Raw genomic sequence first — 72,089 nt, 5'->3', positions numbered from 1 at the left:
TCCTTCACTCTATGATTAAAATCTTTAATTTATTTAAATTTTTATTTCAGGCTTGCAAGTTGTGACGGTGGAATTCTCAAATGTGTAATTTCACAATTTTTGTCGAAAATTCACTTCTCAAGTAAGCAATGACTTGCCATAACTTGTTATTTGAAGAGATTGGAAATGTTTGAAGCATTGTCGGCTTATATAATTGCGACGGACTGATTTATCAAAGCTTGACTGGTTCTTTATATCCAAATAATATGAAGTAACGAAGTGGATTCTTATTTGTCCAAATGGTACTTCGAACTAAAAACCTAAATATAAATCTAAATTAACAACTAAATAAAATATATACCGGGATGTCTCAGAAAAATTCCCAGTTCTCCTTTTGGTGCTTCAACTCTTACATAAAGTTCTTGTTTGGACAATAAGGCATAATATTGAGAATGCTCATTGAATGAGAAATTCAATAAGAGAGCTCATTGGTTATTGAAAAATGAAAAATTGCACAGGCGTATGTAGTAAATATATTGAAAACTGTAATTGTGAGATAATTGAGATATTTTGTAATCATTTTTAGGTTAATCATTGGACATTAGATATGGACTCATACACGATACCTCCTAAATATGAGTCTGATGCTTAAAAGAGAAAAAAAGAAATAAAATGAAATTCCATTAATTCAAAGTCAAGTAGGGGATATTGACAAGTACTTCAAAAGCAACAATGTAAATGCGTTGAATGAGGATGAAGTAGAGATTCAACATGCTCGTTTTTAATGAAGTAGATGATAATGATGAAGAAGTGAGTCAACCTGCCTATGTTTAAGTAGATGATAAAGAAGAAGAGGTGATGAAACCTACTTGTAACAAAGAAGTTGATGAAAAGGAAAAAGAGTGTTGTTTTTTCTCTAAATTTGGATGATCCGGGAAATTAGAAAATCATAGATCAGAGAACAAGGGATTGCTTAGTTTAAAGGGGGTCCAAGAAGAGTTGATGACATCTCGTTTTTGAAAGATTGTACAAATAGATATTTTGATCCTTTACAATATAAGCAATTGCTACCAAATGGACAAATAATTGATAGAAGATGGCTACTATAATCAATCTATATGGATAGGATCTTCTGCTTTTGTTGGAAGTTGTTTAAAACACCAAAAAATGTTACCAAAGTTGGCCAACTAGGTAATGATGGATTCAAAAGATTGGTATAATTTACATCGGTCTATTAAAAGTTATTAAGGAAATACGGAGCATTTATGTTGCATGACTAGTTAGATTAAATTGGAAAATAGGCTTCGAACAAAAACTACAATTTATAAAAATGTTGAATTGTTGATCGATGCAGAAAGAGAACATTGGATGCATGTATTAACAAGGATAATTGCTATTGTAGAAAGACTCGTGAAAAACACATTGTCATTTCGAGGAGATGATGAGAGGCTACATGTTGAGAACAATGACATGTTTTTGCAAATGGTAGAAATAGTTAGTGAGTTTTGATCTATTAATACAAGAGCACCTTCGTTGGGCTAAAGCAAGAGAGATTCAATAAATATATCTTGGCAAAAAGAAATCTAAAATGAGTTGATACAGTTGTTGGCTAATAAGATGAGAAGTGCAATTGTTAAGAAAGTTAAACATGCAAAATATTTAGGAGTTATACTTGATTGTACTCCAGATGCAAGTCACGAAGAGAAAATGTATTTAATAGTACGATTTGTATATGATTCGGCAAACTTACCTACAGTTGAAGAACAATGGCTTGAATTTTTTAAGGTAGATGACACAATAGAACTTGAACTTGCAACTGAGCTTTAAAAGATTTTGATTAAACTCGATCTGGCTATTGATGACATTAGAGGGCAAGGGTATGACAATGGATTTAATATGAATGGGAAGCACAAAGGTGTGCAAAGAAGAGTCCATGAAAATGAATCCCCGAGCTTTCTATTCTCCATGTGGTGCTCATAGTCTGAATATAGCATTATGTGATATGGTGAATTGTTGTTCCAAAGCTATATCCTTTTTCGGAGTGATACAACGCATCTACACATCGTTTTCCTCTGCTACCAAGTGATGAAATTTTTTCAAAGATAATGTAAAAGGTTTGACAGTGAAGCCATTGTCACAAACACGTTGAGAAAGTCATGTTGAGAGTGTGAAGCCTATAATGGAGAAAATTGCACAAATAAGAGATGCTTTACTTAATTTAGCAGAAAGTAACGAAGATCCTAAAATATATGTATTTGATAGGTATACTAGATTCTAACAATTAACCATATGTATTTGAGCAAAGGTTGTTGCATTGCTTGTAAAATCATACTTCTTGTCATTGCTTTTAGGCTTAGTATTGGAATTAAAGAAATTTTACTTTCTACCTACCATTACCGAAACATTAAATAAATTTCATGTTTACAAATGAACTATTTTAATGTTAAGAACATTTATTGTTCCCTTTTACCTTGATAAGATCTTAATGGTTGTGGTACATATATATTACAAAATAACATTTATATTCTAAATATTCAGAATTCTATAATGAGAATAGAGATTGAGAGGCATAAATGTATTATCTAAATAACACCTAAATCTAGCATTGCAGACTTGGTCACATTAAATGATAATGCAATTTCAAAAATTACATAGAGATGTATATATAGAGTCAATTGATTTTGAATCATTTCACAAGTATGAATCATGCCTGTTAGGCACAATGACCAAATCTCATTTTACTTGAAAATAAGAAAGGTTTGCACAATTACTAGCTCAATACATAGTGATGTATATGGACCCACGTCAATTAATACTAGATGAGGTTTCTCTTCGTTCCTCACATTTTTTACTACTATTTCAGAAATGGTCATGTATACAGATGCGAACCAGCGTAGCAACGAACACTACGGGACCCACAACTAGATTAACACCTATCCCAAGAACACCAAAGACACCAAGGTTTCGGATTAAACCTATAAACAATAAATTAAGCAACCGAAGGTATATTAAACCAACGACCTCTCAATTATATGGTGTACGAATCTCAGCCGGAATTGTGAACGTCACAAGAATTACTTTTTGATAAGTTCGATAATTTTGTTCAATCCAGAGCAAAAGATTTGTTTGAAGCAAAAGCTTAATGTCAAAAGTCTTGGTTTACAATGTGGATTAATATCCATATTTATAGAAAAACCTAGAAAACCTAGTTGAAACAGAAATAAGTTCCTAAAAATACAAAAGTTACCAAAAAATAAGAATTCTAGTCAAAATAAAAGATATTGTGAAAATTGGAAACTTTGTCCCGGAATTATACTATGTGGTCACACAGTTATATCGGATGCAATCACATAGTTCATTCTTCAGGCTTCAATTTTGTCTCGGTATAAGGATATGCGGTCACATGGCTTTTAAGATATGTGGTCCCATAGCTTAAATATCAACACCAACTTTTTCATGTGCAGAATTTCATGATGATCACGGCTTTTAAGATATGTGGTCCCATAGCTTAAATATCAACACCAACTTTTTCATGTGCAGAATTTCATGATGATTCTGGATTATACTCATGGGCGAAAATCCGACATCCGAGCTTAAAGTTATGCCCATTTTTAATCCACGTTGCTCGTTTTTTCCTATATCGTCCAAAACTTTGAATCCAACACACCAAATATGATTTCGCCTTCTTGACCAATATATAGGTTGTTATTTCTCTTGTTAACTTCAACATTTTGGACTCCATAGCTTGAACAAATAATTTGCATGGCTATTTAGCTCGAATTAAGCTTGAATCTTGGTTTTGTAAGCCCCAATTAAGCCCAAACCCTATTCTTAGCCTCTCGCCTACTTGCGTCATATAATGCAAGAATCATATATACACTATTGGATATAGTGCGATTAATAACAAACTATGCAAACCTCCTAAAATCATTTTAGGGTCATATACTGAGTGTACGCTAAATTGTGTCCCATCTAAGTTGGTTGACAAAACTCCATAGGAGTTATAGAAAGGTAGAATGCCCAACTTGTCTCATATTGAAATTTGAGACTGTGTTATGTGATGCATACTGAATTAGATAAGATTAAGTCTAAATACAGTAAAAACATATTTGTGGAGATATTTGGATATCAATTCTATAATCTTGCTGAGAAGAAAGAGTTCATCTCAAAACATGTCATATTCCTAGAAAAAAGAGTTTATTTTAGGAGAGAATAGTATGAGCAGAATAGAACTTGAAGGAGTTCAAGAATCTACATATATAGCTGACCAAGTAGATAAACGCGAGTCTAATCCCATAATCGTTGAGGGACATATTTTTTATCAGGAAGTGGAAACTCCTAAGGACACGTCAAATTCGTGTAAATCTTGTAGGATTATTCGACCTCCTAGAATGTACGAATCTATGATTACTTATCAAACATTACTAATCGAATATGAAGAACCTACTATTTACGCAGAAATAAAGTAAAGTGTTGACTCAAAAAGATGGCAAGAGGCCATGGAATCCGAGATGAACTCGATGTATGTGAACAAAGTTTAAACTTTGATCAACCAACTTGATGGGATAGGACTCATAGTTTATAAATAGATTTACACGAAAATGTTGATATAGATGGAAACATCTATACATACAAAGCGAGGCTAATATCAAAAATTTATAAATAAAGACAATTAGTTGACTTTGATGAAACTCTCTAGCATATAGCCATGCTAAAGTTATGGCAAACGGATGTCAAAAGTGCTTTCCTTATGGGAACTTGCAAGAGGAAGTGTACATGACACAATTCGAAGGTTTTGAATCCCAAGAAGTCAACAAGGTATGCAGGCTTGATCGATCCATTTGTAGATTAAAGCAAGTCTCTTGGATTTGAAATCTTCAATTTGATGAAAAAGTTAGAGGATTTGATTTTATCAAAAATAAAGAAGAACTGTGTGTTTATAAGAAGATAGTGAGAGCGTAGTCTTATTCCTAATATTATATGTAGATAACATATTAATAGGAAACAATGTTTCTAAATTTTAATCGTTGAAATTATGGTTGTCAAATAATATCTCCTTAAAAAATATAGAAGAAATAACTTGAACCATAGAGATAGATATAAAAGATTGCTTAACTCATCTAAACTATATAGATAATAGAATCAATAAAAGATATGAGAGAACCAATTTGATTTAGAAGATTGCTTAACTCATTCAACTAAATTAAATAATAGAATCCGTAGATTCAAATCCTAATAATTTGTGAATCATAAAGAGTTGTGATTGTAATATACAAATTACCTATGGCTGAATCTTGAATCATCCATGGTTGTAAGTAATAGCGAGATACGAGTATCATTTTTATGGATAAACCATTACATGTGGCATTTCTTTTTTGTGAGATAACTTGTGAAATAAGTAGCTAATTTCACAAGCTAAAGCATGGTGACACTTAAATAAACACTTTGATGTTTTGTTATAGAACAAAACATTAGGACTCACTAGAGAGATTTCACATGGATAACTATTTGAACGTCAGTAGTTAATCTCTAACGTTCGATAGTGGAATTGGTCCTTTGATTTGAAGTCATTGGTAATGTTTGATGTTGCTCCGCCAAGGGCAATTAATACAACATTTTTTGGGTATGTCAAGAATCATATGAAAGTTATGAATCATGAATAGAGGATTCGTCATTCTTAAATAGTAAGAGAATATGATCTACATTTCATCCAATTAAGTTGATAACGAAATTCTTGACCAATATGGTCTCATAATGAAAAAGGATATTTCAACTTACATTGACTTAATAATGGGATAAAAGATATGATCAATAATTGAGATCGACACATATCCATATTTCGTAATTGATCGGATCATATTGACGAAAGGATTATAGTTTTACGGTAAATAAACAACTTTGGTTTTGTCATACTGCTTGACAATTTCCATCACATGTATTCCCTGATACATTGTTACATGTCAATTTGGGACGATAGATGTAAATTAGTGATAAATTAAAGAGGATTTTAATTTATCGATTTTGATTATATTACAATAATAATTCACGTCGATAGGCATCGTGATTGGGTACCTAATATTTTACACACAAAATGAGAATTAGAAGAATGAGATTTATCAATTAATTAATAGACAAATGTTGGACAATTAATTAATTGGATTAATTAAATATTGGATCGAATTAAGTCAAGAGACGGGCCAACTCCACTAGGACTTATATTAATAGGTTGCCAGGGTTTGAAAAATTTGAAGAGAACATAATTATTCTCGCTTGCACAAGAAAAGAAAACCCCAACTCCCTCAATCTTGATCCTTGTGTGAATTTTAATTGTAGGCTTGACAATTGGACAACTATAAATTGCAAATCATGATTGTTCATATTCAAGACAAGCAAAGGATTTTGTAAAATTCACGAAAGGTACAATCTTCTATCATGATTTCTATCTAAAGCATATCCGTGGTAGGAATTGAAAATTATCTTTATTTTCCACTATGCAAAATTAAGTAAATTTTCAACATTGTAGAATCATCTGAAACTATTTTCTATGAGAACCTATAGCATCTCAATTCAAAACGATGGTACAAAAAAATGCTTTAGGACATTCTAAACGATTCAAGCCACTTTTCTTGTCATCTTCTTGTTTCGTTTCTCGTTGCAAATGTGTTTTTCTTCAATTTGTATTTGATGTTTCCATCTCCAACTCTCTTGCGAAGTTTTTCCAACAATCTAAAAGCATTATTTGTTATGAAGACCATACTATATCAAAACTGAAGTGGTGATACAAATGCATCGGAATAAGACAGAAGAATGGCAAGGACTTCGAATTTTGGAAGGGACAATTTTTCGACGATAAGATCAAGGACAAGAGTCCTACATTGATCTTTTATGCAAAGTTGGTCCTACAGCGAGACATATGAGGCCTCTGCCTTAGGCCCAAAATAGCAGGGGCCTAATTTTTGGCTCCCTTTTTTAAATATTAGATGAATTGAAAGGGAAAAGGAAATCTTATCTTCCACGGTTCCACTCCTTTTTTCCCTCATTCACCGGCGATTGCTCTGCTCCCATTCGTCCCCTCAAACTCGCATTAGATAGCGACCATTGGCAGGCGAGGCGATGGCCTCATTTGAAGTTCATCTCCTGCTTAGGCCGTGCTTCAACTAGATTCCATCACACTTGAGGTTCAAATTCTAATCTCCCTAGAAATTCTTCTTTTGAATGGATTTTCTTGTATATTTCTTCGCGATTAGAGGAAGCATTAGCCTTTTACTTAATTGTTTTTTTTTTTTTTTACTGTTTTTCGTGTTTCTGGTTGATTGCACCAATATTCCATGTTAAAGGTCATAGAAATTTACTTATGGGAAATGTAACATTCAATTACATGATCAGGTTGGTGGATTTCATAATTAATTTGATGAACTCTTGGATTTTCCCGTAACTATGTTTAGATTTTTCAAATTATAAAACAAAATGAGGGAGTTGCTTTAAAACTGTTCTGTGATTGAGCTAAGAAATTTTGATGAAAATGGAAGGAATCTTTTGCCAAAAATTAGTCCCTACAAATTCATGAAACTTTTTCTTAGATTTTAAACATAATTACGGATTATAAAAATCTTAAAAGTAGAAAATTTGATCCTAATTTTAACCAGCATTATATCCAACACAGATTTTGAGCAACTTGGCTTCCTAAGTCATTATCTTACTGTTGTTCTTTGTGAGTAGTTATGATTTATTGATGGGCAAGTTTCAACAAGAAGTGATTTATAGGCCATCCCTGTCTGAATTTTCGTTGTTTGCAACTTTAACCTCCATTTTACTCAAGCATTTTCAGGCAAAACAACTAGAATCATAAAACAAGATAAAATCAAAATGTCTCAATGCAGTTTTGGTAACTCGAGGACAAAAAATGGTTTCTGTTTCTTAGCTTAAATATTCAAATCTGAAATGAGTACACTGATAGATTAGCATAAGGTCAATTGATTTTTTTATTTTTTATTTTTTTTTCGTGTTTCTGGTTAATTGCACCAATATTATACGCTAAAGCTAATAGAAATTTACTTATGGGAAATGAAACATTCAATTACATATATTTCTTAGCAAGAAATCATAATGTTAATGTTTAATTAAATTATATCCGCATGATTTCATATTCAAATCAGTATAACCATCCTATTCTAGAGTATTTTTTATTAAATATAACATTTCCCGAAGATATTCATGTAATTGAGACTGACCCTTCTTTTAGGCAGCTTCTTCTCCACTCTCTTCCACAAATTCAGTGATATTATTATTTATTTCTTTCGTGTTTTCTTCAATTAGTCATGAATTCGAACTTGTTCTCAGATATGGAGACCCAACAAGTCAAAGTTGACACTCGGCATGATCTTGTACTGGGCAGCCAGTAAGATGTGCGAGGGAAATATCACACTGGTGTTTGGGGGCAATGAACCTGGCTTTAATGCAATAGAATTATATATTTGTATAGGTGTTTAATCTTAAATTTTTATTTCAGGTTTGTGAGTTGTGACACCGGAATTCTCAAGGGTGTGATTCCATATTTTTTTTGTCAAAATTATACTTATCAGGTAAGCAATGGCTTGCCCTAACTGTTATTGAATATATTGGAAATGTTTGAACCTTATCGGCTTATATAATTGCGGCTAGGTCGACTTATATGATTGGTTATTATATGATCAATTGCACGGGTGCCCGTAGTAACTATATTGATAACTTTAATTGTGAAATGAATGAAATATTTTGTAATTATCTTTTAGGTTAATCATTGGGCATTAGATATAGAATCTTGAGTATGGTGCTCAAAAGAGAAAAAGGAAAATAAAATAAAATAAAACTGTATTAATTTGAAGTCAAGTTAGGGGATATTGACAAGTACTTAAAAGCAACAATGTGAATGCATTGAATGAGGACGAAGCAAAGATTCATTTAGCCCGTGTTAATAAAGTAGACGATAAGAATCAAGAAGTGAGTCAACCTGCCTATGTTAATGAAGTAGATGGTATTAACTAGAAACACGAAAAATAGCTAGGCGAATGGTATTTAACTAATTGTTTGAAATATTGTTGGTTCTGTTATGTTATAGTATAAATATTTTATATAATATATTTGTTTATTGTTTTAATGTTAAATTTTAAGTTAGCAATGGATTGCATAATTCAGCGTTGATTTTGCATTTACGTTAATTTGCAGGGAAAGCCTAATTTATGAACTTCGCTTCGGGTTTCGACAATCAGAGGATCGGCCTGCTTCTACGTCCAAGTTGAAGAAAAGAAAAAGGCGAGGGGAAGTAAATAGACATCAACATTGTGAACTTAAATGAACTTTGTTTCAGATAAGTTTCTTTCCTTTTTATTTTAATTTCTGTTACTGAAAAATGCATGTTTCATTGGAAGATTATCTTTCTAGTGTTGAATATGTGGTCCAGTTGTGGGAAAGAATATGGTTGAGCCCAAATGTAAGAAGTGAATTAGGTACTCTATATCTAAATTAAATTCTCAGTTTATTTCAAGTGGGCTGAAATATTTTATTCTTAATTGAGTGAAAGAATGAAAATTTTAAAATCAAATAATCTTTTACTATTCCAAAACATGGGTAGCATTGACAAATCAAAGAGAAATTATTGTACTCAATTGAGGAGACAATAAAAACTAAGTTTAGTGAAAATTTAAAATAAACGCAAATATACTCCAAATGAGGGGGTAGCATTAAAATGTAAAAATTATACTCAAAGATATGGGATAATAACAGGTTAAATGAAAATATCCTCATAGAAACTTTAACAAGTTTGAGGTTATTAAAGCCCCCATTTGATTTTCATTCTTTGACCACAAAAATGAAAAATATGATCGTTATCCATCACATCAAGCCACTATATTTGACTTTCTATCTTTTATGTTGGTTCCGTAACAGCTATATTTTTCATTCTCATTTAAAAAAAAAAAAAATGGGAATCAAAAGAGTGAATAAGAGATTGATTGTGTTGAATCACTTAACAAAAAATAAGTCTAAACAAATACGTGAAAAGTCGAATCAAAGAATGAATTCATTTCTACGACTAGTGTGACGTCAAGTTAAATCTTGGCCAAAATTCTTATGAAATGTTTGATAAGATCAACCTCGAATAGGATGGTATTGAAATTCTTTAATTAAAAATCAACTAATGACAGAAACCATACATATCATTATGAAATTAATAATTCATAAGCTCAAAGGGTAATAAAGCATTCGATAAGTGGATAGTTTGCAGCACTTTACTTAAATAAAGATAAGATATATCCTTATGATGTAAGTGCTTCTTGTCATCATTGGATAGATGAGTTTTATAAACTCTAAATGAAGTCTAGTACTAAGTACAAGTGTCTTAAAATGTAAAATTATATTGTCTGATCTTTATCTATATGAACTTCGAGGTACTCACTTTAAAAGAAAGTTAGAGTTTCTTTGTAAAAAGTTCATGAAGAAGATAAGCACATAGCCATAATGTGCTAAGCAAAATTTGTATGAAACAAATGGAACTAGAGTAATCATGTGTGTATTGTTGCCGATATTGTCAAAAGGAATAACGGGTACAAAGCTTAAGAGGCCACATGGGGTTTCAATAATACTTTGCGATGTTTACATTAAGGTACAGTTCAAATCGAAATATGCGTAATTGTAAACACCTTTTCTAATCTGAATTTTATTAGAGAACATTAGAGCAAGTTGGGATTGTTAGATGTTGTTCAATGTTGGAGGATCAATGGACGATCGAATGAAGGCATAGACGAATGGAGGATAAGACGAACTGTACCATGAGAGAAGGTTGGCGGATGGCTGCCTAGGCAGCACAGCTGCAACGCAGGTGTCCTTTGGCACCGTCTTTGAGTTTTTTGAATTCAAAAAGTGCATTTTCGTCCAAGAATCATGTCCTTCGTGTTTTGGTTATTACTCATTTTATATATTGGTTGAAATAAAAAAAAAAAAAAAAAAAAAAAAAAAAAAAAAACATTACAAACATTCCCAAATTCGTGTTTCAAGAACATTAATTTCCAAAAGCATCAAAATTCTGATTTCTTAATAAGTTCTAATTATTTCCTTCTTTGCAGATTTTATTTGTGCTTTTGCAATCCGGTTGAAAGCTGAAGAATCAGCTAAAGCTATTTTCTTGAATTCGCTAAAGAATCCCAAATCAAGGAGAGAATGCAAGTCACGCTATTAGGATAGCATTCTACGTGATTGAGGCGATTTTACTGTCTTCTTCTTCTTTCTTTTCCTGTTGCTGCAGTGTTTTTCTTAAATTTATGTTTGGTGTTCCCATCTTGGAAAGTTTTTCCAACAATTAGTTCTTTAATTTTCTTTTAATAAACAAGAGTTGCCTTATTGTTCCTAGAAATCCAACTTAAACAGTCCCTTCTAATTTTGGACAATCGCTGAGTCCAACTTGTTTTATGAGCAGAAGATGAAGATAAAGTCAGGCTTGCATAAATTATCTTATGATCGTATCTGAAGCTGATTTCTTACAACTTTTCATTTTGTTTCATCATTTTCTTGCTTTTTATCCAAAACCAGACCCTTGACCATTTTGAGCTCTTAGGTTATTCTTCTCCACCAGCACACGGAGGCGTAGACCATGGTAGTGCCAGGCTTTGCACCGCTGGTGGAGGACTTGGGGGTGGATGAACTCATTTCCGGTGGGTTTCTCGGCATCCCTGGTTTCATTTCCCATTTGAAGAGGTTCCCTGATGAAGTAATTTTAAGTACTTTGTAAAGGACCAGATCGTTCTACAGAGTAACCACCGTAAAATCTATCTCAACATCTCAAGCGATAACACAAACCATCTCAACCAATTTAAAAACCACAATATCAAACAACACAAATAATCCTATCCAGTTTGAAAATCATAATCTCAAATCATATCTGGCATCAAGTAATAAGATCACTGGGCATGGATATAAGGGCTGAAGCGATGGAGGAATATTTGAAGAAGTTGGACAGAGAAGTGGAAGGATTGGGTGAGGCGTTTAAAATATTGGACAATGCAACATTAACAAACCCATCTACAAAATGTTTGACAAACTCGTCCAATAGAGGGCCACCACTTGTCGAGTTTGTCAAACATTTTATAGATGAGTTTGTTAATGTAGCATTGTCCTTAAAATATTAGACAAAGAAGAGAATAAAAAGAGAAGGAGATATTTGGATCCCAACCAAAATTAGTCCAGTAGTGGGCTAATCCCTCAAAAGAGTAGAATACAAATTGGGAACAACTTTAATAAGGGTGAATTGGGGATGGGAAATAAACTAGACAAATTTATTTTCCTATTTTAATGGGGAACGGTAGGGAGAATGGCTGAGGAAAATTGTCAATCTTTTTCAGCGTCGTGTGGGTGGGACGGCAATGGCCAGTGGGTTTTGTGGTTTTGATTTGGTTTGGAAAGAAAATTTGGAGTTTTTAGTGAAAAGCAAGCATAGAATTTCTTTCTGAAATTCACGTGAATTTGCAAAGAAACTTTTGGGACATTTTGTTGTAGCATTGAGCTACTTGACTGGTGGCGGTTGAGGTGGTGGATTTGGTTGGGGTGGTGAGGAGGGGTTTGGGAAGAAGATGAATAATTTTTTTTATTTTTTATTAATTATTTCATGTAGAAAATATAAAGCTAGTATTTTTCCAGCATTAAATCATTAAAATGTGGTCAAATTTAATTTTCTTGCTCAGCTAAAAGAATATGGATGGAAATAATCCATATTGTCCTTGTGATGCAACTATTTTAAAAGTTTGGGACGGTGAATGATACAAATGAAGGATTTGGATTAAATCTACAAAACTGTAAAGGTTTGAGACTGTGATTGCAATTATCCCTATAGGAAAATAGGTTTTGAAGAACTAAAAGATAAAGCAATCTCTCTTCAATTTACAAATGGGTCAATCTAGTAACCTTTAGGTGTGGTTCAGGACATGTTCATTAATTGGGCAAGTTCATATTTTTCGACAGACTTTGTTGTCTTTGACATGGAAGAGTACCGAAATATACCATTAACTTTGTGATGATCATCCCTATAAATGAGCCAAGCTTTAATGACATTTTGAGGCGAGTGAGACATTTTGAGGATGGAAGATGAGAAAGAAAAATTACATGTTATGCCATGATCGAGAAACCATATCCTATTGAGGAAGGCCGAAAAGTTGAAAAGGAAGACTTGAATGATCGCAAATATTGCCCATAAAAAGAGAGGAATAGTTACAATTATGGGAAAACTCATGGATAAAAAATGTGGCTTACAAGTTTGGAAAATTGAGAACGAATTTGGCAATGTCAAACTTTATGTTCTATGCTAGCTCGATGAAGTCTGGTTTGAACCATCATGAGTCATCACTTTACAAAGTCGAGCTAAAGACTACAAACAAAACGCTTATTGAAGGGCAACCCAAGTTTTTACCATTTTATTTATTGTACTTTAGGTATTTACATTGCATGTAGTTTATAGATTCGCATTTAGATATTAGACAAGTTGGGTTAAAAATTTATCATAAAAGAGTCGTCATATGTAGATTAGGCCAAAAACATTCATTATCCATTTGGTGTTAGTTGTGCTTCACGGTATGAATTCAACTTATATCTTTTGTGTACCTCTAATATTCATGATTTTAGTCCTAAATTGAGGGTACAAGAACATTCACATGGCAAGTAAGAATTGGAATGGGATGATTTAAAAAAAATCTTGCATTCGCCATCCGAAGCACCTCCTGACAAGTCTTTACGTCACTCTTGTTATTTTAATTGGCTTGTGCTTTATAATTGTACACAATGAGGGTAATGTATAATTTAAGTTCGAGGTTGTGATTATATATAAATGATCAATATTATATGATTATTTGTGTGTTTGCATGTTACCGCTATACACACACACACACACCAAAAATACAGAAATTGATAATTTTAAAAAATTTCAAAAAATATTTTATTGCTTTATGTGCTTAAACGAATTGGATAGCCTTGTCGATTAATGATGATATAATTGAAATTATTTATTTTTCATCAATTTCGAATAGATTAACATGGATTTTTTTGAAACTTTTCTTGTTAGAATTGATATACTTTGAGCATGATAGTTATATTAATAATCACCGTACATCTTTGCACTACAACAAAAGTAGGTTTTTGCAGCATGAATTTATGGCGTGCATTTTTGCACGTTGTCAAATGTGAATATTTACAGCATTCTTTTAGGGCATCCATGTTTGTTAAAAAAAGTGAACTTATGCACACCATAAATACATTGACTTATTATGGCGTGTATATACACGCCGTAAATGCCCTTTTTTCCCGCTTTTCTTACCTTATTTCGTTTCGTCCCAATTGTTTTCCGTCTTTTATGAAACAGGGCCAGCGTCTTCGTTCTTGTCTTGCTATGTTCGTGCCGTTCTTTCCCAAATTGCCACCTTCAATTGGCCATCAATCGTTCAATCAGCCACCAGCCGCGAGCCCCCAATACTTGCTTAAATGTTGCCCTAATTGAATTCCAAAATCATGTGCTCTACCTCCCTTTTATCTCGCTTTTTTTTCCCGAATCCCGTTCGGCTTTCTCACCTCCAGTCGTTGCTATCTATTTGTTCGGGTCTCTACCACCGTGTGTCCACCTGAGTGCCACTAGAGCATGTGACTTGTGAGCCCTCTCTATTTTTTTTTCTTCTGAGCTTTTAGGTCATTTATGGATTGATTGGTGATTCACAGATTAACAAGTTGTTTATTTGTGATTTATTGTGAATTTGTATATGTGTACTATAGTACTAGGAGGGAAAAGGTGAAAAATGTGTAAAATTCATGTATTCGTATACTCCTTTATCTCTTAAATTTAGGGATTTTTTATAACCAGCCTAAGATGAAGATGTTGCTATGCTCAAATTGCATTCCGTCTCTCCCCCTTTCAGCATCAAGCCCTAGATTTAGGGCTTCGAAATTCATCCCTATGTTGATTTTCCCTCTCACTCAGGTCCCGGAATCTCATCGCAGTTTCTCAACTACAAAGAAGAGGAAAATCTTGTGCTTTAGGCATGAAGAATTTTCATCAGGCACCCCAAATCCCAAGTCTACTGGGAAGGTTCTTCATGAGGAGTTGGAGAAGGTGGATGTTGATAAACCAAATCTTAACAAAAGAAATTGGGTTTCAACTCTTGGTGAGATTGTAGGTGAAATGTTTAGAGTGATTGGGAAACCTTGGACTGTGCAATGAACTGCAGAGACCATTCTACAGGTCACACTTCTTTGGACCATATCATTCTGGTTTGTAGGTTCTTGGTGTTGGGAATCTACTTAACATGCGCAGTTAAAATTAAAATAATTTTCGATTTTCACCAGGATTCATCTTTGGGTTTAGTGTTATATATTTATGGTATAAATATAAAATGTGAAAAAAAATAATCAAATTAGATAAAGAGCCAAAGTGGTGGAAAATGTGGCATCTGTATGAGACGTCAAGGGTTCGAGTTACTACTCAGCAAATATTAAAATGTCTTGATTAGGGCCTTGAGCTTCCTTGACTAAAATAATTTTTTATTATTATTCAATAGGTAAAACTAGCCAGTATTTTCTAACTGTTTATTTTTGTATCAACCCATTCGCAGGCATTAAAATACCCACTACTAAGTCATTAAAATTCTGCATTACTCTCTGGTCATGGTGGAGACTGTTACTTCCATCTTGTCTATATAAACCTATATCTCGTCTTGGGAAAAATACACATAAAAACATCTTGCATCAATCCTCCTTTTAATATTTTGAATACTTGGGTTTTTACATATATTCTGGAGTACAATTGAGAGTTCTAGAAAAAACTATTCGTGATTACTGCACAAGTGATTTACGATCGTTATATCCTGGGAGTGATTGTCCACAGAGGTTGCAGCAATTATCGACGGGCAATTTCACTTTAGGACATCGTGCTATCACGAGACTCGATCGGACGATAAGTTTTATATTTCTGTATTATATTGTTCTGAACACTACTGCAACTAATTATTTTTCCAACAATCTAAAGTGAAATTATCTTTATAATTAGTTGCCATGTTTGCATTAGATATATCTGTTCCTAAGTATTCTAAAAAGCCTGAGTTGTTTGATCGAAAGAATTTTAAGATATGGCAAATGAAACTGCGATTTTATTTGACAACACTTAAAGTCGTTGATGCTATTGAATCAGATAAACCCATTTTTGTAATTGTTGATAATCGTACTGATAAGGAAATAGAGGATTTAGCTAATTGGGAACATAAGGATTATATGTGCAGGAATTATATTCTGAATTGTTTGACGTTAAATTTATATGATGTTTACTACTCATGTAAATTTGCAAAAGAGTTATGGAATTCATTACAAAAGAAATATGCTACAGAAGATGCTGGAACTAAGAAATTTGTTGTGGGAAAGTTTTGAGATTTTAAAATGAATGATGTTAGAACTGTGGTCAGTCAAGTTAAATAATTGCAGATTATAATTCACTAAATTATTGCTAAAGGATATAAAGTCTATGAGGGCTTTCAAGTGTAAGCTATAATTGAAAATTTGCCACCCTCTAGGAAAGAGTATAAAAATAGTTTAAAGCATAAGAGAAAAGAAATATCCTTAGAGAATCTGATTATCAGGATTAGAATTGAAGAGGACAATAGAATGGTAGAACGTAAAGAAAGGCCAGATTTTGATGCCAAGGCCAACCTTATTGACGGAAGTTCTAGCAGTAAGAAACCAATTGAAAATTTTACAAGGGGTCAGAATTTTAAAGGCAGAAACAAGGGAAAACAATTTGTAGGAAAGAACAATCGGTCTAAACCCCAGTTTAAGAATAAAATTGTTGGTGACTATTTTATTTGTGATAAACCAGGTCACCTTGCAAATGATTGTAGAAATAGGAAAGGAAAAGCTGTGAAGCATCAGGCACATGTGGTAGAGGATGGGAATTTCTCTGCTACGGTGACAGAAGTGAATCTAGTAAGCAACATGACAGACTGATGGGTAGATTCTGGAGCCACCAAGCATATTTGCTGCACGAGAGGTGCATTTTCTTCATTCACTCCTGCTAGTGATGGAGAATGTCTGTTCATGTGGAATGCTTCCTCCTCCAAAATCGAGGGAAAAAGAACTGTGACGCTTAGATTTACTTCTGGAAATATCCTTAATTTGAAGGATGTCCTTTATGTACCTGATATTAGGAAAAATCTAGTGTCTGGATCAATCTTAGTCAAAAAGGGTTTTAAGATTGTATTTGGAAGTGGTTAAGTTGTACTGTCTAAGGGTGGTTCCTTTGTTGGAAAACGGTATGCAGATGAGAGTCTGTTTAAACTCAATGTCTCTGTGATTAACAATAAAGCATCTAGTTCTTTCGTTTACTTGTTGGATTCTTATGATTTGTGACATGCTAGACTTGGACACGTTAATGAAATTTCCATTAAAAAATTAATGACTTTGGGAAACATTCCCAAAATCGATAATTGTCCAAGTTCAAAATGTGAAACGTGTGTTGAATCTAAATATGCTCGAAAACCATTTCCTCGTGTTGATAGGACTTCGGTTTTAAGTTTGATACATTCTGATTTATGTGACTTAAAAGGATATGTTACTCGTGGTGGAAATAAATATTTCTTAAGTTTCATTGATGGTTATTCTCGATATTGTTATATTTATTTACTTAAGAGCAAGGATGAAAGCTATTCAAAATTTATTTCCTATAAAACTGAAGTAGAAAATCAGCTAGACAAAACTATTAAAGTTTTAAGATCTGAGAGGGAAGGAGAATATATTGGAGGTTTTGATAAATTTTGTGTTGAGAATGGCATTATTCATGAGACTACTCCACCTTATTCTCCCCAATCTAATGTTGTAGCTGAAAGGAAAAATCGGACCCTTAAGGATATGGTCATATCAATGCTAAGCTCTTCTGGATTACCTTTTAACGTGTGGGGGGAAGCACTTCTTACTGCATGTTATATTCTTAACAGAATTCCGAGTAAGAAAAATAATAAGTCTCCTTATGAAATGTGGAAGGGCAGAACACCTTCATATAAATATCTTAAAGTGTGGGGGTGTTTAGCTAAAGCTTCTATTCCAGCACCTAAGAGAACTAAACTTGGTCCGAAAACTGTTAATGCCTACAGATTTTTAGTCATTGACTCTAAAAATAATTTGATCGAAAAGAACACAATATTTGAAACTAGAGATGTTGAATTTTTTGAAAATAGATTTCTGTTTAAAGAAAAGTCTGAAGGACCAAGCATTTCTTTTAGTATTCCTCCTAGTGTTAGAAAGGAGCCATCTGAATTAGAAGAAGCTGAAATTAGGAGAAGCAAAAGACCTAGGACCACTACTTCTTTCGGTCCTGATTTTATAACCTACTTAGTAGAGGATGATCCTAGTACTTTTGGTGAAGCTATGTTTTCACCAGATTCTATATTTTGGAAGGAAGCTGTAAATAGTGAATATGATTCAATTATGTCTAATAATACTTGGGAGTTAGTTGACTTACCTCAAGGATGTAAGACAATTGGGTATAGATGGTTGTTTAAGAAAAAACTTAAACCTGATGGTTCAATTGATAAGTATAAAGCAAGACTTGTAGCTAAAGGCTATAGACAAAAAGAAGGAGTTGACTTTTTTGATACTTATTCACCCGTTACTAGGATTACCTCTATCAGGATGTTAATTGCAATTGCTTCACTGTATGATCTTATTATGCATCAAATGGATGTCAAGACTGCATTTTTAAATGGAGACTTAGAAGAGGAGATTTATATGGATCAGCTTGAAGGATTTGTTGTAGAAGGCCTTGAGGATAAAGTATGTAGACTTAAAAAATCCCTTTATGGCCTTAAACAAGCTCCTAAGCAATGGCACGAAAAATCTGATATAGTTTTGACATCAAGTGGTTATGTGATAAATGAACCAGATAAATGCATATATGGCAAATTTGAAAATAATTGTGGTGTGATAATTTACTTATATGTTGATGATATGCTGATTATGGGAACTAGTTTAGAAGTGTTTAATAAAACTAAACAGTTTCTGAACAAGCACTTTGAAATGAAAGATTTGGGTATTGCTGATGTTATTCTAGGAATCAAAATAGTAAAACATTCTGAAAGAATTATATTGACCCAATCACATTATGTAGAGAAGGTGCTTAGGAAGTTTAATCAATACAACTGTATTCCTGCTAAAACACCTTATGATGCAAGTCGTCATTTGAGAAAACATTCAGGTCCTAGTGTTTTTGCTTTAGAGTATGCTAAAGTAATCGACAGTCTCATGTATCTCATGAACTGTACAAGACCTGATATAGTATATGCTGTCGGTAGACTTAGCAGATATACTAGTAATCCTAACGGTGAACATTAGGATGCTCTCATTCGAGTCTTGAGGTATTTGAGATACACTCTAGACTGGGGAGTACATTATACCAAATTCCCTGCTATACTTGAGGCATATTGTGATGCTAATTGGATTTTCGATACCAATGAAAGTAAATCTACAAGTGGATATGTGTTTACATTAGCAGGCGGTGCTATCTCCTGGAAATCCACTAAGCAAACCTGCATTGTTAGATCTACTATGGAATCTGAGTTCATGGCTTTAAATAAGGCAGATGAGGAGGCTGAATGGTTAAGGAATTTTCTTATGGATGTTCCTTTGTGGTCTAAACCATTTCCAACTATTTCAATACATTGTGACAGTCAAGCAGCTATTTCAAGAGCTCAAAATTCATCCTACAATGGAAAGTCTAGACATATTCGTAGGAGGCACAATACTGTGCGTCAGCTGCTTAAGGATGGGATTATAGCTATTGACTAAGTAAAGTCAAGTGATAACATTGCTGACCCATTAACCAAAGGATTGGCTAGAGAGCTAATTCAACAAACATCGAGGAGGATGGGGCTAAAGCCTATTATTTATTAGATCACCTATAATGGAAACCCAACTTTACAATTGGAGATCCCATGGTCAAGGTTCAATGGGACAACAAAGTTATTGGAGTGGTCTGTGAGGGTACTACATTGGATTTATTCAAAACCCCTCCTTATGATACGTAGTACCAACTGTATTGATTAGAGGATGAGCTAATGCTCTTAATGCTTACTATAGCTTATATTTAGTGGGGGTGTTTAGATACAGTGCACTCTTGATAGTAGCACCTATTTGAGCGTGGAAGTGGGGCCACTTCCTATGAGAATTGAGGCGAATTCTCTAGAGCACTCAAAGAAACTGGGAAAGTTCACGGCCGAAATGAACACAACCGCGAGAACTCAATGACTGTTCTAGAAATCATGTGTGTGTTCTATTGTCTCAGTTTGCAACTATAATTGTAGAGTTCAAGACATAGTTCTCGATAGAATATACAAAGCCAAGGTTCAAATCGATAAACACCTAAGCCTGCATGTTTTCTACTGACTCTAGAGTAATATTTTCATTTATCTTATTTCTTTCATGTGGGGGATTGTTATATATTTATGGTATAAATATAAAATGTGAAAGAAATAATCAAATTAGATAAAGTGCCAAAGTGGTGGGAAATGTGGCATCTGTGTGGGACGTCAGGGGTTCGAGTCACTTTTCACGCAAATATTAAAATGTCTTGATTGGGGCCTTGGGCTCTTGGGCTTCCTTGACTAAAATAATTTTTTTTATTATTTAATGGGTAAAACTAGCCAGTATTTTCTGACTGTTTGTTTTTGTAACAACTCATTAACAGGCATTAAAATATCCACTACTCAGTCATTAAAATTCTACATTACTCTTTGGTCATGGTGGAGACTGTTACTTCCATCTTGCCTATATTAGCCCATATCTCGTCTTGGGAAAAATACACATAAAAACATCTTGCATCAATCCTCTTTTTAATATTCTGAATACTTGGGTTTTTACATATATTCTGGAGTATAATTGAGAGGTCTAGAAAAATCATTCGTGATTGCTGCACAAGTGGTTTACGATCATTGTATCCTGGGAGTGATTTTCCACGGAGGTCGCAGCAATTATCGATGGGCAATTTCACTTTAGAACATCGTGCTGTCACGAGACTCGATCGGACGATAAGTTTTATATTTTTGCATTATATTATTCTGACCACTATTGCAACTAATTATTTTTCCAACAATTAGATGGAAATTGTGATAAAAGTCATACCTTTTTCTAGATCTGCAAACCCCTTTGCTTTTCTTTATTCCAATGATCTTGATTCGCCACCCACAGCTGTCCAATTGTCCAACCTCCAACGGTGATCCACACATAGAACAAGATTGTAGTATTAAGATTTTTCTTGTATTAGCAAAAATAATGAAAAATCTCTACAAATTTGAAAACCCTAATCATATTTATATAAGCCCGAATGGGCTTGGCCTAACCAGATCCAACATTTAATTAACCCATTTAATCAAATTTTGTCCGTGAATTAATTAATCAAATTAATTAATTCAGGCCTATAACAAAGCAATCCAATTAATTAAGTTATTCAACACTTGTTAAATTAATTAATTGACAAATCACAATCTTCCAGTTCTCCTTTTGTGTGCGACCCATCAGGTTCCCGATCACGATGTCTAACGATGTGAAATATTATTTTGATCTAATCAAAATTAATAAATTAAAACACCCTTTTAATTTATCACCAATCACACTCGTCGTCCCAGATTGATATCTAGCAATGTGTCAGGACAATACATGTGACGGAAAATGTCACGTAGTATGACAAAATCAAACTTGTTCGTTTACCTTGAAACTACAATCCCTTTGTCAATATAATCCGATCAATTACGAGATATGAAAATGTGTCAATCTCGATTATCGATCATATCTTTCACTCCACTATTAAGTCAATAAAAGTTGAAAACTCCTTTTCGACTTATAAGAACACCTTGGCCAAGGATTTTGTTATCGACTTAATTGACTAAAATGCAGATCATAATCTCTTACGATCTAAGGGTGATGAATCCTCTATTGATCATTCACAACCTTCATATGATTCTTGACATACTCGAACGATGCCATATTAGCGGCCATTGACAGAGAAGCATCCAACACCGTCAAAGCATGATCGTCCTCATATAACGTACTATGACGACCTCAAGTCAAAAGGACCAATCCCACTACCGAACGTTAGAGATTAACCACTGACACTTAGATAGTTATCCATGTAGAATCTCTCGACGGATCTCCAATGTTTTGTTCTATAACAAAACATCCACGTGTTCATTTAAGTGTCACCACACTTTAGCTTGTGAGATCAGCTACTTACTTCACAAGTAAGAGATGCCACACGTGATGGTCTATCCGTAGTAACGATATCCGTTTCTCATTATTACTTACGACCACGGACGATTTAGGATTTAATTATATGTAATTTGTATCTCACAATCACAACTTCTTGTGATTAACAAATTACGAATATTTGAATATAAGGACTCTATTATTTAATTTAATTGTTTATTAATTAAATAATAAATCTATCATTAAATTGCATTAATTATATATCAAAAATATTTATGTCCAAGGTTGATTGGGCCTAGGGCATAACACTTACAAACTCCCACTTGCACTAGATCCAATCACTTATGTATCCAATATTATAAGAGTCTACATGACGATCATGTTTATGCTACGACAACTCTTTGTCAGTAGATCTGCAATGTTGTTAAATGTGGGAATTTGTTCTTCTCTTTACGTCATTTCTATGTATTATCTCTCTTATGAGATTATACCGCCTTAATACATGTTTCGATCATTGATGAGACCTTAGTTCCGTCGCTTTCACGATGGCTCAATTGTTATCACAATACAAGGGCATGTAATCAACAATATCAGAAACTACTTCAAGTTCATTTATGAACATCATGATCCACATTGCAACTCTTTGCTACTTCTGAAGTAATCATATATTAGGTTTCTGCTATTGAATCAATGGTTGCTTCACGTTTGGAACATTTCCAACATACCGCTTAAAAGTAAACCAGTTTCTCCATATGAAATCTTTCTCAAGATTTCATTTATGTAAATTAGGATGAGTTAAGAAATCTTCTAGATCTACCTCTATAGATCAAGTTGCTTCTCCCATATCATTTATGAATAAATCCTTTAACAACTATTATTTCAACGATTGAAACATAGGGATGTCATTTTTCTATAATATCATGAGTACGATAATACTCCCACTATCTTTTTGTAAACACACAATTCGTCTTCAAAATTGATAAAATCAAACACGTTGACTTTTCTATCAAATCGAAGATTTCAGTTCCAAGAGACTTCTCTTAACCTATAGTCACGGTATGCAACTGTTGCAAGCAAAACCCGAATGGACTTCAGCAAGACTACAGAAAAAAAAGTTTCACCAAGGTCAACACTTAACCTTTACTACTAGCCTTACTTTGTATATATGGATATTCCCATCCATGTCGATCTTTTCCTTTTAAACTATTTACAAAAAATTTTGGGTTGTATTCCTTCAGGAGGCTCGACCAAGGTTCAAACCTTATTCACATACGTCGAGTTCATCTCGAGTTTCATGGCCTCTTGCTATCTCTTTTAAGTCAACATTTGACTTTATTTTGGTGCAACTAGCAGGTTTATTATCCTGGATCAGTAATACCTGATTAGTAATAGTGGATTCGCACCTTCTTCAAGGTCGAATGATCCTACTAGATTTAAATAGAGCTGTCATGTCTCCAGGAGTCTCTACTTCTTGATCAAAAGTATGTCCCATATCAGATACGGGATCAAACTCGGATTCATCTACTTGGCTAACTCTATTTGTGGACTCTTGAACTCTTTCATGTTCTATTTTGCTCACATTGTCCTCCCCTAGAGTAAACATTTTCTCTAAGAAGACGATATGTCGTGAGATGAAGACTTTCTTCACGATAATAGAATATATACTTAAATATCCTACAAATATGTATTTATCAGATTTAGTCTCAAACTTATCCGATTTAAGGCGCTATAAATAAGCGTTATGGCCCAAAACTTTCATATGAGATAACTTGGGACTATTGTCTTTCCATAACTCGTATGGAGTTCTGTTAACCAACTTAGATGTGACATATTTTAGTGTGTTGCACACTGCAATCAATGCATGACCCAAAAATGATTTTTGGAGATTTTATGGCTTTTTATTAATCGCACTATATTTAATAGCTAATGATTCCTCCTTTTAGATACACCACTATGTTGCAGTGTATATGGAGGAGTCCACTGCAAGAGAATCTCATTCTCTCTTAGATAATCTAGATTTTATCTTTAAGATACTCTCACTTCGATCGGATCTTAATGTGAAGGTATCTTTTCCTATTTGTTTCTCTACTTCTAGCTTGAACCCTTTGAACCTTTCAAGGACTTCATGCTTGAATTTCATCAAATATACATGATAATTGATGACATAAGAGAAACCTCATCTGACATTAATTGACATAGGTCCATATACATCACTATGTATCATACAAATATTTATACAGACATTTCTCCCTTTCAACTGAAAGGAGATTTGGTCATTGTGCCTAATAGGCATGATATGCACTTATCAAATGATTCAAAATCAATTGACTCCACGTACACATCTCTATGTAATATTGCATTTCATCTATATGACAAAGTCTACCATGCCAGATTTCGGTAATAGTTAGATTATCGCATTTATGCCTTATAATTTCTATACTCATTATAGAATCCTTAGTATTAAAGAATATAAACGTCATTTTATAATTAACCATAGCCATTAAGATATTTATCAAGATAAACAAGAACAATAATTGTCCTTAATATTAAAATAGTTCATGTCCGAACATGAAATTCATTTTAATGTTTCAGCTATGGTGGGTACAAAGCGACATTTCTCTAATTCCAATACTAAATCAAAAGGCAATGGTAAGAAGTATATTGCTACAGGCAATGCAGCAACCTTTGCTCATCTTCAACCTGTAGGTCAACTTCTCCCTTTCGTAGAGGTCTATTTTTATTTAGTTTCTCCATATTCGTATAAATATGAGATCTACATCTAATATCAAAAACCTAAGAAACTCATGAAGTAGACATAAGCCATGCAATATTTCTTCCAATGACCTTTCATTCTATAATGAAATCAAAGGTCATTAGATTTGGTATTGTCCTTCGCTTTGATGGTCTTAGTGATGTTGGACGCTTTCACAAAGCCCCTTTAGACTTTCTCTTAATATCCTAAGAGAAATCAATGACTTGCTCACTTGTACCTTTGATATTGGGCTCAACAGTCTTAAGCATGTTCAGCAACTCAATGAGTGTACATTCGAGCTTATTCAAATCATAATTCATAATTAGTATGAATAACTCTCTGACAGAGATTGCAAAACTAAGTCAATACTTAGTTCGTATTTATGATTGAACTCAGTTAAGACACTTCTCAATGTCAATCATCTTCGGTACATGAGCACTGACTGAAGATTCCTCTGTCATTTCGCAACGATATAGTTGCTTGGAAATCTCATATTCTTCCACACATGATTATTGTCATACAACTCTTTGCAAAAAATCATGTGTAAGCATATATACTCTCAAGTTGCTTTTGTAACTTAGGTGACATAGTTGTAAGCATCACATATGTGTAGTACTATCGTCATCACTGTATTTATTACAGTAGCCATCTCTTTCTTAATCGAGCCATCAGCAGATGTCTCTAGAAAGGACTACTTAAGGACATAACCAATTTTCTCATGTCTAAGAACAATTCTCAGATTGCAGTGCCAATCAAGAAAATTCAGTTTGGTTGTTGGCATTCAGTATGTCATTCAAAACATATAGTTACTTAGGATTCAATATAAATGTAAATGACGAAAATAATAAGAATAATATATAAAATGCATCAATTAATTTAACATGGACTTTTATTAGATTAATTATCCTCTTACTGTTTAATTCAAATTTATGACTCTCTCACATAAATTTGTGGAATCCATACTTGACTCCTAGATCGTTAAGACCTTGAGTGTACTCAACAAGCCTTAATATAATATTTGGGTAGATACTATTATCAATTGTATCTCCATACAACTCCGAGATCGTTAAGCTGACAACTCTTTGTCTTCACACATCTTATTTGTTAGCTTAACATGCATCTAAAATTTATCTCCTTAAGTGTATTCAACAAAAGATAAATTTTAGTTAAATCAAACCCGTCATTCAGAAATATTTGATATTTCATAGTGTCAAACATATCTCTAATAGACCAACCTTGAGTGTACTCAACAAACTGAGACGATTTGAGACTCTGATTTTTCACTATAATGATGGAAGACGATTATAAATGTGACTTAATATTTTATTGAGGGGTTTTGCATTCAAAAGTCTCATTGTAACAATCATATATGTTATATTACACATCTAACACACACACACACACACACACACACACACACACACATATATATATATATATATATATAATTTAATAGTGTGGAAGATTATGAAATTTTACTATCTAGTCTTCCCGAGCCATGATGAAGGCTAGTTGGTCAATTCATAGGGGGTATCGCATTGATCAGTATCAATGCACCATCTTCATGGTTTCCTCCTCTTCGTGTGTCTTCAATTAGTCCAGCTGCAACATGTATTCTATACTAATTGGCACGCAGACCTATATGAAATTGGATTCGTAGGCCCATAGCAACAATAACAATAATGGACTCCCAGGTTCAAAATGATTAAGAGCTCGTATGCCCATAATAATAACAATAATAACGAGCTCGCAGGCTCACAAAACGACAAGAATAAAAATCAACCATTCAACACATCCATATGGTCAAATCCATAATCGTCCACTAATAATACATTCATCACATAAATGTAGGCTAATATAATATCCAATATTATATGTAAACACGTTTCAAGTTTCTAGCAATTAAGATCATCTAAACTCTTTAGATAAATGGATCGGAACAATTAAATAATTAATTAATCATGTTAATCTATTATTTAATTAGCGGCCATATTTAATTAAAATCCAATTTTAATTAAAGATCAAATTGGAATCAAACTCTAATTCCATAATTATAGTGCGGGCTATTTAATTAAACTCACATTTCAATTAAATATCAAATTAGAGTCCAACTCTAATTTCATAACTTAAGGCGGTTGAATTTAATTAAAATCAAATTTTAATTAAATAACAAAATTAGATTCCAACTCTAATTCCAAGATCTTAGGGCAAACATGTTTAATTAAAATCAAATTTTAATTAAACACAAATTAGAGTCTAACTCTAATCTTAAATAAAATTTTAGGGTGACACAATTTAGAAATTTTAATTAAATATCATATTCGAATCCAATGCTAATTTCAAAAATATAATCGGGTGAATAATTAATTAAAATCAAATTTCGATTAAGTATTAAATTAGAGTCCAACTCTAATTTAAATTGAATTAATAAAATAAAATTCAATTCAGGGTCAAATTTAATATTTAAGTTAAAATCATATTTTATCGAAAATATAAAAAGTAGTCAGTTTTAAATAAAATTCTAACTGGGTCAAAATTGAAAATACCGGGGTCAAACCATTTTTGAAAATCAAATTTAAAACACTTCTAAATTTAAATTCAAAACACTTTTGAGAATTTTCTATTTGACCCATTTTAAAAATATCAAATAGGCCCCTCCAATTTCTCAAATTATGAAAAGACCCTCATTACATTATTTACATACTGTCCACCGAAGTGTAATTGCAAGCAAGGTCCTAATTTTATTAAATAACACAAAACGATCCCTTATTTAAAGATTGCAAATTGACCCTTTTCTTTAATTACAGGTGGCCCCTTTAAACTTCAAAAATTACAATGCAAGCCCCCGTCTCCAATTGAAATTGACTGTGAACCCTATTGCAAAGAAAAACCCTAAAAAATTCACCCCAATTTCTTGGCGGCTCCAGCATCGACCGGTGCCATCTCCATTGCGTTGACCATGCGCTGTCATTGTCAAGCGGCCGCAGGACGTGGCCTGTAGCAGCTTCGAGCTGCTGTGCAGTGGCAACGCTGCCGCTACAATTTTAGCGGCAGTGTATGCCGCTCCAGTATGGAGACAGGCGCCACTGACAGTGGCGCCTGCTGCCCCTGTAGTTTCATGGGCGGTGGTGCGCTCTACCACCGCAACTGCCGCCTACTATGTTTTTTATTTTTTATATGACCCAAGAATTTATTTTCTTTTCAAAATAAGATTTCAAAAATATGGAAATCAAATTTTTTAGTTGCTAGAAACTAGAAAAATGTATAACAATCAACCTTTGATTGCACAAAAATATTAAGCAATTTCTAACAAATACAAAGTAGGCTCTGATACTACTGTTGGGAATCTACTTAACATGCGTAGCGAAAATTAAAATAATTTTCGATTCCCACCAGTATTCATCTTTGTATTTAGGTGGAAATTGTGATAAAAGTCATACCTCTTTTTAGATCTGCAAATTCCTTTGCTTTTCTTTGTTTCAATGATCTTGATTCGCCACCCACAGTTGTCCAATTGTCCAGCCTCCAACGGTGATCCACACAGAGAACAAGATTGTAATATTAGGATTTTTCTTGTGCTAGCAAGAATAATGAAAAATCTCTACAAATTTGAAAACTCTAATCATATTTATATAAGCCCGAACGGGTTTGGCCTGACCCGGTCCAACATTTAATTAAATTTGGTCCGTAAATTAATTAATCCAATTAATCAATTCAGGCCTATAAATAAGCAACCCAATTAATTAATTTATTCAACACTTGTTAAATTAATTAATTGACAAATCACAATCTTCCTGTTCTCCTTTTGTGTGCGACCCATCAGGTTCCCGATCATGATACCTAGCGACGTGAAATATTATTTTGATCTAATCAAAATTGATAAATTAAAACACCATTTTAATTTATCACCAATCATACTCGCTGTTCCAGATTGACATCCAGCAATGTGTTAGGGCAATACATGCGACGAAAAATGTCACGTGGTATAACAAAATCAAACTCGTTCGTTTACGGTGAAACTATAATCGATTCATCAATATGATCCGATCAATTATGAGATATGGAAGTGTGTCGATCTCGATTATCGATCATATCTTTCACTCCACTATTAAGTCAATATAAATCAAAAACTCCTTTTCGACTTATGAGTACACCTTGGCTAAGTATTTCGTTATCGACTTAATTGAATGAAATGCAGATCATAATCTCTTACTATCTAAGAGTAACGAATCCTCTATTGGTCATTCACAACCTTCATATAATTCTTGATATACTCGAATGATGCCGTATTAGCAGCTCTTGGCAGAGCAACATCCAACACCGTCAAAGCATGACCATCCTTATATAAGGTACTATGACGACCTCAAGTCAAAAGGACCAATCCCACTACCGAACGTTAGAGATTAACCGCTGACACTCAAATAGTTATCCATGTGAAATCTCTCGACGGGTCTCCAATGTTTTCTTCTATAACAAAACATCTATGTGTTCATGTAAGCATCACCACACTTTAACTTGTGAGATCAGCTACTTACTTCACAAGTAAGAAATGCCACACGTGATAGTCTATCCGTAATAACGATATCCGTATCTCGTTATTACTTACGACCACAGACGATTTAAGATTCAATCATATATAATTTGTATTTCACAATCACAACTCCTTGTGATTAACAAATTATGAAGATTTGAATCTACGTACTCTATTATTTAATTTAATTGTTTATTAATTAAATAATAGATCTGCTATTAAATTGCATTAATTATATATCAAAAGTATTTATGTCTAAGGTTGATTGAACCTAGGGCATAACACTTACACTTGGATGATCCCACTTGGAGCTCACATCATTGGCTTTAGCAAAGAATCACTAACTTGAAGAGGACAGGCATTGTTCAGGCTTTTTACAGATATAACTGAAGGCCTTGCTAGAATTTTAATTCTTCATCTATGTTTTTACTTCCCAACACATTTCCCCAATGTCAGTAAGCTTCTCTCTTTTTGATGTGTAAATATACCGAAGGTAGCCGTGTGTGTGTGTGTGTATAAATTTCAGCTGCCATTCTGTGTTTTCCTCCTCTTTTTTGTTGGCGTGTGCGTGTGAAATATATATATAGCCACAATCCTCTATGTATCCGAATTCTTCTCCCAATCCAATTTCAATCATGTTGACAGTCGTTTTTAAGTGAAATTCCACTTGTTCCCTGATTTCTTTTTCTTGGCTTGCCTGTGTTGTGTTTATATATAAATTTCGCCCAAAGAAGCCCCCTTTTTGGTGTCAATAAGAGTTCAAATTGGCTGCAATGTTTTTCTCCAATTCTCCCTGCCAGTAGCCAACTTCTATGTATATCTCAATACAAATCAGCCACCAGCCTCCTTTATTTCAACAGCAAGTCTGCCCTTTTATCAATTGGACCAGCCTACGTTGATGTAGAGATCCAATTGAAATTGAAGTTCCCAGCTTCTCGAATTCTCATTGGACAAAAAATTAATCCTAACAATATACTGTTGTCTAACGTATGTTCATGTTCATTAATCAACGTATGCTCCATATGTTCCAATGGGTATGGGTTCTTTATTATAATTAATCCATTGTCTAATGTCCATTATTGAATTATATTTTGAACAGGCAGAATTCCTCTGATAAATCCTGCATGTGATTTTTTTTTTTTTTTGCAAATATTAGTCATACAGTGTATGAGAAGTGGTAGAATTTTTGAATAGTATACAAATTTTATTGGTTAATGGGACCTGCACCTATTCAGATAAAAAAAAGTTGATTTTTTTCAAATCAGGTAGCAACTTCTTTCCCTCCTTTCCTCCCTTTTATGGTCACATTCTTAACTAGCAACTTCTTTCCCTCCTTTCCTCCCTCCCCACTTTATGGTCACATTCTTAACCAAGTTCTCTATTAATTTCTCAACAGTGTTGAAGGAGTTTGTGACGGTTCCAATTTTGCCTATTTCAATTGAGGTTTGAATTAATTTTTTGTAATTTCAGTTTGTGTGAAACTTTATTGGCAAAATGACTTACCTAATTGGAACTTGATTTCTAAGATGTCCTAATATAATTGTTTATACTATGTTATAACAGATTATAACTTAATAGTGTTGGTATATTACCATGGATAAAGATTGGATACACTTATCAAGGTTACAAGGTTATCTTTTCCTCTTAAATTCAGAGTATTTTAAAATATGTCTTCAAATGCTTTTTAGATGATTTATTTAGCATTTTTTCTGAGTTTCAGAGGTATATCAATGTGGTGCAAGAAAATTTGTAAATATGGTGCAAGCCAATGCAAGGAATCCAGAAAATGTCATATGTCCTTGCAAATGTTGTAAAAACCTATTTCACCAACATTTTGATATAATGTATGGGCATTTGATCATTAATGGCATGGATCCTACATTTACTACATGGGTGTTTCATGGGGAAAAATTGAATGCAGCATCATTGCCTCTTCAAGATGTAGAAAATATAGAGACGTATATGATGTATAGAGATGCATTTTTTCAGGATGATAATAGTGCGGAACCCGGGAATGAAGAGAGATAGAGAGAAAGATTTTTCAAATTTATATGAGGGCGTAGAAATTCCTCTATATCCTGGTTGTACAAAGTATATAAGGATATTTGCAATTGTTGTCTTATACAAGCTTAAAGCTACATATGGTATATTTGACAATGGTTTCAATAAACTTCTCCCTTCCTAATTCTTGCAATTCAATAAAAAAGTTATTGCAAACCTTTGACTTGGGGTATGAGAAGATACATGCATGCGTAAATTATTGATGTTTGTTTAGAAATGATCTAGAGAATTTTGAGACATGTCCAAAATGTGCATCTTCGCGGTGGAAAGTTAATGAACGGACTAAGAAGATTCAAAAAGGGAAAACTGAAAATGTTTTACGATATTTTCCGATTATACAACAATTTAGAAGAATGTTTAGGTCACTTGATAAGGCAAAACACTAAATCACAAAAGTCTAGATAGGAAAATGCGTCATCCAGTTGATTCATTAGCTTGGGAGAGAATTGATAAAAAATGACCTTGTTTTGCATCTGAACCACGAAATCTTAGGCTTGACCTTTCTTCTGATGTATTTAATCCCTTCAGTGACCTAAGTTCTAGGTATAGTTGTTGTCCAGTGATACTAGTTATATATAATCTTTCTCATTGGCTATGCATGTCTAAGGAAAATTTATTGTTGACTTTATTAATCCCAGGTCCCAAGCAACCTGGAAATGATATAGATGTTGTGCATGTGGCTCATATAGAATGGAACACAAGTTTTGGATCAAATGGGTCGATGCTGGCGGGGAGCGGAGCCCATCGAACGGAATGGAGAGGGCTTTCAAGTCTTATATGGGCTCAGGATAGGATTAATATAAATAGTATGTTGTAACCCTATTTTTCACTACTGAATAAAGATATCTCTACTTCGCTCTCGTGGACGTAGGCACGCCGTTTAACCACGTAAATTCTTGTGTTGATTTTCTTTTTCATCTCTTTAGTATTGCGCTTAAAATCCAACAATAGATGTGTATCTAGAACCACTAATAGAAGACTTAAAGGAGTTGTGGAATATTGGTGTTGAAATATATGATGGATTTACCAAGTCCACCTTCAATTTGAAAGCTGTGCTGAAGTGGACAATTAATGATCTTCCGGCTTATGGGAACTTATCAGGATATCCTACGAAAGGCGAAGTAGTATGTCTAGTATGTGGTTTTTAGCCACATGTGCAAAATATTAACTGGTCAAGAAGTGATGTGTTCAATCAAGAATGTTAGCAATAATTGAGGAAAATGGGGGGAAGAAAAGAAAGATGAAAAAAAATCATATTCTAATTGGCCATGAAAAAAAAAAGTCAATATTCTTTGAGCTACCATATTGAAAGGTTAGTCATTCTAAACTATTTTGAATTAGTTATTTCTTTGCTTAAACCTTTTTTAAATTTATATTGTTAGTTTTTAGACAGTACTTTTACGCCATAATTTGGATGTAATGCAAATTGAGAAGAACGCTTGCGAAAGCATTCTTGGCACTATTTTGCATGTGAAGGGAAAATCAAAAGATGGCTTAAATTCCCGTATGGATTTACTAAATATAGGTATTAGAAAGGAGCTTCATCCAAAATTGAAAGGAAACATATATTACCTCCCCGCAGCATCATATATGCTATCCAAAAAAGAGAAAGAGTTATTATATAAGAGGCTATTTGATTTAAAATTATGTGATGGTTATAGTTCTAACATTTCAAAGTGTGTATCATTAGCATATAATAGGATTTTAAATCTAAAGTCACATGATTATCATGTGCTCATACAACAATTGCTATCAGTTGCGTTAAGAGGACTTTTACCTAGAGGACCAAGAAATGCGATTTTTCGACTATGTGCATTTTTCAACGAAATATGTCAAAGAGTCGTCGATAAAATAAATTAGAAAAACTTGAGGAGGATATTGCTGTGACTTTGTGTATGCTAGAAATGTATTTCCCCCATCCTTTTTTGACATAATAATTCATTTAACAATCCACCTTTGGCGTGAAGTTCATATTGGTGGACCTTTATAATATCGTTGGATGTATTTATTTGAGAGATAAATTACTATTATACTTTTGTAAGTATTCAAACTTTCTTTTTCTAATTACTTAGATATCTAATGCCTATTAAATGATTAATTAGGTTTATGAAAACACTTAAAGGATATGTTAGAAATCATTCAAGACCTGAGGGCTGCATCGTAGAGCGTTATTTAGCTGATGAATGTATGCATTTTTGTAGTGGTTACATGAAACAAGTTGTTGAAGTAGGTGTTCGATATACTCGGAATGAAGATTTTGAGAATGAAACAATTATTGATAGACGTCCTATTTCTGAAGGAAACTCAAAGACTTTGAGTCCAGAAATGTTAGAGGTCGCTCATCGTTATGTACTGTTTAACAGTGTTGCAATTGAGCCATACATAATTTAATGAGGCTAGTTAATTTATTAGTTTAAAATTGATTAATATTCTCTCAAACTTCTCTTAGTATTTATTTATTTATTTTCATTTAGTATGCATAAAGAGGAGATTAAGAATTCAGATTGCCATATTGCCAAGAATGAAACCTTATTACAAATGAAACATACGGAGATTTTTACTTTTTGGTTTGCAGAGAAAGGCATACAAACAATTGTAACATGTCTAATACATTGAAATGGTTTACACGTTGGCCTAGATATGATGTGATGTCACATTCTGGTTATGTTATTAATGGACATCGATTTTATACAACCGATGTTAGTAGAAGTGCACAAAAAGTGGTGTTTCTATTGAAGCACAAACTATTTGTTGATCTAGTGTGAAGGATATAAGCCATGTAGTTGGTAAAACATCTTATTACGCGGTTATCAGAGATATTATTTACTAGATTATCATAGTTTTAAAATTCCTATGTTTCATTGTGATTGGGCAAATATAGATAGTGGAGTCAAGATTGAAGAATGATTTACCTTGGTAAATCTTTATAAAGGATAACATCAATTTGAAATAAATCCATTTATTTTAGCTTCACAAGCAAAACAAGTTTTTTATTCTAGAGAGAGTGATACATATAATTGGTATATTGTATTAAAGGTACCTCCCAGAGGATTTCATGAGTTAGAAAATTTTAATGAGGAGGTTTATACTCCATCCACTTTAGATGCATTAAGACTTGATATGACCGTCGAAGATAAAGGTTATGTAAGACATGATTGTGAAGGCATTGATATTGAATATGGTAGTTGTATATCTTTAAGATTCTTTCTTGTTCTATTTTAATCTACTAGTTATGTGATATTATATTGATGTTAATGTCTTCATTGTCTCTAATTCCATAATTTCTTGCTTTATTTTTGCAGATGCAAATGATGAAAGCTGAGTTTTGTTGATGTTGATGTTGATGTTTACACGAGTGGAATAAGATGACATATCCTGGTGAAATAAGTTCTCAGATTATATATATAATAATTTTTATTGGTAAATTCAAGTAAAATATTTCTTGTTTTTCTTATTTGTTTAATATGGTCATCTAGTCAAGGCTATAAGAAGTTAAAACGAGCTAAAAAAGCTTTAAATGTTGCTGCCACAAGAGAAGAGAATGAGGGGATAAGAATATCATAAGGATGTTCTAATTCTGTTCTGAACATACAAGTAAATGATGTGCAACATGATGTAGAACTATTGCCTAATAGTGCTAGTACTATTGAAAAAGGAAAGAAGGGAAGGGGTCGAGCAAAATTGAATTATCTCAACAAGGGAAAAGGCGTGAAGTTACCATTAGAGTTTAATGAAAGAGAGCAACCAATTTGTAAAGGTTCAACTAAATTATCATCATTGCTTGGGACCATAGCTATTACATGGAAAAATTGGAAAGATATTAGCAAAAATTTTCTTGATGACATATGGAAAAATTGAACTAATTGATGTTGTAGGAAAAGAGTGAAAGATTCAGAAAGATGGGAGTAGGTCAAACCCTAATACATACAACAAGTAGAAAGGGATTTGCTCGTTTAGAAGCTGAAATGGTAAAAATTTGTTAAATTAAAAGTTAAATTTGCTTGAAAAATTATAAATGTTTATGTTATCACATATATGAAATAAGTAAAATGCAACGTGCTAAAAGTGAAGACCCAAATTCTATAAACGTTTATATTCGAGGACATACACGAAAAAATGGTGAGCCTATTGATGAATCAGCTGGGGAAACATTGGTAACAATATTGCTTTTAGTGATTTTTTGTCATTCAAATTTATATTTATAATATTTTCCCATTAATCTATTTCCTCGTATTAGAACAAAATAAAAGCATGTTCAGAGACAGTTACATCTCCAAGCCAACACTCCTTTAAAGATGATGGTGTTGCTAGAGTACTTGGTCCAGAACATCGAGGACGAGTAAGAGGTCTTGGTTTCGGTACGACTCCTTCAAAGTTGAATGCTTTGGTGCACAATCATAACTTGCGCACTCAGTTCCAAGAGTTGAGAGATGAAATTAAAGAATTAAAAGCTTTGTTTCAAATGAAGAATAAGAGTGCTGAACAAGAAGATAATGTAAGTAGAAAACTAGAATTAATGAATGCTATTCTAAATTACATACAATTTCTATATTCAAAATAATAAATTGTACATTTGGATATGAATTTAACAACCTAGAGACAGAAGCTTGAATGATTCAAATAACCTTCAAAACAGGAAATGCAAATTGTTATCTTGGTTTGGGAAAGCTGATGTTGTTTCAAAAGGTCAAATCGCATCAACAAATCCAAGTGATTTAGTGCATCATGTACCACTTGGTAGTGAATGTTGGAGAGTTTGAGTTAATGAAGTGATTGATAATGTCAGCTTATATCGTCCTATATGTGTGCTTTTTCTTCTTGAAGATGCATTAGGAAGTACAATAGCATGACCAATTAGGTACATCGAAGTGGATTCACTGTAATCACAATGAAGGTATGCTTAAATTCTTTTCTCTTTTAATTTCACAATTCATTAGGCAAATAACTTTACAATTTAGGTCCTCCTAGCATTCCTGCTTTTGTGGATCTTAACACTTTTAACTGGCCATTGATTACCATTGAGTGTAACTTGATCACTCAAATTTGATGAAATTTCAAGTACAGACAACTTACAAATGAGCATTGCTGAAGTCTCACCTAGATCGAGCTTCACAATATGACATTCTTCGAAGAGTCCGAGTCTTATTGTAACCATGCTTTCCATGCTTGAGATATTTAGAGAAAGAAGCCATTAGTTATCAATCAAGCTCTCATGTGGTTGGAAAGCATTCTTTTGTTTGTAAAATAAATTATTTGTGTTGGCTGAACTTATGTCTGTTGGTTGAGGGAATGGAAACTATTTGTTACATTGGTTGGTATATTTTATTTATATGATAAATGTTTAGGTTAATTTTTTCATTTAAGCTTAGAATAATTAATTAGTTTAATGTTGTTTTTCATGCTAGCTTGTACTAAAAAGTATTTTAATTTTCATCTTAGTTGAGTTGGAATTGTATTTGTGTAATTTGTGCTGGTAATCAAATAAATAAATAGATTTTTAAAAATTAAATTAACAGTGTGGCTACATGCCATTAAAAGTAAATCTCGCATTTACAGCTTGCACACTATTAAAAGTAAAAAACTCGCAAGTGCACGCCGTAAAAATCATATAACTGATAGCGGCATTTGTAAACTGCGTACATTATATGGTGTGCGGCCGCACGCCATGAAGGTGTGTTGAAGTGGTTACTTGTATAGAATAGGTTGAAAAAGCTTGAATGTAGGTTGATCGAAATCGAAGCCATATAACAGCACTCCTAGTCCATTTGAAAGGAAAATCTAAATTGGCATTAAAAACTATTTAGATATGTGTTGACTCCATGCTTGAAAAAAATTGTGAATATTTTTGGCTACCAAGTAGAACCTAAATATGAACCATTCATGAGAAGTCTAGTCCCAATTATTCATCTCAATATAGATATTGCACTAGTCAAGGAAGAATGAGGTAAAAGTGTCGGAAGAAGCAGCCTTCATTTGGTAATTATTGAAAGTAAAAAATCAGTGTTGAGAATTGCTATATACCCTAGAGTGGAGAGAAGAAACTGTATGTAGAAGCGGCATGTCGTTGACACTATCAATGGCTAAGCAAAATAGCTACATATATATATATATATATATATATATATATATATAAAGTGAGTTAAAAAAAAATTATATATATATATATATCAAAAGAAAAAGAAAAAGAGTAAAAAAAGAGTCATGTAGAAGAAGAAAAATCATATTAATACTTGTATCTGTTTGTATTAAGTCTCCGAATACTTATCCCAATAAAGTATTTCTTCTTTGTACATAATTTTTGTATCTATTGTTGCATAGTATTTTGCTAAAGTAAATATATTTCTTTCATGTGAAGGATTTTTGGAAATGGTTTTAATTTTGAGCAACTTTGAGATCAGAATTAAAGTGATCGCAAGGGCTTGTTTGGCAAAAGCAGAACTTCTACACTTTGTCTCATGTGATCACGCTACAAAATTCAGGAAAAATATCTGTTTCTTTTCTTAAGTCGTCCAGGTTTTGAAAAGCAATCTGGCTAATGATTTAACCTATTTGGGCCTCTAACTTGGACATTCTTCGCTCTAGAATGTGGAGAACAAGGCTTGGAAGAGATTCAGAGCTAATTACATCAAGAGTTTGAAGATTCAAGGTTTGAAATTGAAGATCTATAGCAAGAAATTGATTCTATGTCTCTTTCGTGAACTTACATCTTCCAGGTGATGAAATTCCACGACTTTTTATAAAATGTCATCGTAAAGATGTTAGCCTAAACTTGTTAGTGTTAAGAAGACAATAGCCATTATTTTACCGTTTTAATTCAAAGACCATTTCTTTAATTTGGTCTATGTAATTGATTGATATTGCATGCTTATAGATTATTTGAATGTTTGATCACTATTTAGATAATATGTTGCTTATTTTATTGTGAGACATTCGAAACAGGTCTAGAACATTACGATAATCAGCATATGTCTCGATAAACATTAAAAATAATAGCTTATGAATTATGCAATCAAAATAGGTAATCATACAATGGAATGCATTGATTTGCATATGAATCAGGATATGGGTATTTCAGGTCTTACTTTGAAATAGGTTTGGCTTATCTCGAGAAAGATTACTGAATAAATTGGATTACCGATTTTCAATAATATACAAAAGAATATAGGTTGAGAATCTGAACAGGGGAATAATAGGCGGAGTCGGAATCATAACCCACTCGTCTCATACATACTATTCATGTGAAATTAGACAATATTTAGAATAGACATCAGTAGTTAACAATTACAAACATCAAAACATTCATTTGATTCAGTTACACTTGAGCTTGATTTCCAGTTGATATAATTCAAGTTAAAATCTATTTCTTGTGGAACTATACTTTTACTTCTAAATTATTACTTGTCATCGATAATGTATGCTTGCGCAATTTCACCGAAAATCAACACTTGCATTCTCTATAAATCGCAACATTACAAAACGATCATTCAGGCAAATCTGTAGACACATTCTTCTGTGACTTGCTCAAAATCCTTTTAATCAGATGCAGGCTGATCTGTATTGGGTAAAATGACTACAGGCTTAAATTAGGTTTCTTAACGAATTTGGTTGAGCAATCAGTTATATAAATCATTTCAGTAAGGCAAAGAGAAGAATGAAAAGAAACTTTTTCTTTTCCCCACATGAGCTGCCTTTACAATGATGATGAAGTTGAAGTATAACATAGAAAGAAAGTGTTAAACGAAGCACCTACTTATAAGCAACGGTGCCAGAAAGTGCTATCCGAAGCCCACACTTTCTGCCATGCTGAAGTTATGAGTTCTTAGGCACACAGCTTCGAAAAAGTTCGAGACCTCTCCACCTAGTGCCGACCTGCGCAAGGGAGATCCTTGATTTATATACAAAATCTTTTAGAAATGATTGATGGGATGCTAACAATGAATATGAATGTCGAGTCTTATCAACAAAAGTAGCGGCTCTATGCAATCATTGAGTGTACCACAAGCTAGAAGGTCAAAATTGATGCCTATATTAGATACTTGAATTAATGAGATGAGACCACGTATACTGCCATCCAAGGGTCACCATTCTATTTGCAACACTATTAATACCCCCAATGTAACATAAGAAAAGTTAATGCAACTCTTGGCACTACAAACTACTCCTGTTCTTCTTTCTTGCAAACTACATATTTACTCAACCAAAAGTTTACGTTATTTAGTTTCAATTAAGTTGTTTGCAATCAATGATCATAATACAATCGTTTTGCAAATATATTGCTGGGTCTCAAACATATTTGTTTTGTGTTATAAAGCATCTCCCACATCCTAATCTAGAATATCGTCTACTAGCATCCTGTATATATGTGTCAAAATTTGCTTATGTGTGCATGAGTGAGACCAGTATCTATTGTCCACATCGCCTCGACAAAAAAGAGGTCAACACTTTCTTTCTTTAACTTGTCTGAATCAGCTGTCTTATGCTTTAGCTATCATTCTCCAACTTCATAGTCTTTTTTCTTATTGATAAACCAACAAATTGACACTGTGATATAGCCATAGGCTGACTTTTCAAACGAACCTTCCTCGGTCATTAGAAAATTTAGCCATAATGAAAATATCTAATAATTTTTATTACTTTTAAAAGTCTTTTTTTTATTTTTTTTATTTTGCATCACTTTCTCCTCTTCCACGAGACTGCCATTTGTAGGTTTCAAAGAAGATATGACTCTAAGGCTCAATATGGTCCGATCCAGTTTTAAAGAGAACCGAACCAAACCCGAATTTTCGGGTATCTAGAAAGTGAAACCGTCGGGTCCAATTTAATTATGGAACCGTTTGGGTTCTGTTCCCGAGTTCCGTAGAATAATTACGTTTTTGAATATTTACAATAAAACCACATTAAATTACATATTCAATTTTAGCTCTTATAAAATAATATAGTCCAATCTCGTGATATCTTTTGTGTGTCACTTTGTTGAGTTCTTCATAAGTTTCACTGTTAAAATCACGATAAGATGAAGATTGCAAGCTTACAATAATGAAGAGAGTAGCAGCCGAGCTTCCAATTCAATTTTTTCATAATGAAAGAAACAGTACTATGGTAGAATAAGAGATTTGGATAAAATTTAGATCAATTTGACTAAGCTGGGTTTGAAATGAAAATTCGAAGTAGGAAAATCATATTTTGGATTTGGACTAAATTAATTAGTTAAGAAATTTATTTTCAAAATAATAATAATAATAATAATAATTTGGCTTATTTATGATAAAAAAAAATTAGTGAGATTCGATTCTTGATTTGGATGCCCGTTCGAGTATTTAACTTAAGACAAATCGTTCAATCCAGCTTGGTTCGGTCGGGTCCAGTTCAATCAGTTCGATTCGAAAGTTTTGTCCAACTCTATATGACTCGTTGGGTGCCTAAAAAACCCCAGACCCCGTGTATAAAACGACTAGAACAGTTTGGAATCCAGCATATCATGCTACATTTGACACCAGTACTATTTTTCAGAATTTCAGTTAACTTTTCAAAAAATATCAGAACTTTAGAAAATACTTGAGTGAGCTGAGCATCGTGCGACCAAGTCATCCTGGATCTAAGTAGTCGAACCCACCTTTACAACTCTACAAAGATCAGAAATATTCATCAAACATGACTATGAGGGCTAACATAAGTTAACAAGAAATGTGATTGGAAGAGGACAAAGACTTGAACTTTCAATTGTCGTCTCTTCTCTACGCATTTCGTTCGAAATATTAAATTAGTAGAATAATTGTTTGGATCAAATCACCTTGGACCCACCGTTATAGCTATATGCGGACCAGGAATACTAGATGACAAAGACTTGAACTTTTAATAATGTTCTGAAACCTGCGTGTTTTGTTCGGAATATTAAATTAGTAGAAATTATTTGGATCAAGTCACCCTGGACATAAGGAACTTGACCCACCTTTTTTAACTCTACACGGCCAGGAACACTAAACAAATTTGACTACGAGGAGTAAAATAAGCGAACAAGAAATGTAATTGGGAGAGGATGAAGACTTGAATTTTCAATAGGCTTCTCGTCATTGCATTTCATTCGGAATATTAAATTAGTAGAAATGATTCTTTTAGCAATATTTTTTACCAATTCAAGGTAAAAAATGAAATTGCTCCCTCGACAAAACTTGGATAAAATTTAAGCCAAAAGTTCTCGAGTCAAGATAAATTTGTTTACTTTATTGCTTGTACGATATAGTGCACATGTGGTACACATTTTTTAGCGAACAGCAAGTCGATGTCATTTTTATAAGTTTAGTGATCAAAATTCAACAACTTCAAAGTTCAGTGAGCAATGAAAGTTGCTTTCTTACATGGTAATTTGGTAATATATGATGGGATGCTACATGTGCATTTGGTCGACCACGTCACCAATTCCACTAGAAGCTTTAGACATATATTATGCCAGTGAGTAACAACAACGTTTGGATAAGTTAAGTGACCAAAAGTCGGTACTTTAGATTTCAGTAAACAATCTAAGATATATACATAAATTTAGTGATTATTGGAACAATTTACAACAAAAATGTGATTATGGAACTGTTAAGAGACCAGATCAAGAAAGTTGAGAACTTGAACAGTGATTTGAGAAGATCATGGATTGACCATTCCCTGATGGAGTAAGCGGCCCCTACCACAACATAAATGTGCAAAAGTAACACAGGCAAGATAAATATTTTAACCATACATTTTGCGTATCCATGAATACTATCTATCCATCCAGAAACTTTCTACCAATTTATAATATTAGGGAAAAAAAATCACAAATAGAGTCTATGTTAGCTAGTACTTGCGAGTGTAAGTGAGTGAGGAGACTCCAGTTTATTGAAAAAGGAAATCAATGTGTGGCATGTCATAAAAGTTGAGTACTACTCACGACCAAACGTGGAATTCATTTCCTTTTTAAGCTAAGTGCCGATTTTGTAAGGAAATGCCAAAAAGCGAAATCATCATTAAAAGATCAAGAGATTTGAATTGTGTAGGCCCTTCTAGAACTGGACATGATCTGGTTTGGTTCGATATTTGTTGGAACCGCACCGAGCCCAAAATTTTCGAGTATTTAGTAAGTGGAACCGTTGAGTCCAAATTTAATTATAGAACCCTTCGGGTTCGGTTCCATTCAATTCTCAGGTTCCGTATTATAATTAATTCTTTTTAATATTTACAAAGTTACATTAATTCAGCTATTGATATATTCAATCTTAACCCTTATAAAATAACGTAGTTCAATCTTATGTGTCTTTTACGTCTCTCTTTGCTGAGTTCTTCATAAATTTGATTGTTAAAATCACAGAAAGGAGAAGATAGGAAGCTCAAAATAATTAAGAGAGACATTGTCAAGTTTCAATTCAATTTCTCCACAACGGTAGAAACGACACTAGGGTAGAGTAACAGATTTGGATAAAACTTAGGTCAATTTGATTAAGTTGTATTTGTACTGAAAATTAGAAATGGAAAAACCATATTATTGGGTTTGAGCTAAATTAACGAGTTAAAAAATTTATTTAGAAAAATAAAATAATGTGGCTTATTTAAAATAAATTAACTAAAAAATAAGGGAAATCTTTTTCTTATTCGGTTCTTAATCTAGAATTGAGAACTAAACCAAACCCGTTAGTTCTTGATTTTGATACTCGTTCAGGTATTTAACTTAAAAAGAACTGCTCGATTTGGTTCGGTTCGGTTCAGAGGTTTTGTCTAGCCCTAGGCCCTTCAATGCAATATTTGAAACTGAGAAGGCAATAGCATTCCAGGTAATTAGGCCCATTGCCCTAAAACTAATTAAATTTCTTTCTCCATAAGTAATACACTCAAACACCCCAAACCCAAAACCTTAGAAATCTCCAAATCGGACCTAGAAATCCGATCGAAACTCCCACCGCAAGATCTCTATTTTGCTTCTCTAATGCATTCTTCTTCTCTCCTTTGCTATCTCGTATTGTCTATATTTGTTTTCTTGATTTTGGGCCAGTTTGTGCTGATTTATTGATGATAAGAGAGTAGGAAGATTGAAAATGAGAATTCGAGATTAGTTGTGCTTCTTGATTTCATGTGATTTTGTGCTTAGAATTGATTATAGATTATTATTATTATTATTATATATATTTTTTTGATTGGAGGGTTTAATATTACTAAATTTTTGTAGTGCCAAAAAAAAGAGAATTACGATTTTCGTATTACCTGAAGATGGGGAGAAAAAACCATGTAATGACATAATGAGTTTAGATTATACTCATGTTTAATCTTATTTGTTTCATTTGATTTCTGTGGCTATGTCAAATAATTTTGTCTAATTCGTGTGATCTGTAAAGATTAACATCTGACTTGTGACTTTCGAAGAATGTTAGATGAATTGTGAAATCTTTTGAAAAGATATGTTATTCGTGTTTTTTTTATTATTATTGAACAATGAGTATCAATGAATGATCTTGACAAGTTGGCATTTAGCAACTCCAGAGTGAAAACTGTGAAATCCAACTGTGAAATCCAATTATGCATCTGAATTGAAGAAATTGGCATTTCATCTATTGTAGTATGCTAAGATGAGGTAAGAGTTAAAAAGAGCATATACAAACTTTAGGCACTGAGCAAGAACTTGTGTTCCAAACCAAAAACTTGAGATGAGATCACAACTTCGGGATAAAGTTTTTAATTATTTTTTTCTTGGCTGGTAAATTTGAAAAGATGGAAAGATATATTGTTGTAGTAATAGTAGATTCTTTGTTTCATTCCTCTCATAAAAATGTTCCCACAACCCTACCCTTCATCGTGTCATGCTAATGATCCATGAGTTTTTGCATAAAATCTCGATAGAATACCTTAGGGTTCTCTTTTCCGTCCTACTAAAGCGTCAATTAATTGCCAATGAGATGAAGAGTAGACCCTTTGTTGGACAATAGGTGCGATGAGTCCTCTGGTTCAAATCTAGTTGATTCCCTCTCATAATTTGTTTATTTTTATAACAAATGATTTCTTGGCAAAATAAAACTGTTGCTGAATACAAATGTCATGATTTGGTACTTGTATATCCTTTTATGACGTCTAAATTCAAATCAAAGGTTGGTATTTGATATAATGTTTTGAGTGCCCTTTTGCTCACATGGTTGGCCATGGTGGAGGTGGAGCGGTGGAGGTTGTGGATAAGTAGTTGAATTTGCATAAAATGATATATTTTATGATTTTGATTGATATTGTCAATTTTTTAAATTTACGTCACTTTTTTGAAATTTTTGTCATTTTTTTGAGTGACGAACATCAATTTTAAAAGTGACATTGTATATCATTTTTAATAAAAAGCAACTTTTAACTTTATATAGATTTTTTTTTTAATTTCCGAAAAACTTTTTATGTGATTAATGGGTTGGTTGAGTTGGTAGATGACAATGGCAGTGAATTGACTTAAAGATGTTTGGTGTTTTAATTTGTGTTGTGTTGATGAATTGACTTTGAAGATACTTGATGGTTATCGAAGGAAGATGAAGGATATTAGTTATGTCACTTTTTTTTTATTACTTTATTGAACTAATTCTAATATTTTAATTGGTTTTATGTTACTTTTTAAATTTGTGTCACATTTTTTATTATTTGTTACTTTTTTTGAATTTCTGTCAATTTCGTTAGTGTTTGTCACTTTTTTGAATTTTTGTTACTTTTTCAATGTTTTTCATTTTTTTCTCTCACTTTCTTGAAATTTCTATTATTTTTTTGAGTGACAAACATTCTTTTTAATAAAAGTGATACTGTATGTCATTTTTATTTTAAAAAAGAGACAGTTAACTTTAAAAAGTGACATTGTATCACTTTTTATAAAGTGATACTTAATTTTTACAAGGTATTTTTTACTTTCAAAATACTTTTCATATGATTTTTCAAAATATCCCTAATTTTAGGGGCATTTTTGTAAGTTGCCCATTGCATTTTATATAAGTTAGCATGTTGTTTTCATCATTGTGTCCCAATCTCTCTTTATGGAGACATGAAATATCAGTGGTCGACATTGGTAACATTAATTTAGATGATGTGAAATATGCTTACATATAGATTAGCCCATGTTTGGGTTTTGATAAATATAAAATTTTCAGTAAATTTTCATAAAATATGTAGTTGAAAAATTATAAGTATTATAAAATGTATAACTAAAAATAATTTATGGAAAAATGAGTTTTTATATAATAGGGACAAATCAAGGGCCTAATATATACATGCATTTCTGAATAAATACTAGTTTGTTTTTCCTCTCTAATTTAGCATCCATTTGAAAAGAAATTTTCGAAGGATTTATAAATCACTTAAAGTCAAGCATTAATTTGAATCATACATTCTTAATTACTATTTATAATTATTCACACATTTCATGAGATCTACGGTAATTCTTTGTTATAAACAATTTATAAATGTGGAAATTACACCTACCCATATGTTTGACTTCCAATTTCAAAGATAAGATTTAGAAGGGTTTATTTTTATTTTTTATTTTTACAAAAATCATGTGATAATTCAATTTTTTAATATTAAATAATAATATTATAATATTAAATTAATCTAAATACCTACCCACCCCACTTCACTCCAAACCCTGATTCATTTTTTTTTCCTTCTCTCTCAATCCTCTCAATTCTATTCTCTCTCTACCTCTAATTCTCTCTTCATCATGAGCATTGGCACTCACAGTGGCAAGTGCTCACTATTATAGCATCAATGTAGCAGCTGCTGTGAGCACCGTGTAGCGGCGCTCACAAAGAAGCACCATTGTAGTGGCGTTTAGATTTGACTCTGTAATAACACTCAAATTTAACACCACGCTTGCCTTGGTACCAACACCAGATATGTTCTTTCTTTTTTGAGTTTGATTTCTCCAAAATAGATGCATGGAGTCATAGTTATGGTGATTGTGGTGGCCAATGGTTTTTTGTGCTTTTTTGTGAAGGTTTGGGTAGTGATCATCACTACACGAAGTAGGCATTGACAATAGCATAGCAGAGCGACGATGGTGTGGTGGTGGCATGCTGTGCAATGCACCGATGGTGTTTACAATTGACAGTGACAATAAGGTGTGTGGTGCTAGCGACGGTGGTGGTGGTGATGCCTGTGGTGACTGGTGAGTTGCTAGCTGTGGTGATAGTGAAATGGGGTAGGTGTGAGATGAATAGTATTTGTAACCAATTATTAGGATGATTGTGACCAATAGAATGGTTAATTTTGTGACCTAAAAATGTGAAATTATAACTAAATTTGTAATCGTAACTTATAATTTGTTAAGTTGTGATCAATTAATTTGATAATATATGAGCATGAAATAAGTCGTGATCTATAAATTTGTGATTTGTGATCGAGAAACAATTTGACATATTGATTTGATAATTTGTAATTGAAAAAATAATTTGTGACCTATTAATTTGATAATGTGTGAGCGATAAATAAATTGTAAACTATAAAATTTATGATTTGTGATTGGGAAGTAATGCGTAACCAATTAAGTTGTGGCTTATAACATATATGAGTTGTAACTTTGACATTTTCTGATTGTGACTAAAAAGTAATCGTAACCATAAATTGTATAGTATTGTGACTTTTATATATTTCATCAATAAAATAATTTTTATTATCAATTTTTAAAATTTTTTAATTATGACCTGATTTTTTAGGTTTTAAAACACGTTTATCAATTTTGAAATTGTATCGTCTAGCCACCTTAAATGTGTATTGTTCCCTTTATAAATTTAGAAAAATGAATTACCCAAACATTTCATAGAATCCATTATTTATCTCTGTAAATCATTTATAAATTTGCCAATGGGACCTTAACGGTTAATTCACATATCCATTCTTCAGCTTGTTCATCTTTTTTTCTCGAGTACCACTCATAAGCTTCTATGCCACGGCATGTCAAGTTGCCCCATGTCATAAAAGAGATAAAATGTGTTTCATAATAGTATATAAAAACATCTGCAGCATCTTATTCTCTCCACGAGAACTTTCAGATACTGAAAAGCTAATAGGCTAGCTAGCTTGGCTCCGACTCCCGCAGGGGCGGCAGTGGGGAATCTTTGTAAGGTGAGGAGAACATTATAATGAAAAAAATGTTGTCACCATATGATTTGACTGGGTAATGTAGAGGTGATTGAAGGAGTGCAACATGTGTGAACATGCTTCGTTTTGTTTAAAAGTTACTTTTATAAAAAGTAATTTGAAATCAAACTTTGTTATTAACCACTTGTTACGGCAGTGGGGAATCTTTGTAAGGTGAGGAGAACATTATAATGAAAAAAATGTTGTCACCATATGATTTGACTGGGTAATGTAGAGGTGATTGAAGGAGTGCAACATGTGTGAACATGCTTCGTTTTGTTTAAAAGTTACTTTTATAAAAAGTAATTTGAAATCAAACTTTGTTATTAACCACTTGTTTGATTTTACATACTAAAAAGTTCATAAAAATCTATGTTAAAGTCAATATTTACTTTAACCACACATTTTATGAAATTTACAAATTTTATCAACTATTCAATCGCACATTTCATCATCTTCTATCAAAATGTACTAAAAAATTAATATTTACCGAAACTAAACAGGGGCTTAATAAAACAACTTTGAAAATCAGCTTTAAAAGTAAGTTTGATTTACTTGTTTGAGAACAGCCAAATATATATCTAAGGGAAGATTAAGGTAGCATTTAACTTGTAGAAATATGTAAGAAAAAGCGGGAAGAGAAAATCATTAGCATGCTAAACTGAATAAAACTGACATAAATGAAAATGAGTCCCATGGATACCTGATGCTAATAATGAAGAAAATGCGAATTATTATACATTAATGAAATATCTGGTGCCAGTGAAAGAAAATTAGAATTTTAAATTGAAGAGATGAAGGAGGCTGGATCTGGAGGAATGGGGACTTCAACAGATCCTTCCATAAGTTGCATTACTCTCTTCATGGTAGGCCTTAATGTTGGATCCTCCTGAATGCACCAAATTGCTATCATCACAAACTTCTCAAATCGCTTGTCGTTTAGTGCCTCCTCGTCATTTACCACTAACAAATGCATTGTTCCTTTCTTGTAACAATCATAAGCAAAATCAGCAAGAATCATTTAGGTCTCAACCTCAACATTGGGTTCATAATTTCTTCTGCAACAGATAAGCTCGAGCAACAAGATTCCGAAGCTGTAAACATCAACCTTGGCTGTAATCGGCATGTTTCTGAACCATTCTGGAGCGACATACCCTTTGGTTCCCCTTATTCCAGTGGTGGTTCTTGATTGATCTGGTTTCAAAAGCTTGGCTAATCCAAAGTCCGATATTTTTGCCATGAAGGATTTGTCCAAGAGCACGTTTTGAGGCTTAATGTCACAATGTATGATTTGATTGTTACATTCTTCATGCAAATAGCAAATACCTCTAGCGGTTGCAAATGCAATCTGCATTCTTTTATACCAGTTGGGCCTTGAATTTTCAAACAGAAAGTTTGCTAAAGAGCCATCGCTCATGTATTCATATACCAAAAGCCAGTTCTGACCCTCATCACAATATCCCAGCAATTGAACTAGATTCTTGTGATTAGTTCTGCTAATTGAGCTTACTTCCGCTTTAAATTCTTGCTCCCCTTCTGTAGCCATCTTATTCAACTTTTTCACAGCAGCTACGGTTTCAATATTGTCATTCTTAAGAATCCCCTTGTATACTATTGAACAAGCGCCCCTGCCCAATTCCTCCTTGAATCCATCTGTTGCTCCTTGTAGCTCTTTGAAGCTGAATCTTCTTATGTTCAGGCCCGGAAGATCTTTATATGGATGAAGCGTCTTTGATTTTTGTCGATTGAAACAGAAAGCATACAACAAAAGTACAAATAAGTTAAGAAACACGGAACTGCCTAAGAAAACTGATCCGATGATGATGAGAGTGGATCGGTTTGACTTCTTAGAGCCAGAGTACTGCACAGTTGAGTTGGTATTCCTTATTTTTATTAAAGCTTTTCCTCCTATACCAGAATCGACCATCCCGTTGGAGAGAGGATATCTCCTCTTTGAACAGTTTCCGTCTCTATAAATCGCAACAGCACAAAAACAATCAATGAGGCAAATCTGTCGACACCAGTCTTCTGTGACTTGTTCAAAATCTGCATAATCAGAGGCAGGCCAATCTGTGTTGGGCATGTCATAGAAACTAAAAAGGTCAGTTTCAAGTGCCTCTTCATCGCAATTTTGTGGAGCAAAATTTGGTTTGCATCCACTCATCCTGTCATTTGGATCTATGACAGAGTAACCAGTAGGACAGTCACACACTGGTATTTGGTCAGTTCTCATATAGCAGAAACTGTTAAAACCACAAGCACCGCTGCCTGTGTTTTCCTCTATGCGCAGGCATATATTAGAAGGTATGAAGTCCATAGTAGACCATGCCATCGCTCTCCCACCTGCTGAATTAGCAGACTTGGGGTACACATAATGCCTGAGAACCCCATCATATTCCAGTATTGCTCGCTGGTAAAACTGACTAGTCAAGGCTGCATTTGAAGACACAAAATTGAGTACACTTCCATTTTCTGCTACCAGAAAGATGTAGCCAGACTGGTTGAAGATCACCTGGAAGCCAGTCCCCATGGTTTGTGTTGACCAATAAGCAAAACGGCTGCCATCCATGGGGAAGTTTCTGGTGTAAGACAAGAGATTTCCATCAGGTTGTAATGTAAAGAGGAATCTTCCTCTCGAATGATTTGTTTGAGAGAAGCTGGAAATAAGTATGTCACCCTTTTTCAGTATCTGTGTTGGTAATAATGTATCAGTTGGCTCATCAAAACTCTGCCACAAAACTACTGAATTTTTGTTTGCTAACACAAAATTACCAGTGTCAAGCATGGCTCCATATGCAACTCCAGCACGAGGCAAAGCAACAGGCAGTATGCGCTGGCCTCTAGGATCTATCAGTTCAAACCTTCCATCTGCAAATAGTTGAACTTTAGATCCCTCTTGTACGAGATTATCACGATTGGCAGACCATACAATGGTTCTTTCAGGTATTCTGTTGAACCAGATGGCCAGTAAGTAACCTCCTGGAATGATCTGCTGGAAGCTAAAAGCAAATTCTCCAGATGGCGATAACCACGAGGAAATTGCTTTGTTTGCAGTTATTGATGAACCCAAAGTAACGTTCGTGTAAGGCTGGCCTGTGGCTGAGAGTGGTAACAAAAACAACAGGGCAAACAGCATTATACTGGAAACTGAAAATGCCATGTTGAAAGTTCGATAGATAAAGTTTTGTATTGGTTGCTTTTATCGTTGCAGGTAAGATGATACAAGGAGATAACTGATTGAGAAATCGAAGAACAAACGACAAATACGACTTTTTTCATTAACCTGTAGTCTTCAGCATGAGTCTTCCTTAGACATTAGCGGCCTTTCTTGAACATTTTTCTTCCACCATCTAATAAATAAACCATTTGAGGTCAGCATTTTCCTGTATAATAACTGCTATTGGGACAAACAAAAAGATATTGGGACAAACAAAAAGAAGTTTCTTGCATTGCAGTTGGGATGTCCTTATTAATGAAAATAAAAAAATTAAAATTTTCCAGCTACTAATGCTATTCTCTAACTAAATAAAAATACAGGAAAAGGATATGAATTTTCCATGGGAGAGACCAACTAGATAGTTAACAATCTTTCTATTGAATGGACAATTTAAACCAAGAATATAGCTAATCTTTCTTAATACTTTTAAAACGTCATTTTCCTGCATCACTTTCTTCTTTCCAACCGGAAAGCACTTGACGGATTCCAAAGAAGATATTTAGGGCCTGTTCAATAGTGATTTTGAGAATTGATTTTTTGACTGTTAGGAGAAAATTGGGGGCCACATGTGAAAGAAAAAGTCAAAAATTATGGCTGAAATAGTAAAATAACTGTCAAAACATCAATTTTTTAGGATGAAAAATCACTCCCAAACGGGTGCCTTAATGAACTTTCCAGGTGCCCAAGTGACAAAATCCCCTAAAATCCATCTCTTTAAGGTGTAAAAAGAATTGAATAGTTTAGACTTCAACACAGACTACATTTGACAGTTGACTTGATTTTTCTTCATTTTAGGTATAATATTGTAATTGGCGGATTCTGTGAAAAAAAAGTACTAAATTGAACACGTTTTAAAAGTTAGGGACATAGGTTGCAATTATATATAGATGGATAGGATGGATTAGGGTTCGATCATAATGTTGGAAACAAGAATATGGCATAGGAATCTTGCTAGCTTTTCACCCTACCATCGCTTGAGCGTAAAAAGCAGAATACTCATCGCTCGCTTTTCAACCCCATTTCGCTCGAGCGAAAGTGCATTGCTCACTTTTCGCTGAGTTGTCGCTTAAGCGACGCATGCATCCGACCAAACCTTAGATCACGATTTAAAGAGTTTTAAACAGCCCATGACACCTATTTGTCCCCAAGTATAAATACAAGAGTTTAGGACGTGAAATGGTGTGGTTGCTACATTGTGCCTTCACTTCTACATATTTTCATATCATTAAGAGATCCAAGGAGAGTTTCATGCATTGAATTTGTTAGAATGATTTTATGATCCAGCAACCAACTTTTGGGAAAACATCAAAGTTCGTTAATTTAAAACACTGAGCTTCCTTAATCTTCTGAGGAATAGATTCTCTTATTGGGGGATTGAGAGAGGTGGACTTAAGCGTAGTGAAAAGCACAAGAACAGGTGGTTCTTAGTGTTCCACTTGGGAGAGACATTCAGTGTAAGACCAGAAGGCTGGAACTAAATAGCAGATTGGGCTGTAGGAGGCAGATTAGGAGGTCTAGCAGGAGGCTAAAGGTATCTACTGTAGTAAGTTGGGCTGCAGGAGGTAGATCAGGAGGTCTAGCAGAAGACTAGAGGTATCTACAATAATAGAAGGCTACAAGAGGTAGATCAGGAGGTCTAGAAAGAGGCTAGAGGTATCTACGATAGTAGAAAGCTATAGGAGATAGATCAGGATGTCTAGCAGGCTAGAGGCATCTATGACAACAGATCATGAGACTGGAATAGAGACAGCGAGTCTTAGTGGGTACAGGAATTACAGAGCTACAATGAGTGAAGTTGCTAGGCTTGAATTGCTTTATATTCCCTGAAATGTCTATAGTATAGGTAACTAGCTTGCAATCGGAGTTTTTTCCATGTTGGATTTCTTCGTCATCAAATTTCATGTTTTTACTTCTTTTCATAATTTACAAACTGCGGTATTCAAGCGTAAGATTAACTAGACTTATTTGTTTAACATCTATAAAATAATTAAAAGTGACTTATTGCTTTGATTAGTATAATTTCACACGTAAGGCCGAACTTATAAATTGACTAGAATGTAAACTTGGTAACACTAAAGTTTAAATTGATATTGTAATAAGCTAGCCGATCTTTCAAGTGGTGGTAGAGTGTTCTAGGCGTCTATCAAGTGGTATCAGAGCCTAAACACATGTCTTGACCTTACATTGTCTAGATGAGTACCATGTTGAGTGTGCCATCCTATTTTGATGGTAGTAAATATGTCTATTGGAAAGTTGGGATGAGGACGTTCTTGAAATCTATGGACGAAAGGATTTGGTTGATTATGGTTAACGATTTTCTTGTCCCTAGTTCAACGGTTGACAATGTCATTATTCTCAGCCCAAAGAAAATTGGTATAAGGTTGAATTAGATAGGTGCAACTGGAATAGCAAAGCCTTTCTTGCCCTCTTTATGGCTATTTTTCCTAAGGAGTTTAGAAGAGTGTCCATGTGTGAGGTTGTGAAAGAGTTTGGGATATCTTAGAAACCACATATGAGGGAACACAGGCGATTAAGAACTCCAAATTTAGATGCTGACAGCTAGGTTTGAAGAGATTAGGATGAGGGATGATGAGACGTTTGGTGTATTCTATGCGAGCCTTAATGACATAGTGAATTCTTCTTTCAACCTATTAGTGAATTCCTCTTTCAACCTATGTGAGAAAATCTTTGAGTCTAAGATAGTGAGAAAAATCCTTAGATCCTTACCCGAGCATTTTAGGCCTAAAGTCACGGCCATTGAGGAAAGTAAGGACATGGCACTATCAAGGTAGAAGAGTCAGTTGGATCCTTTCAGACCTATGAGTTGACCTTAGACAACCCAGCTAAGGAAAAGTCCTTGGCCTTGAAATTTGCTAGGAATAATCGGACCGAATCTTCTAACTCAGATTCACCCAATGATGAGGAGATAACATACCTAGCTAAAAAAATTTGTAAGATGCTTAGGAATAAGAAGAAGTTGCAAGAGAAATTGCGAGGTGGCCTGAGCGAATCTAGGAGAAAATCTAAATTCGTGACATGACATAAGTGTCAAGGTGTAGGTCATTTTAAAAAAGAGTACCCTAGTGCTAGGAGAGTCGAAAAGAAGACTATGAATACTACTCTCATTGATGACGAGATTAGCTTGGACAATTAGAGTGAAAAATCCACTCCTGAGGAAAGTGAAAAATATGTTGCCTTCGTTGCTAGGGTTACTAGTGGATCCGACCAGAGGAGTGAGGAGGATGAGGACATAGATAGTGATAAATATTCTAGGGATGAGTCTATGGGCGAGGAAGATAATAAAGAGGCCTATGAGAAAATGTATTATGAGAGTCTTAAGATCCTCAATAAAAACAAGGCCTTAAGTGTGACTATTCAGGAGCTTCAATTGGAAAAATCGAAGTTAGAAGCTTATGTTAAGGAATCTTCCATTTTACTAAGTAAACTTAAGTCAATGAATGCAGCTTTAGAGTCTCGGGTTAAAAATCTCACCTATGAGCTTGAGAGGTCCTCTAGGAAAGTCAATGAATTGACCACCATGGATAAAACTTTAGAAATGGAGCAATTTAGAGCATTCTAAGTCTCAACTACTTGCCTTCACCAGTGAGTCGTCTAAGTTGACAACGTTCTAGGAATAGGCAAGCCAGCTGGAAATAGGTAAGGTCAAAGATATAAAAGAAAAGCTCACGATGTCGCTAGCACGACTAATACCACATTCGTCCTTGCTATTGACCAGCCTAAATATGTGCTTAACCCTGAAACTAATGATAAGAAATCTGTAAGATAGACATCTATCAAACAGCATAGGACCCGTCAACTTAAGAATAGACATCCGAATTCACATAACACGGGTCTTAGGTCTATCCCGACATGCTTTCATTGTGGTGAGTTAGGTCATATCCTCCTTAGATGTCATCAATATCTGAACAAAACGAAAAACATAAACTTGAAAAAGAATTAAAAAAATTGTAGGTGTTTGTTTATCAGATTGGATTCCTTATTGATCAAGTGAATCGTTTGACAAAATTAGTGATACAACTATCTGGAAACTATTCTCCCTCTAGACAAGTTTGGATAAAGAAGAACAATTTGTCAAATCTTATAATAGATCACGGTGTTCTTAAAGGAAATAGCACTCATATACCTAGATGATTAGATTTTTTTATGCATGCATGTTCTTAGCTGCCATATGATTTTTGCATGCATCACATGTATTTGTTTGTTTTGTTAGTGTATTTTTTTTTTTCATGCATGTGCTCTATTTAGTTTGTTTTGTGCACTTGACCTTATTTTCTTTTGTGTGCAAGTCATTCATTTTTGAAAAAATGAAAAACACAAAAAATAGAAAAATACCAAAAATAGTTAGTTATGGAAAATCCTTACAACTTGACATATGATGCTTGAATTTACATGTTGCGATCATGTATGAGCTAAAATTGATAAGTTGTAGCAAAATTCCCATTGTTTTCTTAGTTCATTTTGGAGTACTAAATATAGTTGTCTTCATGTACTTTCTACACTACACACACTGTGAATTTGTTAATGGGACTCTACTGCATATGTGATATTTGGGATACCTATCACATATTAATAGGGTAACTTAGAACATGAATTGACCAAATTTAGTAGATCTAAGCCAAAAAAATATTTCCCCATGTAAAAGCTCATAATCTTAATGTTCTTCTTCGTGACCTATTTGATTCGAGCAATTAAGCCTGCGGGGTCTCTTAAAACCTGTTCCTATGGTCAACTAAATTGGGTTAACCGCCTAAAACTCGCTACAGGAGTCATCTCAGTCTTCTAATGGAGAAGAACCTACACTTAAGATAAAATAAATAAATGAGCTTGACAAATGTGAAAAATATTATGAGCTAGAAAAATGTGAAAATTGAAAATTTTAAAGGCTCATAGTCAAGGGGAAAAATAAAAAATAATAAGTAAAGGTCCTACTGGATTTTCATAGTTTGATTTTCATTAGTAGGAGAATATACTTATTGGCAGTGATTGGCATGTCTTTTCTCACAAAATTAAGGTTTGGAGATCTTTTTGCATTGGATTTGTGACACTTTACACATATGAGTTGCCTGTACTATTTACTTCATTATGATCTGAGCTGAGTATGTTAGGAGGTCCATAACTTATTGATTTTACTTGTGCATGCTATCAACTGTATTTTTAAATTATTATATATTATGGCTCTACGTAATTTTGATATCTTACCATTCAGCATTTGTGACAAAAAGGGGGAGAAAAATGTGTAACTGAGGGAGAAAAATAATAATGATTGAGCATACACATAGGAGAGCAACTGCATATGTATGCACATGACATCATTGATTGTTATCACTTGCAGTGTATTGCTATACCTAGGGATCGTTAGGGAGAGACATAGATACATTTACCTACTGCATAAAAACATGAAAGCTTGCAGTAAGAGGGAGGGTTGCATTGCATTCCATATCACATCCATCTGTTTGAGTTTTGATATTTAGTGGTGTTAGTGTCTTGGTTGGTGTTTGGGGGGGGGGGGGGGGGGGGGGGGGGAGAAAATAAGATGAGCATGTATATAGGAGAAGCGACTTGCATATGCACTGTTTTCACTATTTGATTGATGTTTTGCATTTTGCCTTGCTATTTCTAGGGGTTATTGTGGAGACACATAGATATATTTGTATTACTTCATAAAATTCATGAGAGTTTGTAGTAAAGAAGAGTGTTGCATTGCACTCCATATTATATCAATTGCTATTTGAGTTTTGATGTTTAGTGATGTTGGTGTTTTGATTGGCATCAATATCGCATCTCAAATTGGCATGTTGATTTGTGATTAAGTGCTTTTATCTTTATATTTCGTGTATCACGTGCTGTTACACTAGTTTTGTGAGTTTTTGGATTCCAGAAAATAGGTACAACAAGGAATGCAAGACTTAGTGATTGGGTTTGTTAGGTCTTATACTGTAATTGACAATTCTGTGAACAGAAGGGACTAAATTGAACATGCTGTAAAAGTTTGTAACTTAGGTTACAATTATGAATAGTTGGATAGGATGGATTAGAGTTCAATCATAATGTTGGAAATAAGATTATGGCGTCGGAATCTCTTTAGTTTTTCGCCCTACCATCGCTCGAGACTAAAAAGTAGAATAACCGTCGCTTTCTTTTTGCCCCCGTTTCGCTCGATCGAAAGTATGCCGCTCACTTTTCGCCTTGTTGTTGCTCGAGCGACTATGTATTCGACCAAATTCTAGGTCGCGATTTGAAAAGTTTTAAATAGCCAACGACACCTATTTGTCCCCAAGTATAAATACAAGAGTTTGGGACATAAAATGGTGTGGTTAATACATTGTGCCTTCACTTCTTCATATTTTCATAACATCATTGAGAGATTCAAGGAGAGCTTCATGTATTAAATTCTTCAGATTGATCTTGTGATCAAGCAACCAACTTTTGGGAAAACATCAAGGTTCATGAATACAAAACACCGAGCTTCATTAATCTCCCGAGGAAGGAACTCTCTCATTAAGGGATTGAGAGAGGTGGACTTAAGTGCAGTGAAAAATAAAAGAATAGACGGTTCTTGGTGTTCCATTTGGGAGAGACATTCAATGTAAGACCAACATGCGGAAATTAGACAACAGATTAGGCTGTAGGAGGTAGATCAGGAGGTCCAGTAGGAGGCTAGAAATATCTATGGTAGTAGGAGACAGCATAAGGTAGATCAGGAGTTCTAGTAGGAAGCTAGAGGTATCTACGGCAATATGAGGCTACAGGAGATAAATCAGAAGGTCTAGTAGGCTAGAGGTATCTACAGCAGCAGATCGTTAGACTGGAATAGAAATCATGGGTAGCTAGAGGTATCTACAGCAGCAGGTCATAAGATTGGAATAGAAATCGTGGGTACAAGAATTACAGAGCTAGAACGAATGAAGTTGCTAGACTGAAATTGTCATGTATTCCCTGAATAGTCGATAGTCGAGATAATTGGCTTTTTCCTGAAATTTTTCCCACGCTGGGTTTCTCCGTCATCAAATTCTATGTTTTTATTGCTTTCCAAAATTTATAAACTGCTACATCCAAATGTAGGATTAACTGGACTTGTTTTTTTGAACATCTAGAAAATAATTAAAAGTGACTTGTTGCTTTGATTAGTATAATTCCGCACATAAGGTTAAATTTATAAATTGACTAGAACATAAACTTGGGAACACTAAAGTTTGAATTGATATTGTAGCAAGCTAGTCGATCTTTCAAGTGGTGGTAGAGCATTCTAGGCATCTCTCACATCGTTTTTACCTAATTTTCTAAAAAAAAAAGTTTAATAAAATCTCAAGAGAGCCCAGCATGGTTAGACTAAATCACCTTGGACCTAAGGAATATTCAACAAACATGACTATGAGGGCCAAAATAAGTAAACAAGAAACAACACAAGTACTTTAAATTTCATTAATCTTTTCTTCCATGCACATTTCCGATGGAGATCAAAATATGATAAAGATAAAAGTTAGATAGAATTTTAATACAGAGTTTAATTTGAATTGTAAGTATTTTAATTAGATTAGATTAGTTTGTTTATTTTGATAGAGATTTAATTTAGTGAAACTTTTTTAATTTTTAACTTCGTTTAGATTATTTCTACAAATAAATGGCTCAATCAATAAAGTAGTTAATCATTATAATTTATATCCTGATTATATAAATAAGATTGATTTCTCTCTGTCATTGATTATTCTCTACTTTGCGCTCTTTCTCTTTGGTTTTTAATTGTTCATCCACAAATTATACATTCCTATGTCAATTTAGGTATCAGAGTAATTCTTTTTCCTTTGGCCTACACTATCTCAAATCCATCAAATTTTTCATCCAAACTATATGTACATCGTCAACTTCCACCACCACCCATCCAATACACATTCATACACAAAAACTTATAACACGGCACAAAAACAAAAGAAAATTTTCATCTCAGCAGCAATTTTTTCTAGTTGTTTAGTATTTCTTCTTAGTTAGTTTCAATTAAAAAGGGGGAAAAAAAGAAGAAGGTTATTGTCTACTATCAAGGAAATTTTTGTGCTGATCTATACAAAAAAAATAAAATAAAATCCCATGTGAAAATTACAAGTTTCCTGACATTTCAAGATCACAATGAAAAAATCAAGCAGGAAGGTTTTTTTTTTTTCAGAATTCAAGTATTAATTTAACTAATAATATTAATATAAAATATATCAACACCAATTCCAAACCCTAAAATTCAAATTCTCTTCTCTCTAGCTGTCACTGAAAATTGTTGCCTCCGTTGCCACCACTGCCTGCATCACGCTCAACCACCTCACCATCTCTAATACACCACAACCATCGCACTCACCAAAAAAATCCCCAAACCTACAATCATAGCCTTCGCCTATCCATCGTCTCTCCCACATGGCCACCGATTTCATCATCTCTCTCTGTCTCTCTATCGTCTCTCCCACATGGCCACCAAGCAGCAAGCGGCACTCATTGCGATCTCCTCCTATGGTCGCTGTGTGATGGCACTTCGCTACAAGCTCTCACTGTGGTCTCATTCGCACAATGACAACGAACAACACAACGCCTTCCTAGATACTTCTTGTGCAGAGTCACCTTAGTGCAGATCGGTGGTTGTATTCATTTTTTATTATTGTTTTCATGTTAGTAGTAGGTAGTTTTACTTGTTTTCTATTTTACAAGTGGTTGTTTTAGTGGTGGTTGTGGTGTTGAAGTGGCAGTGGTGTTCGTGGTTGTTGAGTCGTCATATTGCAGCCACCGTAGCGACTTCTTGTTTTGTGTCTCCATGAGAGTTGTGGAAAGGAAAATCTTGGTTACTGAGGCATGGTGAGTTGGTGTTGGTTTGGTGGTGATGGTGGCGACTGTGGTGTGGTGGTAGTGTGGGTTTAGATCAGGGTGGTGGTAGTTATGATAGTGTTGAGGTGGTGATGTTGGTGGCAGTGGTATTGTTGTATTGTTATTATTGGTGGTGGTTGTGATAGTGACAGTGGAGGTGGCAACGACAGCGACAGGATGGGACGAAGAGTGTCTATGACCAACTATTTGGTCAATTTATGATCGTATTGGTGGTAGATCGGGATTGAGATCGAATGTTTGGGTACATGTGACCAATTATATGGTTCTTTGTGACTAATTGTGACGCCGGGTAGGATAGTGATTATCCTATTGATTTGTTGTAATAGATGATTCGCAAGAAAAGAAAGACAGAAAACACTCAAAAACTAGAGAAAATACTCTGAATTCAACTCAATATTATTAATAATGCAAAATCATCAAAATTAATCCACAAGCCGGGTTAAATAGCTGCGAAATACGAAATTATGGGAAAATTACGACAAATGGCAAAATCCCGAAATTATACCAAAATAAAATATTAAGTAAAAGAAGTAAGTTGCCAAAAATTTGGCACAATTCGAGTTTTCTAACATATGGAAAAAAGGAAATGAAATATTACCATAAATAGTAAAAAATAACTTAAAATTGAATTTTGAAAAGGAAAACAATGGATTTTGGGCTCGAAATTGACGTCCACCGAGCTATCGTCAAATTCCCGCAATTAAGGAAATAATGGCGATTCACTTTCCATCTTTGTGCCGATCCGCCATCTCATGGTATCTCAGCATCATCATCGTGCTATTTGACAAATCAGCATCACTCGACTTGAATCCTCCTGCATCAAATTGTTAAAATGTGATCTTAGAAAATTCGATACTTTGTAACTAAAAGAATCATCTATGACCAACAAATTTGAAACTATGTGACCGATAGATAAATTGTGACTCATAATTTTTTTGATCCGTAATCAATGAAATAAAGTATAACTTATAAATTTTTTGATTTGTGACCTCGAAATAATCTTTGACCAATTGACTTGGTATTATGTGACCAATAAATAAGTTGTGACCTATAATTATATACATGTGACCAATAATTGTATAACTATGAACTTATTATATTTAATTAATAAATATATTTAATTAATTATCTCATACCTAAATTTTGTATTTTCAAACTATATACCTAAATTGTGATTTGTTTTAAACTAAATCAATGAGTTATGAATTTTTTCCCAAATCCCAAAGCCTAACCCCCAAACCTTCACAAGATCCCAACCCACTCTCCAATTATACACCCCAAACCATATGGCCCACCCCTAAACCCTTTAACCTAATAAATCTATAACCCAAATAATACAATACACTACCCCCACAAATATCCAAACAGCCCAATGGAAAATCCAAAGCGCAAGCGAGCTATTACAAACTTCATATTTTATTTTATTTTTTCAAATTAAAATTTGACCAGCCAGAACACCTAAGTACTAACAAAAATCTCTCAACATAAAAAAAATGATACTTGACGATACTCAAAAGAGTCAAATAGTGTCTCGATCAAGATTTTCAAGTTGGCACGACTATGGTAGAAGAGCGACAATTACTTCATCCGAGCAACTGATGTAATTACGATAACCGAAATTGATCACTGTAAATGCTGCAGTTGTTTCCTCCCTTTGCATAGAATATGAGAGTTTTGAATAGTGTATTGTGTCCCTATGATATCACGCATATAGTCGATAGACTTAACATTGACATAATGGAGAAATTACATATAGCATCATAACCAAAGTCAAATATTTCATGTCTAGTTGACCTAGTGCCAAAATTGATATTGCCTACTCTTTTACATGACTTTTATGTTGTATTTATTCTAGTGTTACCTCAAATAGATGATATATACTCTATGAGTTTCCACATTGTTTTTCAACATCATTGTTCGATTACATAATTTTTTCTATTGATATTAGGCAATTACCTGCTAATTATAGACATCAGGTGACATTCTTTTGTTGTCGATATGCCTAAATTTCATGCCAAAATATAAAGGCAAACTTATTTCAATCATGAAATTTTTTAACTTACTTTTGATGCGCAATATAGGCTAGGAGACTCTAACGATAATTATTATTCTTTGTTGCTTGTCTCTTTGACTCGATTTCCTAAACTTGTTAAGAAAAGAGTTTTTGATCACTCAAATAAAATACTATTTGACTGGCCATGACACTTGAATGAAAGTTATATTTTAATGTTGAAGTATTGTTTCCTTATTGGGCCCTAGTCAAGCCTTTGATCTTGAATTATTTTTCTTGCAAATCAGTCTACAACGCTAGTTCCTTGTGCTTCTCACTATCTAGAACCAGCTGAAAATTTTGAAGATGAATTGCACAAGTTTGTATTTTTTTCAGAGTTTAATGTTGATTAAAAGGAGAGATCATCCCCCTTGGTTAAATCATATTATTGGGGATGATTTGGAGCTTCACTTGTTTTCACATTATCAGTTTATATATTTGGTTCAAAAGAAAGATTATCCTCATTTGAATGAATTCAGCCACATGTTGTTGTCAAGGGCACAATGTTGACAATTAGTCAAGATAAAAGATAGAACTCCTTGGATTATAAAATTCCAGCTTACCTATTTGGAGTCGTTCTCTCAGTCATGGAAAAAAGAATCGAGATCAAAATAAGATAAAGATTGAAGTTAGATTATAATTTTAATACTAAGTTTAATTTGATTTATTAGTGTTTTGATTAGATTATATTAGTTTGTTTATTTTGATAAAGTTTAAATTTAGTAGAGGTTCGTTTATTTTTAACTTCTTTTAGATTATTTGATTTCTAAATAAAGTGCTTAATCATTGTAATTCATCATAATGATTGATTTCTCTTTACTGTCAATTCTTTCTTCTTTTCACCCTTCTCTCTTTTTTTAATTATTCGTTAAAAAATTATATGGTCAATTTTCGTTCCAAATATTATATTAAACTAGTTGAAATGATTATTTGAGCAACCTCGATCATGCCTTTCAAGTAATGAAATCTGCATAACTTAAGGGAATGACATTGTGGAAATTAACTTCAATGAAATGAATATAAGGAATTGTACTTCATGCAATACTAGTAATTCAACTGCAATATATAAAATTATATAAACAGCCAAGTATTGATAAATCAAAATTAATTAACTTATTGTTAACTTAAGACATAATTAGAAAATAATTCGAGCTTGATCAAATTCCCGATGTCATATAAAGACAATTTCTTTCGCTCTCGTGTTCGAGGTTTGTCTGCTAGAACGGATTTCTATTCTCATGAAAGCAACAACTCAATCACATAGGGAATATATGAAAAAAACTTGTGCGTTTAAAACACAGCAGTAACACAATCATATGTTAATCACTTAAAATTTAGGAACCGACAGAGACATTTATAAAACATCCTCTTCTTAAAAAATTTGTACAAGGACTTTCAATGGTTTTTACTTCATAGGAACTTATTTTGTGACTTTTCATCGCGTATTCTATTGAAAATCTAATTTTATAATAAGAAATATATTCCTACAAATCATTGGGTGGATACGAACTTAAAATTTAATTTGCAAAGAACAATGTTATGCCTACAAATTCTCAACTATTGTCAAATTAACCTAAATGAGGAATTTTTTGATCAATACTATTCAAACTCTATTTGGTAGAAGTAAATGAGGAGAGTGTGACAATTTTATAGAATACGAAACCAATAACTTACCCCATGAATTCGAGATGCAAGTCATTTTTTTAGATACTTTGTATATTTGATTCAATGCATAAAAAAACAATAAAATTGGAGAGGCTCAAATGTGTTTAGTATCATGCCTACTACACGTATATGGAGCACATCGTTTCAAAAATAAAGTAATCCAAACATCTAATCATTAACATTAGCTACACCTGTCATATCACCTAAAAGACGCAAGGTTAGTGCCATGTGTACGCATTTCCTTACCCTGTACCTCGTGTTATATCTGTTGAATTTGCTTAAAAATTTTCCTTGTTTTGGTTTGTACCGGCCCAATGATGAAACCACTTACAATTTATGGAAACCCAATTTGTAAGTTGATGCCCAAACCATCTGTCACCCACATTAGTGCATTCTCTCGTTTGGAAAGTCAACTTTAGTTCAGATTCTACTAACGCCTGAGATGATGCCATGTGATTGATTGGTGTCCCTTGAATTGGAACTTAGTGATCAAATGGTTATATTCTGGATGCTTCGACTAATTTCATTGATTCATTATTCTAGGGTTTTCTCTTTTACTCTCTTCGTCTTCTTCTCTCTGAAAACCTTTAGGTTTTCATCTGTAATGGTCATTCTCTTAGATTTTTTTGGTGAGATATTTTGTAGAATGTTTGTAATGGTTACATGTCTGTTCTTGCTTCATAACTAACCAATGGTTGTTTGTTAGATCAATTTGAGAGAAAACATGAAAGAAAAAAAAGTTATCTGAGGGAAATCTATAAAATCTCTTTGTACGGATTCTTGTACTGATATTATTGGTGATTTCTAATGGATTCAGTGTGATACCCACTTTTGTGGATGCTCAACGTGGTGAGTAGATCATTTGGCTGAACATTCGAGCCTTAGTGCAAAAAATCTCCGTGTTCTTTTAAATTTCTATCAATTTATTTTGTGTTCTTGGGACAAATTTATCGACAAGTGGTATCAAAGTATTTTGATTTGTTTCTTGTTGTTCTTGGAGATTAAAACCCTAGCTCTTCATAGATCTACACTTTTAAGGGTTTGATTTTGGTTCGTTGTGGAAGTAAAATGGTTCTCTGGTGTTTACTATTTTACACTACATGATCTTTGATCTTCTAGTAACAATACTTATCCCTAAACTGTATATAATCCTTCTATTTTGTACATATTCTTGGATATGTTGAAAAAAAACCTCTTGGATTTTCCTTTGTCTAAGATTTCATGCAAGAACCCTAGAATCTAAGGAGGCGAAAGAACATGTTTCTTCAATACTACTTAATTCTATATAGAGTTCTGATCATCGATTGTGATATATACTGTATGTTCTTTGATTAAAAGTTGCTCGATTATCTTAACTGATCATACACTGTGATAACTGTACATTTGTGGAAATTATCATCACATTAATACTCTGCACGTATACAAAATGATTTTGGAAAAACTCCACCATTGTTCTTTGAAAACCAACAAAAATCTATTTTAGAAATCCCTTCTTAAAACTGTTCAAAGAAAATCTTGATATGCTTTTTCAAAGTTTTTGAATGGAAAGTGCTAAACTTGAGATTGAAATTTGGAATGGCAAATGTGACTTTAGTCTCTAGAGCCAAAAAAATAAAAGACATTCTTTTGCAAAAGAGATGTGCAACAGCTCTTGATGAAACTGGGGGTGGAAAAATTGCTGATTCTAAAAAAGTTGAACAAACTAAAATTGCTTGGAGGACTATATTTCTGCATTTATTTGAGTGTCATTAGAAAATTAGGAATCTGGTGCAGAACTGTTGGTTGAACTAAAGTTTTACAAAACTAAAACTCTTTCAAATAAATGTTACTCATGGGAACAGCTTCAAATTTTGAGGACAAGTCTGATCTTGAGATAAATTTGGACATATTTAATAAATTGTATCAAGATCTCACTAATAGTGGTTAGACTCTCTCAAATGATCAACAATCTATTGCCTTATTATCATCCTTACCTGAAAAGTATAAAAATTTGAAAATTCCTCTTAGATATGGAAGAACTTCCATTTCTATTGATTTCAATGTTTCCTCTTTAATAAAAATAAAGATCTTGAACTTAAAAATGAGTTTTCCAAAGAAATCATCCAATAAAGTTACCTTGACAATAAGAGGAAAGAATTTTAAAAAAGAAATAATGATAACTTTTCAAATAAATGTTTTGGAAAAGGAAAAGAATTTTCAAATAAGTTTGAAAAGGGTAAATACAAACCAAATAAGAATAATAATAAGACTAAAGGAAAGAAATGTTTTTTCTGTTGAAATATGGGACATTTCATAAAAGATTGTTTTAAAAGAATTAAAGAGTTAACAGATGCTAATAAAATTGGAGGTAGAGCTGCAATAGCTTATGAAAAAGCTGCAACCTCAAATGGTCATCTCTATATGACTTCCCAATCTTCAGACTCTTTTCTCTGGGTGTACTTTTCACATGACATCCTGTAAAGAACACTTTGCTCAATTTTTGCAAATTAATGGAGGACAAGTAACTATAGGAAATGATTTCTCTTACAAAATTAAAAGGGTGTTTGGGAGCCATTTTTATGTAAAAATGTATTTTGAAATAGTAAATTGATGGAAATGTATGGTTGAAAAATAAGAAAAAGTTTTTTTATTTACGTGTAATATTATTTTAATGAAGAATGTGTGGTTGAAAAGAAGAGAGAGAAAAATACATTTTGAAAAGAAAATGGGTACCAAACGAGGCCTAAATGTATTTGAAGATCTATTTTAAAACTCATACATGGAAATGTACTTATTTTAGAAAAAGTAAAATATATTCTTGACTTAAAGAGAAATTTAATCTGCTTAGATACTCTTTATCATAAAGGATATGAGTCCTTCATCAATAAGGACAATTTGACCTTTCAAAGAAATTTATTCAGGTCCATAAAAGTAATGGGATTTATGACAGCAATAGTCTCACAACCTGATAAATCTGAAATATAGCACAAAAGACTTGGACATATAAGCGATAAGAATTTACATATTTTAAAGAAACAAGCTCTTTTAGGTACTGAAAGAATTGAAAATTTGTCTTTCTGTGAACACTGCATTTATTGGAAGCAAAAGATATTACCTTTTGCTGCAAGTTGTTCGCAGAAAACCCGCAAGCGTACAAGTTCGTTGTACAAGGAATAAGATTTGAGAGTTAAGAGTATCATTCCCACGATGAATAAAGTCTAATATCTAGTTCAATAGCTTTTATTAAATTCGAAGTGTGACGACATCAAAAAGGTTGTAATTTGGTTGTTATTTACTCTAATTCTATTCTAAGAAAGTGACAAAAATTGATTAAATATAATGTGAATGTTTGTATTGGAATCGTGAATCTCCTTATTGCCATTTAATTCGATTCTTAATTCATCTTCTAGTAAATGCGTGCATTCAATACAATCGATAATTGACTTTTATTCAATATTCTTTTTCAAGATACATCAAACCTATGTGTAACACGACTTGATCTTATTCCTAGTTCGAATTCATATGAAAAACATGCATTGATTCACAAGATTTACCATACATGATTGCACACGCTATAGGTATTATTCCTAATACCTATTATTCATGTGTTGATTTTGTCACGTTCTAGGCTTATTGTAAGTATTTCTACATTACAACAAGCAACATACTATCTAATTGGTCATCAAACGATCAAATAGTTCAACGGGAATGCAAAATCAGTCAAGAAAATCAAGAAATAATAAATTATTTATCTTGAATTAAAATAAAAAAAACAATAAGGCTCATCATTCGTCCAATACAAAGGAAAAATCTAGCCAACCATCCTAATTATTAAATTATACAAGAAAGAATGAAAGACATCACTCAGATCAAAGAAATATAGAAGAAAGTAGAGAAATCCACTTTCTTAAACAAAATCTTGATTTTGGATGGATAATCTTCAAGAATCTTGCATAATTCCCTTGATGTTGATGATGTAGCCTCGTTTTTCACCTACAAAATATGTTGAATCTATGAATTTTACATCTAGGAAGGCCTTCTACGTTTTTGGATGGCTTATGTTATAAATAGGGTGCCAAAAAATTAAATACCAAAAGTTCCAAAGCAAAATAAGGAAACATAATTTTTTTCCAGAATTGAACCATGTGTATGCATGGTTTATTTGGTACGTACGCATAATACACTTGATTAGGTCTCTAAAGGGGATTTTTGGAACCTTTCTTAAGCACAGCTTGCAAGCCTATGCTTAAGTATATTACAATTTTTTGCCAAACTTTCTCACGCGTGTATTTTGACCATTTTCAAGAAATTCTCACCCCATTGACTTCTCTTCAACTCCATTTGACCCTTGGCATTCTTGAATCATCATTTTCAATCTGACTTAACTTTTGAAGTATTGCATTTTAGACTGGACTTGGTATTTGATTCGATCGAGTCATTTCTCTTGTAATTTTGTAGCTTAATCTTCCAATTAAATCCTTAGCATTTTTATCTTCATTTTGCCTCTTATCTCATCTATGGATTGTTTACAATTTAGTCTTTGACTTTTGGTTTTCATCATTTTATCATGATTTTTGCATTCTTTTTTCAAAAACTTCATCAAACATCGAGTTTTAGCTATTTAACACACTATAACAAGAATTAAGTTGTATTTCATCTGAAGAACTATAAAATATCATTATTTAAAGCCTCGTATAAGTGTATAAAAATTTGAACATTTGTTTGTCTTCAAACAAAATCATAACCTAACTTAAAATAAACACACAAGGATGCAAAAATATTTAGCTAGCTGACCTAGTATTTTATCTCAAAATTGAAATCATGATATTAAATCTAAGCACAGCTTCAAAATCATAATACAGAAATCAATGTCTACTTTCCAATGCAAAATAGAAGTGTGTGAAGATTTAAGCATAGTATCATGAATTCATAAGTTGTTCCATTCTCGACCCTTAATAGTCAACTATGTTATTGTCCTCACTTGTGAGATTCATACAGCCTGATGCGAACCCCGTAACAATGAAAACTATGAAATCCACAACGAGATTGACGCAGAACCCAAGAACGACAATACTAACCTGATTTTGGATCTTGAACCCTAAAAATTGAACCAAGAAACCCTAGATCAGCGAAGAACCTAAAATCCCTTGATTACAATTAAAAGAACCCGTAATCGGATTGTTTAGAACGCCACAAGAAATTGAATCTTGAAAAGTTCCAAGATTGTTCAAGAAGAACAAGAAATTGAAAGAACAAATTCTCTCTCTATAATATTATTCAAGGAAAAGGTCCTTACAATGAAAAATATTCTCCTATTTATACTAATGAGTAAAAAACGTCCAAAACCCATCAAATTATGGTAATAATTTGATTTCATAAGAATTTATCGAAACTAGGAAATTCGAAAAAAAACTAAACAAAAAAAAACAATTTTTTTTTTCATGTTTTTGTTCTATGCTGCCGCATAGAACAAGACCCTGCCCCCAATATTATCCCCGAGGCCATCTATACGACCGTATAGGTTGTTTAACCATGCGGTCGCATGGAACAATCTTCAGCTTCATTTTCTTCCGTCTTTATCACGTTGATCCAAGTCCTTTCGGCCCTCGACTCCAACATGAAATTTGCTCCATTTTGCGCCCCGAACATTGTGTCTTCATTGACTTGCTTGATGAGAAATCTCATCGCTTCTTTCACTTGCTTCATCCTCGATCGCGTCATCGGTCCACCTTCGACGATCAACGAATACTTCCTGCGACTTGACGCTTGAGTTGTCTTGGTTGTTGAAGCACCTTGATTTATATCATCCCCTCCCTCTTCGAAAGGATTCGTCCTCAAATCTGAACCTACATCGAAAAGAGAAAGATCAGTGACATTAAAAGTAGCTGAAATCGAAAAGAGAAAGATCAGCGACATTAAAAGTAGCTGAAACATTATACTCACCAGGTAAATCCACTTTGTATACATTGTCATTGATCCTCTTGATGATTTGAAAGGGTCCATCGCCTCATTGTTGCAATTTTGACTTCCTCTGTTTTGGAAAACGCTCTTTTCTGAAATGCACCCAAACCCAATCTCCAAGCTCAAATGTAACGCGTCTTCTTCCTTTATTTGCTTTTGATGCAATCAGCTTTCCTTTCTCTTCGATCTGCATCTTAACCTTTTCATGGAGTGTTTTCACCATCTCGGCTTTTTGTTTCCCATCCAAGCTACCTCGTTCATGTACAAGCAAAGGCATTAAATCCATAGGTGTTAGTATATTAAAACCATAAATAATTTCAAAAGGAGAAAACAAAGTAGTAGAATGTGTAGCTCGATTATATGCAAACTCTATAAATGATAAACACTCTTCCCATGATTTCATATTTTTATTGATCACTGTCCTAAGTAGTTGAGTCATAGTTCGATTAACTACCTCAGTTTGTCCATCTGTTTGTGGGTGACAAGTTGTAGAAAATAATAACTTAGCTCCTAACTTACTCCACAGAACACGCCAAAAATGACTCAAAAACTTCACGTCCCTATCAGACACTATACTTTTAGATACTCCATGTAAACGTATTATTTTCCTAAAGAATAAGTCTGCAATATTAGCAGCATCGTCAGTTTTATGACATGGTATGAAGTGTGCCATCTTACTAAACCTATCGACCACTACAAATATTGAATCCCGACACCTTTTTGTCCTAGGCAAACCTAACACAAAGTCTATAGATATGTCTACCCAAAGGTCACTAGGTACAGGCAAAGGAGTATACAAACCATGGGGTTGAACCGTAGACTTAGCCTTTTTACAAGTTATGCATTTTCCACATATTTGTTCTACGTCATGTCGCATTTTAGACCAATAAAAATGTTCCCCTAACATGTCTAAAATCTGTTGAACCCCGAAGTGTCCCATTAAACCACCCCCATGTGCTTCCCTTGCCAATAATTCACACAAAGGACAATTAGGAATGCACAACTTATCTTCCCTAAACAAATATCCTTCATGCCTATAAAATTTATCAAATGCACCTTTGTCACATGAAGTATAAATACTAGAAAAATGACAATCAGATTCATTCATGCCCTTAATATGTTCAAAACCAAGTAATTTAGTACTTAATGAATGTAAAAGCACGTACCTTCGAGACAAAGCATCAGCAACTATATTTTCATTACCTTGTTTGTACTTGATGACGTAGGGAAATGTCTCGATAAACTCCATCCATCTCGCATGTCGTTTGTTCAACTTACCTTGACCTCGCAAATGCTTTAAAGATTCATGATCAGTGTGTATCACGAATTCCTTTGGCCATAAGTAGTGCTGCCAAGTCTCCAATGCTCGAACAAGTGAATACAGCTCTTTGTCATATGTCGGATAATTCAATGCTGCCCCACTCAACTTTTCGCTAAAGTAAGCAATAGGTCTCCTTTCCTGTATTAACACTGCTCACATACCTATTCCTGATGCATCACACTCAACCTCGAATGTTTTATCAAAATTTGGTAATGCCAAAATAGGTGCTTCACATAGCTTATCCTTAATTGTGTTAAATGCAATTTCTTGAGATTCTCCCCAATGGAAACCTACACTCTTCTTTACTTGTCAGTCAACGGTGTGGTGATGGTGCTAAAATCTCTTACAAATCGCCTATAAAAACTAGCCAATCCATGAAAACTCCTAACTTCAGTTATAGTCTTAGGTGTTGGCCATTCTTTTATAGCTTTTATCTTTTCTTCATCGACTTCCACCCCGTTAGCACTAACCACAAATCCTAGGAAAACGACTATATCCATGCAAAATGTGCACTTTTTGAAATTAGCATACAGTTGTTCCTTTCGCAACACAACAAGCACACAATTTAAATGTTCTAAATGCTCATCTAGGTTTTTGCTATAGATTAAGATGTCATCAAAATAAAATATAACAAATTTCCCAATAAAAGCACGCAAAACATGGTTCATTAAACGCATGAAAGTGCTCGGTGCATTAATGAGTCCAAACGGCATAACTAACCATTCATACAATCCATACTTAGTCTTAAACGCCGTTTTTCATTCATCACCCTCCTGCATGCAAATTTGATAATACCTACTCTTAAGATCAATCTTACTAAAAATGCAAGCATCATGCAACTCATCAAGCATATCATCTAGCCTAGGTATTGGGTGACTATACTTTACCCTGATATTGTTGATAGCTCGGCAATCCACGCACATTCTCCAAGTCCCGTCCTTCTTAGGCACCATCAAAACAGGTACATCACATGGACTCATGCTCTCCCTGACATACCCTTTGCTCATCAACTCCTCCACTTGCTTTTGAAGCTCCTTCGTCTTTTCGAGATTGCTTCAGTAAGTTGGTCGATTCGGTATGACAGCTCCAGGTACAAAATCAATCTGGTGCTCGATGCCTCTGATTGGTGGCAATCCACTTGGCATCTCCTAAGGAAACACATCGTCGAACTCCTGCAATAAACACTTAACCAAACTAGGGAGGGATGTGTTAGAATCCTCAAAATTGAGGAGGGACTCCTTGTACACTAACAATATCATTTGCCTATTATCGCTCATAGTCTTTTTCAACTCACTCTCTTTTGCATAGAAGTTGACCTTTGGTTTTTCTCTCCGCTCAGCT

General features: G+C 33.6%; 1 protein-coding gene and 1 pseudogene across 1 annotated transcript; one reads left to right on the top strand and one right to left on the bottom strand.

Annotated features, from left to right (window-relative positions):
* The first annotated feature begins 14,854 nt into the window (after positions 1-14,854).
* Positions 14,855-31,532, top strand: LOC111404539 (annotated as a pseudogene).
* Positions 31,533-48,391: 16,859 nt separating this feature from the next.
* On the bottom strand, positions 48,392-51,141 carry LOC111403641 (G-type lectin S-receptor-like serine/threonine-protein kinase LECRK2). The gene has a single exon (XM_023032219.1). It carries the CDS (start codon positions 50,833-50,835, stop codon positions 48,697-48,699), a length of 2,139 nt encoding a protein of 712 aa, XP_022887987.1. The 5' UTR covers positions 50,836-51,141; the 3' UTR covers positions 48,392-48,696.
* Between the last annotated feature and the right edge of the window lie 20,948 nt (positions 51,142-72,089).

The sequence above is a fragment of the Olea europaea genome, chromosome 11 (genome assembly GCF_002742605.1).
Source record: "Olea europaea var. sylvestris chromosome 11, O_europaea_v1, whole genome shotgun sequence".
Lineage (NCBI taxonomy): Eukaryota > Viridiplantae > Streptophyta > Magnoliopsida > Lamiales > Oleaceae > Olea > Olea europaea.
The sequence above is the reverse complement of the archived record's forward strand: the minus strand, read 5'-3'. Positions and strand labels throughout refer to the sequence as shown.

Excerpts from the sequence above, each read along its gene's own strand:
- LOC111403641 (XM_023032219.1), bottom strand. The coding sequence starts at position 50,835 with ATGGCATTTTCAGTTTCCAGTATAATGCTGTTTGCCCTGTTGTTTTTG.